The sequence below is a fragment of the Bufo bufo genome, chromosome 8 (genome assembly GCF_905171765.1).
Source record: "Bufo bufo chromosome 8, aBufBuf1.1, whole genome shotgun sequence".
In the NCBI taxonomy this organism is placed as follows: Eukaryota; Metazoa; Chordata; class Amphibia; order Anura; family Bufonidae; genus Bufo; species Bufo bufo.
Window position 1 is genome coordinate 16,927,850 of NC_053396.1, and position 71,181 is coordinate 16,999,030.

General features: G+C 46.2%; 4 protein-coding genes across 4 annotated transcripts in view; all 4 read right to left on the reverse strand.

Moving 5' to 3' along the window:
- Positions 1-5,625: 5,625 nt before the first annotated feature.
- On the reverse strand, positions 5,626-24,280 carry LOC120977066 (torsin-1B-like). The gene is made up of 5 exons (XM_040404826.1): positions 24,053-24,280; positions 21,218-21,483; positions 15,084-15,259; positions 11,480-11,607; positions 5,626-7,991 (listed from the first exon to the last, which is right to left on the reverse strand). The coding sequence occupies exons 1-5, from the start codon at positions 24,267-24,269 to the stop codon at positions 7,747-7,749; spliced, it is 1,032 nt and encodes a 343-aa protein (XP_040260760.1). The 5' UTR covers positions 24,270-24,280; the 3' UTR covers positions 5,626-7,746.
- A 4,894-nt stretch (positions 24,281-29,174) lies between these two features.
- On the reverse strand, positions 29,175-39,354 carry LOC120977067 (torsin-1A-like). The gene is made up of 5 exons (XM_040404827.1): positions 39,146-39,354; positions 36,206-36,471; positions 35,777-35,952; positions 31,174-31,301; positions 29,175-29,923 (listed from the first exon to the last, which is right to left on the reverse strand). The coding sequence occupies exons 1-5, from the start codon at positions 39,315-39,317 to the stop codon at positions 29,679-29,681; spliced, it is 987 nt and encodes a 328-aa protein (XP_040260761.1). The 5' UTR covers positions 39,318-39,354; the 3' UTR covers positions 29,175-29,678.
- A 13,560-nt stretch (positions 39,355-52,914) lies between these two features.
- On the reverse strand, positions 52,915-59,801 carry LOC120977069 (torsin-1A-like). The gene is made up of 5 exons (XM_040404829.1): positions 59,253-59,801; positions 57,880-58,097; positions 56,137-56,312; positions 55,494-55,621; positions 52,915-53,238 (listed from the first exon to the last, which is right to left on the reverse strand). The coding sequence occupies exons 1-5, from the start codon at positions 59,404-59,406 to the stop codon at positions 52,997-52,999; spliced, it is 918 nt and encodes a 305-aa protein (XP_040260763.1). The 5' UTR covers positions 59,407-59,801; the 3' UTR covers positions 52,915-52,996.
- A 1,948-nt stretch (positions 59,802-61,749) lies between these two features.
- The window catches only part of LOC120977068 (torsin-1A-like), a 10,012-nt gene continuing 580 nt past the window's right edge, over positions 61,750-71,181 (reverse strand). Inside the window, exons 2-5 of the mRNA XM_040404828.1 lie at positions 69,685-69,938; positions 66,974-67,149; positions 66,355-66,482; positions 61,750-61,988 (exon numbers count right to left, since the gene is read on the reverse strand). Coding sequence (XP_040260762.1) covers positions 61,750-61,988; positions 66,355-66,482; positions 66,974-67,149; positions 69,685-69,938 — 797 coding nt within the window. The remainder of the gene's footprint in view (positions 61,989-66,354; positions 66,483-66,973; positions 67,150-69,684; positions 69,939-71,181) is intronic.

Consider the following 71,181-nt stretch of genomic DNA (forward strand, 5'->3'; position numbering starts at 1 on the left):
TCGTGTATAGCGGCCAATCACAGCACAGCGTCCATTTTCCAGGAGCAGGGCACGAAATCAAAGCTGCGCTGTGGGACCGTTTTTAATTTTAGACAGTTTCCTTGAATGTCCATCGAAACGGAAGGAAACTGGGCTTGTCATGGTGATTACCTGCAGCCACCACTAGGGGGAGCTCATTGCATGCAAATGTATACAAGCTCCCATTGCGCTCAATACTAGCTGTAAAAAAAAAAAACATATGCAGTGAGCTCCCCCTAGTGGTGGCTGCCCATAGCCAAAAAGGTAGCATTTATGGGGGATTAAACTGTGCAATTGTATTGGATGCCCCTGCCGCTTCTCTTACCCCAGATATATATATTTTTTTTATGACCAGTAATCTCAGGACGGCCAACTTTGGCCAAAGTCGTAGTGCTTGGAACGTTCTTCATTCTCATGGCTTTGGGAGCTGGACTGTGGCTTTTCTGTTACATCTAGTAAGTTATACGCAGTGCATTGCATGACTATATATGTGGACGAAGTTGTTGTTTTTTTTTTTTTATGTAAGTTTAAGGGGAAACGGGATTTCGGAAAGTTCAATATTGATGGTCTATTCTCAGGATAGGTCATCGATATCTGATTTGTGGGGGTCTGACACCTGGGACCACCACCGATCATCTGTTTGTAGAGGCTGTGGCTCTTTTTACAGCACAGCGCCGTACATTGTATAGTGGCCATGCTTGGTATTGCAGCCCCGGCCATTCAATCAAATAGGACGGAGATGCGCCTAGGCCTGGTCCTGGTAAGTGAGGAACATGATCCCTCATGGCCTTTTCATACTGCTGATTGGGGGGGGGGGGGGGGGGGCAGGATTCGGACCCCGCCGATCTGATATTGATAAACTATCCTGATGATAAGCCATTAATATTGAACTTCTGTAGGACCCCTTTAAGGCCAGTCTTGTTAGAGGCCACGTTTTTTTATTATATTATCTTTTTCAATTCAGTCGCAGACATAAAAGAGGATTTGCTGAAATTGAAGAAGATCTCTTGGCGGGAAGACGATGTTTTAAGCCACAGTTAGAAGACCCGGAGACCGTTTTTTTTGCGATGCACGTCACCAGGCCAGGTAATAAGAAGACGCGTTTTTTTTTTTTTTTTAAAGGATTGTTTGAGATAAGGGAATTTTTGCTGGAACAGCACCACTCAAGGATTGGGTCTGGTATTGCAGCTGAGCACCATTCCAGGAATTAACAAATTAATATGGGTGACTTGCTGTCAAGTGACACATCACTGTATGGCCCCAGCCTTATGGGGTCCAGGAGCTTCAAATTACACCACAGCTTGGGGAGGGTATGGAGCATATGGAGCATGGTCATGGGCTATACTGTCCTAGGATGGTGACATCAAACAGAACCCCCTGAGGCAGCGGCTTCATCCACTGTAGACCAGGGGTGAGCAAACCATGTCACTCTAACCATTGTGAATCTACAACTCCCAGCATGCACACTTGCTCGGCTGTTCTCAAAATCCCCACAGAAGTGTACGAAACATGCTGGGAGTTGTAGTTTGACAATAGCTGGAGTGCCGGAGGTTGCTGACCCTTCCTGTAGCGGGTTCTTGATTCTTGACACCAACTTCTTACTTGTATTTTGTGTTTCAGTTACTTTCATGAGAAAAGTGATATCTAGCAAAATTAGAAGACGCAAAGTAGACGAGGTGGAGGAAAGTGAGGAGGATAAGGAAAGTGAGGAAGATGAGGAGGAGGAGGAAGAGGAGGAGGAGGATGTGCAGAATGGAAATGAGAACTTAAAAAACCTAACACAGTCCCCTGGAGGTCTAATGAAACCAACGGTCAGGAAGACGAGAAAAGAAGTAAACTACGAAGAAGAGCCAGAGAATGAGAGCCAGGTCCATGGTGGAGACCCAAGAAAGCCAAACAAAAATGAGCTCCAAGGCAAAGCCAAGGCCTCAAAAGGCCAAGAAACTCATAAGGAGATGGCGAAAACAAATGAGGAGAAGGGTGAAAAGTCAGAGAAGTCAGATCCCACCAAGAAAGACATAACAACTAGGAAAAATCTAGACCTAAAAAAGAAAGGCAGAAGTGAGCAACCAGACCACAAGAAAAAGGAAGCTGGCGAGAAACCAGACAAGAGCGCGGTGGGAAAGACCATGAAAGATCCCAGGAAAAAAACTGAAAAGAAGACCAAGAAGGAGGACAAAAGCGAGAAAAAAGACCAGAAACCAAAAGCCCAAAAGTTGACCGTGAAGAAGCAGGAAGCACCGAAAAAGGTAAAAACTGAGAAGGTCAAAGCCACCAAACCGAATAAAACCAAGACGAAGAAAGCTACAAAAGAGAAAAATAGCAAAAAGAAATTTGGAGGCTTCTTTAATAAATGACGGAGATGGGCATCCTAAGGTTCCCATGTGCTTTCACTCATGTATTAGGGAGGGACCCCCCAAACTGATTCCTTTAGAACTGTATGGTAATCGAAGTTAATTTAAATAGAACTGGAGGTTGGGGGGGTCCAGGACATTACAGGTGGTTAGTCTGTGCATGTTTATGGGGGAAGTCATTGTTATAGGTTTTTGACCACCAAGACCCAACATCAAGATGAAGGCGCAGCATGCTCCTTCAAAGAGTCCTTACCAGTGCAGCGAGCTACGACAGAATGGGTAGCCATGGTGCCGCAGCACAGGGAACAAGCTGAAGGGGCCCTTGTGATCAGTCATGGTCGCACAGGTCGGACCCCCAGTCATGGGGGCAAGCTGTACATGTTCATTACCATGAAACTTGCATCTCAGGAACCTGTAAGAACGCATGGTGCACTACATGGACATCTGTGGTACTCCCATCCATTGGGAGAATGTGGGTCACCTAATCTGTGAATTGCTAGGTTGTTTCAAACTTCCATTATAGGCTATGGACACCTTCGGGGACATTTTTTTTTAGGATTGCATTTTTCTCATTTTGGGCTAAATATCATTTTTTCAATTGGTCTTTAGGAAAAATATTCACAAGGGTTAACTGTCTAGCTGTGTGGATTGTACTTTTTACTTTGGTGCCGGTGATCTAATAAAAGTTCTCTCTAAATGACAAAAAAGGTCATAAACACTTATTTAAAAGGTCCCTATAAACACGACAATATGACAGCAGATGGAAACGTTTCCTTCCGGACTATCTGCTGCCCGCTGGTGGAGGAGACCAGTTCATTTACATGCAGCGATCTACTCCAGAGATGGGGAGAAGCGATCGCTAATGCTATCTCGTTCTTCCCCATAAAGACTGGTTTCCCAGCAGCAGATCACATAAACAATCCAAAGTAATCGGCAGTACATTTACACCGCCAGATCATTACTAACGAGTGTTACTATGAACTCTCGTTAGCGATGATCTATGCGATTATCAGCCCGTGTAAAGGGCCCTTTAGCCACATTCATATCAGTTAGGGCTCATGCACACGACCGTTGCGGACCCATTCATTTCAAAGGCTCTGCAAATCCGGAGATGCGGAATGGAAGAATGTAACGGAACACTACGGAGTGCTTTCTGGGGTTCCGTTCCGTGCTTCCGCACCGCAAAAAGATAGAACTTGCTCTATCTTTTTGGGGAACGGAAGGATCGCAGACCAATTCAAGTGAATGGGTCTGCGATCCCCATCCGCCTGCCCCACGGAAGGTGCCCGTGCATTGCGGACCGCAATTTGCGGTCCACAGCATGGGCACTGGCTTCACACATGCGTGTGAACGAGCCCTAACTTCCATTTTTTTTGCAGACCCATTGAAATGAATGGAACGGACACGGAAAAAAAATACGTTTGCGTGCAGGAGCCCTTAGGGAGAGTTCACATCTCAGTTTCATTTTCTGTTCTTCTGATCTCTCAAAAGAACAGGAAAAAAAACAAAAAACGACAGGATCCTGTAAAAAAAAATGATCCTGTGCATCAGTTATGCACATCTGGCATCCGTTTGAGCCATTTCCATCGGAGATCCGTTTTTTAGACGCAAAAAAAAAAAAAAGTACTGCAGGATGGATCAGAAGAATGGAAAATGAAATGCAGATGTGAACTTTCTCTAAGATAAGAATTGAGCTATAATAAGAAGTGTTTATGAGGTCAGAGATTAGGAGCCATCAGCTGGAACACAGTAAAAATACAAAGCTTGAAAATGGAGAATCTCAAGGCTGTACAGAGAAAGGGGCTCAAAAGTCTTAGATCAGATTTTTAGCTCAACATAAAGTACAATGTAATAATAAAAAAAATACAATAGGGGAAGATTTATCAAAACTGGTGTAAAGGAATATTGGCTTAGTTGCCAATAGCAACCAAACAGATTCCACCTTTCATTTTCTAAAGGAGCTCTGAAAAATGAAAGGTGGGATCTGATTGTTTGTTTGCTATGGGCAACTAAACCAGCTGTACTTTACACCAGTTTGATAAATGGAGTGCTCAACAGGGGTGAGGGGGACCCCCGTTCTCCCGAGAGGTAGAAATCCGATAGGTGGGACCTCCACCTGTTAGACACCTTTTATATGCCATAAAAGTATCAGATCCTTAAGATGACTGAACCTGTGGCCCTCAGACTAGCAAAGAGGGTGCACCCCCTACTATACACAGACTGGGCAATTTATGGTGACAATAGTTAAAGGGGGTTACCCCAAAAAATGATTTACCACCTATCCATAGGACAGTTGCGGGTGTTTCCGACTGCTGGGACCTCCAACAATCCTGAGAACTAGGTCCCCTCTTTAAAGGGGGTAACGCACTCCATTCAGGGACATGCACACATCCACTCCATTCAGAGGGGGACCTCTTGTTTTCTGGATTACGGGGGGTCCCTAATCACCTATCCCGTGAACAGGTGGTAAATACATTTTTGTGAGGAATCTGCTTTGGATGACAAGCTGGTCACAGACTGTACTACAGCTGCGATCCCCAGCAATCAGCTGTAATCTGATCCAGGTGCTCCGTTCCACTGCAGCGCCATCACAGGTGAAGAGAAGTATTACAATAATGAAATCAATGAGCAGTAACACATGGACGTGATGGGTCCTCCGGGGTGATAGAGGCTAACAGAGGAGGGCCCTGATGGGAATGTATAGGAAAGCCAAACTACAGTCATCCAAAATAAGAAAACTGGAACAAAAAGACTTCAAAAATAAAAAAACTTTTAATTTATTTTAGTCAAAATTTTTGGTCATCAGTACAAATGTTGGTAACCATAACAGGCGGTAAAATATCACTTCTGTATTTTTAAAGGCTCTCTTAGAAATTAGGGTTGTCTGCCCAGCCTCCCACCCCCTCTCAAAGAGTGCCACTCTTGTCCATTGCGTCCATCTGGTATTTAATGGGGTTGAGTTGCAATACCAGATGCAGCCACTGGATACGAGTGGCGCTGTTTCTAGGAAAAAAATGAGTGACAAGCAATATGATTCAGCTGCCGGTGGTCACCCAGCTTTCTTCAGGGCTGAACAGAAGGCGTTTAAAGGGGTTCATCGCGTTTCCTAAACTGATGATCTATCCCAGGCATGCTCAACCTGCGGCCCTCCAGCTGTTGCAAAACTACAACTCCCAGCATGCCTGAACAGCCTACAGCAGGGCATTGTGGGAGTTGTAGTTTTACAACAGCTGGAGGGCCGCAGGTTGATATATCGGAAAAGCGGAGAACCCCTTTATCAACTCCGAAGAAGACATCCGATTTCTTTTTTGTGTACTTCCCTTTTAAATTTTTCAAAAATCCACTACCCACCTTACCACACCATAAACTCAATTTTCCTGCTGCCATACAGAAATATATAAAAATAAAAACAGATTTTCCATTAATTTATATTACTGTAATTAAAATAAAAATTTAACCCTCCTCTTGCCAGACCTCAATGTGCAAAATCCACCTCTGCAGAATGGCTTTATGGACCTCTGAGCGGGATGGGTTCTCTTGCTTTTCAGTGGAAATTGAACGCACCCAATAATCCAGAAAGAGCTGCGTTTTCTGGATTACCGGAATTTGCGGTGCAATTTCAAGTTACTGATCACAATCAGCATAAAATCACTCACTGGAAGGAGATTAGTCAATTTCGACCATCATTTTTTGTAACATATAATCTTAAAAAGCACCTGCTAGCAGGGTCGACCCTATCATACTGGGCATACTACCTGGTAGGGTTGATCGTGCCGATTCGAGGGGCGTGGTGAACCCTAGAACGCTAAGGTGCACTGAATAGCCAGGCCCCGCCCCTTGGTGCACTAAAGCCTTAATTTGCATAAAGAATAAAAAAGTCTTTTTTTCCCCCTCTGGAACCCCGCAAACAATTTTCACAAGACAGGTATCTTAATCAGCAGAATCAACCCTACCAGGCAGTATACCCGATTTAATAGAGTTGATCCTGCTGATAAGTGCAGTTTAAAGGGGTTCGCCAGCTTTTGCCATCTCCCCCTCCCTGACAGACACGTGCTCCCCACTGCTCGCTTCCGGCTTCTTCACTCCACCATGCTCTGGTCCCCTCTTGTAAATTTCCAGTATGGACTGGGAAAGGGGGCGTGTTTCATGTGTGCTGCTGCTGGACGCACAAGCAGCAGCCATTTATATTGGCCTCTGCCGGAAATTAACTTGCGGGGGACTGTGAACGCAACATTGGACCGAAGGAGCTGGAACTAAGCAGCGGGTAGCAGGTACGTAAACTTCCCACCACAGGTCCAGGAAGGAGAGGGGAAGGGAGGCAAAGTGTTAAAAAGCTGGAGGACCCCTTTAAGACAGTGACATGTGACACCCAAAGACACGTGACAATCACACCCATAGGAATATATATACGCATTTGCACAATCATTCAGTGACAGGATCTGGTCATGCGACAAGGAGTGCAACTTAAAGGGGCTATCCTCTTGAAATATGGAGTTATTAAGGGGGAGGTCCCCATTCTGAAAGCTGGCATGGCATATTGCTTTTAGTGGGTGCCATGTAATCCTTCCACGTTGCTACCCCTTAGTAATGAGGGGTACCTGTCAAATACAAAGATGTCCAAAGGGTATGGGGGTCAGGTGGGAGTAGATCAGCACCCAATTTCATAAAAGCCAAACTGCACTGCCCGCTGGTGCCTGGCATCACACGGCTGGACTACCCAGACCGGCCATCCTAAGGCAATAGTGACAAAGCATTAAAATGTAGTGGTGAAGGTTAATAAGTGGTAAATCGTGCCACCCCAGATCCCTCCTGTCCACATTCAGATATGCACAGAGTCATGCCCACCCACCAGAAGTCTAATTGACCTCCTCGTCAGCCTGAACTGCCCCCATGCTAAGCTCAGGTAGGGCGTTCCATGTATGAAGATGGGTATGAACCCACGATCCCCTTGCGTCTTCGTAACGTAGCCAAGTGCATCCACCTGGGTACCAGAATTCTTCTGCTGCCAGTCCAAAGGAGCAACTGCGGAGACGTCTTTAATTCGTGGATCGCTGCTCCAAGACGAGCGTCACCTAATCATTGTCCACGCAAAAGGTGAAACCTTGATGTAGAAGGCAAGTTTTCCTGAGATCAGTAGGTATTAATGTAACAGTCAATGTGGATAGAAACTTCTCAATTCCTGCCATTTAAGGGGTCGGCCCATCTCACACATTGGTGGCTTATCGCTCCCCAGAGGTGGAACCTGCACCTATTTGACATTGGTGGCCTATCCTAGCGATACGCCACCAAGGTGTGAGATGGGCCAACTCCTTTGAGAAACAGAACAGTCACTATCTGCGCGGTCCCTGGCACCACTGTTGGCACAGCCTTGGCGCTACCGATGGAGGCTCAGCTTGGCAGACACGGTTTTACAGCCTTTGTCAGAAAACAACTTGGTTTCTCTCGGGGAGTACGTCATGTCCTTCGCCACCTTAGATGCCAACTCTTCATCCTCTACCAAGCCCTGATGTCTTTGCTCCGCCAGGACACATTTCTTCACGTGAGTGAACTCCAGCGGCAGGAAGGGGACAAAGTAATCTATCAGGTTCTTCTCGATGAGGCTGCTGTGCCAGAAGCCACCTGGGCAAGAAAGGAGAAAAAGGCATCGTGAGTACTGACAGCTAAGTGTGCCCATGTGTAGTATGGGCATCCCTGCAATAAAAGGAACCCTCTATATGCCAGCTACTTGGTATGCTGTGGTATACATTCTGCATTAAAGGGGGGGGGGGGGGGGGGGGGGTCTCACTTCAGCAAATAGAATGTATCATGTAGAGAAAGGTAATACAAGGCACTTACTAATGTAATGCGATTGTCCATATTGCCTCCTTTGCTGGTTTCCATGGTTATGACCACCCTGCAATCCATCAGTGGTGGTCGTGCTTGCACACTATAAGAAGAAGCACCAGCCTATGTGCGCTACCATGGTCCGGGCTACCAGAGAGGCCAGCACTTTTTTCCTATAGTGTGCAAGCACGACCACCACTGATGGATTGCAGGGGGGTTGTAAGTTTGTAACTATAGAAATGAGCAGTGTACAATGTGATGGAGATATGAATCCAGCCAGCAACGGAGGCAATATGGACAATCACATGGCTTGAATTAACTTTCTCTACATGATAAATACCACTTGCTGAAGAGAGACAACCCCTTTAAGCTACCAATACTTATCCCCTATCCACAGTGACCGATAGCACGAGGGGCCGCCAGCAATCTCCGAGGGGCCGCCAGCAATCTCCGCACCACAGAAGTGCATAGAGCAGTGATCACAGACGCTCCATTCTCATGAGGCACTCTGATACCTCCATTCTTGTGATCGCTGAAGGTTCTAGCAGAAGTACCCCCAGCAATCAGACATTTATGCCCGATCCTGTGTACAGGGGATAATTGTCGTTAGTGGGCACTTTTAAGGTGCCATAAAAACTTCATGCGCTTTATGGTGCTCCAACAAAAAAAAGCCTCAGAAAAGTAAGCGCCCATGTATACTTCTCGGGGGGCCATATACATTGTATCATGTGCAATCATTGTGCGTCTGGTATGATATAAAGTAGGATTATTTTCCAACTTTCAAAATAACGTCTCAGTTTATTCAATATTTTCAAGATCTCTGCTTGCTGTCTATGAAGAGGCTGAAATCCCACACTGATCGTATACAAAAAAAAAAAAAAAAAAAAAAAAAAAGAAGAACAAAAGGGCCATTCAAGTGAGGATATATCTGACTTCTGAGACCCTGAGAATGATGGGTCACCATTCAAGCGCATGGCTTCAGCTGCATAGCCGGGTGGCCACCGTGCAGGGAGAAAATTTAGAAGGGGGTTGACATCAGAGCCTTGGCGTTTTCATTCTCAGACCTCCACTGATCAGAAATGGACTTTCATAGCCTACCGATATACCATTATAAGATAGGAATAACCCATATAAACCAAATAAGGGGTTGGCCACTTTCTACAGTGGAGATAACCGTGTAGGCACTAGCCTAGGAAACCCAAGCCCCCTCAAGTCTTACCTGAGCAACTCAGGTAAGTGCCGGCCTATGCCCATGGATCTTGCCTATAAACAGCAGCTGCTGCGCCCATGGCAGCGTGACATCATCTGCTGCGCTTGTGCTGAAAGCATTCAGAACATGCACAGTTAATTGCAGCAGAATCTGGTCTACCTGTGCATGCGCTGAATGATGTCACGGCAGAGGTCACACGGGTTAATGAAGTGACTACCATGGATGCAGCTGCTGCCAGCACCCGCCATTTACAGAATGGATCCATGGGTAGCAGGGGACAATGGACTGGGGTGCTCAGGTCTTGGGGTGTCCTGGGCTAGTAGTGCACACAAGGTCAGGGCGTTAAAAGGGGATGACCAAGATTTTTACATCGATTTTATACCCTCAGGACAGGACGGAGCTGGTTACTGCAGCGCTGCTCCCATTCACTAACAGTGCTGCAGTAACCTGCTCCGTCCTCTACACAATGGATGGCGCTGTGCAGTGCCAGTGCTGGAGCTACTCCACAACATCAGATTGGCAGGGGTGTTGGAACCCCGCTAATCACCTATTGCGGCCTATTCTGTGGATAAGCCATTAAATCCTGGACAACCCCTTTAAGTGCACTGGTGTATTTATTTCACTTTTTTGGCGCCGTCTCCCCGATAGATATATTTTTTCACAGTGATAGGGGTGTCTAGGGCCTGGTAGCAGGGAATGGTTTCGGACGGGGCTGCTCTTATCAGGGCGATGACTCTGTATTAGGAGGTCATCAGGGTTTGTTAGCCTGTGTAGGGCATACTAGGGTCAGTACAGGATCAGACCCCTTGCCTGTACTTACCAGGTGTACCATCCGTTGAAAACATCATCAACAAGACCGAATTTTAACTGATGCGACCTGTCCTGGAGCTTTATCCATATCCTGCCAACGCCATGATTGATATGATGTGAGACGAAGGAGAAGGGCACGACATGAATGGGACAGAATCATCGCAAACCTATCCTGCTTTGAAGCTACATCCATATGCTGTTGAACCAACATTTTGGTAAGGCCTCATGCACACGACAGTATTTTTTAACGGTCCGCAAAACGGGGTTCCGTTGTTCCGTTTTTGATTTTTGGAGGATCACCAGACATGAAAAGTGAAGTTCAAGTCAAGTCAAGTTTGCCTTGCAAATGATATGAAAAAAAACGGACACAGATCACGGACGCGGACGACAATCTTGTGTGCCTCCGTGTTTTTTCACGGACCCATTGATTTGAATGGGTCCGCAAACCGTTGTCCGTGAAAAAAAAAAATAGGACAGGTCATATTTTTTTCACGGACTGGAAACACTGATCACGGACGCGGATGACAAACGGTGCATTTTCCGAGTTTTCAACTGACCCATTGAAAATCAATGGGTCCGCAGAAAATACCCGGAAAACGGAACAACGGACACGGAACACAACAACGGTCTTGTGCATGAGGCCTAAGAAACATCTATTCCTCACCCGTTGTATGCTTATTCGCTACGCAGGTCCTTTGGTTGAGTTTTTTTCAGATTTATGTGCGGTTTGTCTCCTTTTGGTCCACCTGATCCCGACTTTTTAGGAGTCATATTAAAAGTTACGTTTTAGCTATTACTACTGCTCCCTTTCAGTAAGTTCCCCTTTTAGGGGCACTTTTTTGCAGATTTCTCACTACACACTACGCTCTAGTATTTGTATATTCTACACACTACTGTCAGGCTGCTCAGCCATGACAGCATATCGTAGGCAAGATCACACCATTACCATCTATTGTAGGGTGTAGTGAGTGAAACCAGTCCTACTCACATTTCAGGACAGGTTGATGGCAGCCATTTTGAAACATTCCCGTAGAACCCCTTTAAATGAATGAGACTGACACACAATACAGAGTACAGCTACTATAAAAAGTGTATGGCGCTTTGCTTAGTATACTATGAAAAGGCCCAGCTCATCGGCAGGGGTGCTGGAAGTCGGACCCCCACCGATCAGATATTGATGACCTACCCTGTGGGTAAATCATCCAAATTGAATTCCCAATTTAAGCTCCAGACTCCTTTGCCCAGACACACCACCGCCACTCACTGTTATTGTTGTTGAACAGTCCGACAGACAGCGCGTTCTCCATATCCTTCAGCTCCAGATCCTCTCTCTTCCTCCCCGCTTTCCAAAATTCCAACATCTGCCTATTGATCAGATCACCACCGGCATTGCTGAAGAAGAACAGCACAGATTATACACTGGAAAATACTCCACTGGGGGTTAAATTCCAAATTGATCGCACTCTTACTATAATCAGAGAGGGCGATGACAAGCTCCCAGTAAGTACAAGTGTCTAACGCATCCTTATCTGTCTAGTCCAATGGTGTCCAACCTGCAGTCCTCCATCTGGTGTGAAATTCACACTCCCAGCATGACATGTTGAGAGTTGTAGTCTCACACGAGCTGGAGGACTGCAGAACTGGTCCATGCGTTAAAAATACGATCCAGCAGTTTACACACATTCTATCCATCCCTAGATGTATGGTTACCATTTCACATTACTTGCCAGTCCAAAATGGGGGCTCACCCACACAGCCGATCCACAAGCCCATACCGTTCCTCAGATTTGACCTATAAGCACATGGAGGTTTAATGTAGCTGTATTACCTCTAAGGCCTCACGCACACAACCACATTATTGGTCCATGTGCAAGCCGCACTTTTTGCGCATCACACACGGATCCATTCATTTCTACGAGTCTGCAACAAAAAAACGGACAGCCACTCAATGTCATCCATGTGCTGTCTGTATCCAGGCTGCAAATTTTAGAACCAGTCCTATTCTTGTCTGTTTTGCAGTGCCTTTTTTTTTTTTTTCACAGTGAGACCGCATCCATATTTTGCAGATCCATGATTTGCAGACTGCAAAACGGATGCGGTCATGTGCAGGATGCCTAAGATTAGTTGCACATGTTGTGGATTACGCACGGAAAACCACAGTGTAATACAGCACCAGAAAGTGTATGAGATTAGACAAGTCTCATGTAAACGATGCATTTTTTTTATCCTTGCGGAAATTGACCTGCCGCGGCATGTCAATCGTTTGTGCAATTTTTTTTGTTAATGTTTCACCCTACGCAATACAAAAGGGAAGATCCGCAGCAAATCCGCAACAAGAAACACAAATAACGCATGCGATTTTTGGTGCAGAAAAAATATGCACAAAAATCCGCACGAAAATCTGTTCGGAATTTCTGTTTGTAAATAGCCTTATGTATTTTGAAAATGCGCTGAAAAATCGGCGCAGAGTTCACATGTGTTGTTTTTTCCCCAGCACTTTGTGTGTTTTTTTGTATATGTTTTTGATGCAGTTTTTTACACTGCATTTTCAGCTCAAGGTTTTTGGTGCGTATCTGCTCCAAAAAAACCACGTGGAAAACACACGGACTTATATGGAGCAGTTTTTTATGCTTCTTATTCATTTCAGATAGGGCATGCTGCCCCCAAGATAGGGCATGCTGCCCCCAAGATAGGGCATGCTGCCCCCAAGATAGGGCATGCTGCCCCCAAGATAGGGCATGCTGCCCCTTTTTTCCACATGGAAAAAAAAAAAAAAACAAGCGCTGCTTCCCACTGAAATAAATGGGTGGCCATTTTGAGGTGATTTTAGGAGCTGATTTTGAGGCGGAAATTCTCCCAAATCAGCGCCAAAAAATACCAAGTGAACTAGCTCTAAGAGAGAATATAGCTACTCAGGGACATAATACGTTAACACACGGATTGCCTATGGGTCTGTATTATAGTAGAGGTAGGTCATCCTGGGGAACCTAAGGCCTTGTGCACATGATGGGCATGTACAGGGGCATAATATGGAGCCCGACTACCCTCTGTAAGAAAAATAATTGTTTCTACTAGGGAAGAACAGCACGGACTCCACGTGCCGCCATACAGGTTCCAGGCCCAGTGATGAGCATTACGCCCCTTTCACACGAGCGTGAAGGATTGGCTCCGGAGGCGTTCAGTGAAACTCGCACCATTTTGCAAGCAAGTTCAGTCAGTTTTGTTTGCGATTGCGTTCAGTTTTTTCCGCGCAGGTGATAAAAAACTGAAGGTTTAAAAACAACATCTCTTAGCAACCATCAGTGAAAAAACACATCGCACCCGGTCTGCAATGCGTTTTTCACTGAAGCCCCATTCACGTCTATGGGACTGCACACGGATAAATACGCCTGTTTTTCACATGACCAAGGGTCCATATGGAGAAACTCTGGGCGTGCGGTATTCTGGTCCGTCTCTTACCGAACATGGACCTGGAGACCACAGGAATCAACTGTCTCTGGCAAAACACCAGGTCGTTGCCCTACACGATCTCACCATGTGTTAAGAATCGCCCGCCTATGGTGTCTGAATCCGGTCTTAGATTTGCATTCAGTGGGGGAGACATCCGCTATGTAGACAGCCAAACCCTTTATCATGTCAAAACGGATATTACTACAGGGGTCGGCAACCTCCAGCTTAGGAAACTTCACTTCCCAGCATGCACACTGGCTTGGCTGTTCTCAGAACTCCCACAGAACTGAAAGCATGATAGGAGTTGTAGTTTAACAACATGAGTAATGGAGGCTGCTGACCCCTGGATTACAGCTCAATGGCGTTCTTAACAAAGGGTATTTGTACATGCAGTGGGCCTCACTTATTGAATCGCTTTAGCCTTGTTTCCTATAGCAACCAATCACAGCGCAGCTTTCATCTTTCCAGAGCAGTTTAGGAAATAAAAGTTCTGACTGGGTTGCTATGAACATTCTATCTTTATTACCAATATTGGGGCTCATTTATCAAACTGGTGTAAAGTAGAACTGGCTTAGTTGCCCATAGCAACCAGATTCCACCTTTCATTTTTCACAGCTCCGTTGGAAAATGAAAGGTGGAATCTAATTGGTTGTACTTCACACCAGTTTTATAAATCTCCACCATTGTCTTTAAGAATAACTAGGCCTTGCTTCCTTAGCAACCAGAGTTCATTTTTGAACTCCAAATCCACACTGGAAAAATTAAAGCCGACCTCTGATTGGTTGCCATGGACATTCTCTCTCCTTTACCAATAAGGTCTTAAAGAAAACTAGGCCATGCTGCCCCTACCAACCAATCACAGCTCAGCTTTCATTTCCTAAACTGCTCTGGAAAAATTAAAGCAGAGCTGCGATAGAATGTCTGTGGCAACCAATCGCAGCTCTGCTTTAATTTTTCCAGAGCAGTTTAGGAAATGAATGCTGAGCTGTGATTGGTTGCTAGGGGCAGCATGGCCTAGTTTTCTTTAAGACCTTATTGGTAAAGGAGAGAGAATGTCCATGGCAACCAATCTTTATTACCAATACTATCTTGAAGAATAACAAGGTCTTGATGCCCCTAGCAACCAATCAGAGCTCAGTTTTCATTTCCTAGGCTGCTCTGGAAAAATTAAAGCTGAGCTGTGATTGGTTGCCATGGACAGTCTCTCTCCTTTACCAATACTATCTTAAAAAAAAATCTAGGCCTTCCTGCCCCCTAGAAACCAATCAGAGCTCAGTTTTCATCTCCTAATCTGCTCTGGAAAAATGAAAACTGAGCAATGATTGGTTGCTATAGGCAATAATACCATACAGTCTTGATCAATTAGGTTTTTCTGAAACAGTCAGTTTTTATAATAAATCCTAGCTGTGGTCAAGTACCTGAGGAAAATGAAGATGGCTTTGCGGTAGGACACGCCATCAATGTGCTCATAGTAGTCCAGGAAGGGCTTGATGGCATCAATAAGACCAGGGTGGAGCTTGTCCATTTCATCGAATATAAATATGGAGCGAGCGCAACGACTAGTGTTTCCTCGGATCCACGACTGCAGCTGGTCCTGAGGGAGGAAAAAATACTCCGCTGCATCACGTCCATATACAACAGACAGCTCCGTCTATGTGTGGTCTATTTGTCTAAAGGGGGTGTTTCCTTTAAATTTATACTAAAATTTTATTAATCCAGGGATCTCAAGTCTCCCAGATGTTCAGGGAGTCTCCCGCTATTAGATAGCGGCTCCCTGACACCCGCATGTGAAAGAATTCGGAAAGGTTTACTGATCGCAGAGCAGAGAGATAAGAGAAGTGACAGGACACAGAGTTTAGATTACAGGTTGAATTAACCTCTTTAGGGTCAAATTGGCTTCTCAACAGGGTGGATAAAAACCAATGATTTTTTTTTTTTTTTTTTTAAATCAGATTTTTTTGATTTAAATCGGATTTTTTTTTTTTATATAAAATGCTTTTTGGAGGAAAATATATTACCATCCAAAGGTTATGCCATCATGAAATAAAGATTAGTTTTTTAATTATGTAGAATAAGGCTGTACGTAGACTCCCATATTGTTGAATGGATTAGGCAGTGGCTGAGGGACAGACAACAGAGGGTTGTAGTCAATGGAGTATATTCAGACCAAGGTCTTGTTACCAGTGGGGTACCTCAGGGATCTGTTCTGGGACCCATATTGTTTAATATATATTGCAGAAGGCCTCGATGGTAAGGTCTTTTTTCTGATGACACAAAGATTTGTAACAGGGTTGATGTTCCTGGAGGGATACACCAAATGGAAAAGGATTTAGAAAAACTAGAGGAATGGTCAAAAATCTGGCAACTAAAATGTAATGTTGATAAGTGCAAGATAATGCACCTGGGGCGTAAAAACCCAAGAGCAGAATATAAAATCAGTGATACAGTCCTAACCTCAGTATCTGAGGAAAGGGATTTAGGGATCATTATTTCAGAAGACTTAAAGGTAGGCAGACCATGTCATAGAGCAGCAGGAGATGCTAGCAGAATGCTTGGGTGTATAGGGAGAGGCATTACCAGTAGACAGAGGGAGGCGCTCATGCCTCTCTACAGAGCACTAGTGAGACCTCATTTGGAGTATTGTGCTCAGTACTGGAGACCATATCTCCAGATGGACATCGATACTTTGGAGAGAGTTCAGAGAAGAGCTACTAAACTGGTACATGGATTGCAGGATAAAACTTACCAGGAAAGATTAAAGGACCTTAACATGTATAGCTTGGAAGAAAGAAGAGACAGAGGGGAGATGAGAGAAACTGCTAAATACATAAAGGGAATCAAGCTTTAAAACAGGTATAGAGTTCGGACCGCGCATATCATCAAGGCCAGTATGCAAACAGTTTTTCCTTCTTCCTTCTCCCTTTTGAAAGAGAACCGGGGGCTGCAAATATCCTGTCTATGGATATCCTGCAACTAATAAAAGTTAAGATAGTGTAAGTCCGTACGGTTATTTGACCTGCACTGCACAGATTATACTTACACAGCGCTATGTCAACCAAGGCGTGTATATGATACCCTCCGTAGCTGGTTGGTTTTATTGTGACGGAGATCCACGTTCCCATGCAATCACGCAGGATCTAACCACGGACTTGATTCAGATATACCCCAGGTAAATAGACTATTCTTTTCGATTTCTTTTCTTGGAGGTTTCTGTGAATACAAGTGGCTTCTGCAATAGTGAGCCCCTGACGAAGCTCAAGGAGTGAAACCCGGGTCGGGCAAAATATTAAGACGCTGGGATTTTAAATGCGAATTTTAAAGAGCATGTTTGTGAGTATGTGCAAATAAAAAAATTTAATCAAACATCATCGGAGCTTCACTATTGCAGAAGCCACTTGTATTCACAGAAACCTCCAAGAAAAGAAATCGAAAAGAAAAGTAGATTTACCTGGGGTATATCTGAATCAAGTCCGTGGTTAGATCCTGCGTGATTGCATGGGAACGTGGATCTCCGTCACAATAAAACCAACCAGCTACGGAGGGTATCATATACACGCCTTGGTTGACATAGCGCTGTGTAAGTATAATCTGTGCAGTGCAGGTCAAATAACCGTACGGACTTACACTATCTTAACTTTTATTAGTTGCAGGATATCCATAGACAGGATATTTGCAGCCCCCGGTTCTCTTTCAAAAGGGAGAAGGAAGAAGGAAAAACTGTTTGCATACTGGCCTTGATATGCGCGGTCCGAACTCTATATTTATACCTGTTTAAAGCGTGACTGACCCCACAACACTTTTCGGACCTGCAGCACAGCATTGTTGCGGACTGGTGAGAAATTTATTTTGTATTATAAAGGGAATCAACAAGGTAAAAGAGGAGAGAATATTTAAAAGAAGAAAAACTGCTACAAGAGGACATAGTTTTAAATTAGAGGGGCAAAGGTTTAAAAGTAATATCAGGAAGTATTACTTTACTGAGAGAGTAGTGGATGCATGGAATAGCCTTCCTGCAGAAGTGGTAGCTGCAAATATAGTGAAGGAGTTTAAGCATGCATGGGATAGGCATAAGGCTATCCTTCATATAAGATAGGGCCATAGTATTCAGTATATTGGGCAGACTAGATGGGCTGAATGGTTCTTATCTGCCGACACATTCTATGTTTCTATATGTGTAATTTTTTTGGTAAATAAATTCCATTAATCCATTCACAATTTAATGCTCTTCCAGAGGTTTTTGTAAGATTATTGGGCAGTTTCTCTGCCTACAAGATATTATCACAGATGCTTGGTTTACTTTTGCAGTTCTCAAAACTGAATTTGACTCAGCAGAGATCACATGCCTCTTCTTCACAGCAAAAATGTTATAACGTGAACAGAGTTGAGAAAAATACCTTAGTCCTAACTTCTACAAAACCTATGAATGCGGAATCAACCTAATATGAAAAGTTGTTTAAATCTTCATCTACTTGCATATTATAAGTTATACCAGCAAGAATTAGTCTTTATGTAGAAAACTATGATTTAAATCAAGCCTTACTGACTAGTGATTTAAATCGTGATTTAAATCATTTTGATTTAAATCAAATCCACCCTGCTTCTCAAGGAGATCTATATGTTAAAGGCATCCCTTCTTCTGTCTCATTCAGTAGCTATAGAACTATTGAGAGAGATGTATTTTTTTAAAATACATTTACACATTTAACCCTCCATTTTAATTATATTATTTACCCCAGTGTTAAATTCACCCCCCTGGATGCTTGTTTTTTCCCTACAGTGGGGTAGATAATTACACACAGGGTTTTAAAGAATAAACTTCCTGACTCAGACCAAGAGCCGACTCAGCGAGTCAGCAAGTGAATCGAAGCATCCGCGCATGCGCATTGCGTAACCTAAGCTTCGGTTCACTTGCTTCTTGTCAGCTCAGCGAATAAACCGATTCATGTGAAAGATCCGAACTTCCCATCTCTAGTTTACTCGCAGTAAACCTTTCCGGCAACCTGTAGCAGTGTCACCTTCTCGGCGCGTGCGCACAGTGCAAGAAGAAGCCGATGCCAGCAGTCCGCAACGGCGCATCAGGCTGAGCCTGTGCGCACGCGGGATCTCAAAGCGGGAGGAGGGGGAGGGAGGGAGAGGCGGCACTGAGGAGTAGAAGGCGGCGCTGGGCACGAACGGCGATGCGTGCGGCCGGGCACCATGCATCCACAGACCTCCCCTGCTCGGGCACCTTAATTCAATGACTGACAGGTTAGTAAAACCTGTTATTCCGCAGAATAAAGCCACAAATAGCTTTTATAAGGCCACCTTAGAAATCAGAATGCTGCCCTGGACATGAGCAGATGTTTAGCTCACAGGGCTTATAGGTGGTGACAGAATCCCTTTAACCATATACATAAATAGGATAATTTGGGGCAGGGTAATGAGCCCCATCCTCCACACCATAGAGCAAAGTGTGCAGATACTGCATATGTCTGGAAAATGTAATAAAAAGTTAGTGAAAGAAAAAAAAAGAAAACCTCCCTGAAATGAGTTTTTGCAGGTTGGGATGTCTGTTAATCCGACACCCAATAACCATACAGGCCTCCTGGGGGGAAGGAGCACATACATGCCAATGCGGACATTTCCATGTGCCATAGGACCTGGACACCCCGCCGATCAGCTGTTTGAGAAGGCACCAGCACTCGCAGTAGCACCGCGGCCTTCTCGCAGCTTTTCCCTGGTCATATGACACCACATTCATCGGTCACGTGGCCTAGGTGCAGCTAAGCCCGATTGAAGTATATGAGGCTGACCTGTGATACCGAGTACAGCCACTATACAATGGACGGCGCTGTGCTTGGTGAGCTGGGGCTACTGTGAGCGCCGCTGCCTTCTCAAACAGGTGATCAGCGGGGGGCCTGGGTATAAGACCCCAATGATCAGATACTGATGACCTAAAATTCTAAAATCTTGGAAGACCCGTTTAAACGGGTTCTGTACTTAGATAATAATCACCTATTCTCACTATGGGTCATAAAAGGGCTTCTCCGGTACTTAGGCATTGATGGCCTATCCATAGATCATTAAAGGCTATGGACACCTTTGGGGGTATTTTTTTGTTTTTATTATTATTGTATTGCACTCATTTTGAGCTAAAAATATTTTTTTTCAATTGGCCTTCATTAAGAATTTTGAGCCCCTTTCTCTGTACAGCCTTCAGTTTCTCCAGTAGCAGGATCTGAAATTTCACTCTGTTCCGTCAGCGGCTCAGCTGACGGCTCCCCATCTCTGATCTCTGACCTTATAAACACTCATTAAAGCTCAGTTCTTATCTTACTGATAAGACTGTGGCTTAAATAAGTGTTTGTGACCTTTAAGTAATTTAGAGATAAGATTTATTAGCAGAAAGTTAAAGTGGGATTCACACACCTAGATAAACTGTTAACCCTTTGTTACAGAACAGCTGAATATTTTTAATGAAGACCAACTGAAAAAAATAAAAATGATGATATTTAGCCCAAAATGAGTAAAATGCAAAAAAAACAATTAAAAATGCCCCAGATGGTGTATATAGCCTTTAAATGCGTTCCCGGGGCTTTGCCCAAATTCTCTCCTTCAGTTAACCTGCGGAGGAAAGACAGACAGTTTCAGCGGTACTTACCCTTCCGTGGTGTCTTCCTTTCATGGGTTGGCTGAAAGAGAGAATTTAGGCAAATCGCCAGAACACCCCCTTAATGACCTATCCTGCAGATAGACCATCAATATTTAAGTAGCGGAGAACCCCTTTAATTTTTAGTAGAATAAATACATTTATTGAAGGACTATTCCCATCTTGTAATTTGATGGTATATAGCTCCAACCAAATCTAAGAAATCTGAGACTGAAGGGGGCGCAGTTTAGCGCTGCAGCTGCCCCCATTCTTCCTTGCACAGTTGGGTGGCGCCCCTCCGCAAGGAAATCTTAGTAGGAGGCACAGCGCTGAGAATCAAGGTGACGCAACACTGCGGCTTCTTCATTCTCAGGTTCAGGGGGTACTAGACAGCTTGGATCGTAAATCAATGGGAAGTCACTTTACAAGAAAGGAATACCCCTTTACTATGACGGGCTGGACCACATAACCACCCAATAATCTGGCACTTTTGGGTTTTTTGTATGCCGGATTATTGGACAGTTGCTGTATTAGACAATTGCTACGTAAGCAATTCCGTAGTATATAAGGAAGGTAATGTTAAAGGGGTATTCCAGTTAGATTAAGTTACCCGCTCTCCACAGGAGAGGGGATAACTATTTGATCACAAGAATGGGTGCCCCTTAGCCCCTTTTGAAATGAACGGAGTGGCCGGTTGGGCATGCATGCACCCGCTTTATTAATTTCTATGGGAAGTTCCAACGATTGGCGAGTGTCTCAGCAGTAGGAACCCCACGATCTAATAGTTATCCCCTATCCTGTGGATAACTCTCTAACCGGAGTACTCCTTTAATGTATTAGGCAGGCATCACCAGGCTTCCCTAACAGAGGAGCACGCTCCAGTGCCCTAAATATGCCCTACTGTGAACGGAGGCAGGGGCGTACCTTGTAGAGGGGGATCAGGTTGTTGTGCGGGAAGTGAACGGTAGACACAAAGAGATGGACGAATTTGCTCTTCATTCCCATTTCATAAATATTGTCCACAATAATTTTGCTGACAAAGTTCTTGCCCGTGCCGGTCCAGCCGTGCAGGGATAACGCCAGGGGCTTCTTGGGGTTCTCATTGCTCATAAATCCAGTCAATGTCCTGTAGATGACTTCGTGTGCCAGGTGCTGCCCAAAAAGTTTCTCCTGCAAGTCGGCCTGTAAGGCTGGAGAGGAAAAAAATAATATGTTGAGGTGATCCTGTGTTATACTCCAGAGCAGCATTCACAATTCTGCAGACTTTAGAGCTGAACTCAGTCTCCGCACAGAAGTTGCTCTACTTCTTTACCTTTTGGGCGGTGCAGTGGGAACATACATAGGAAATACTGACCGTCTGCATGTGTCAACAAAGATTCTTGATGGAAAGAAGAATTATGAGCGTGCAGTAGAATATTAACACAATAACATTACATTAGGGAATTTCCCGTTAGGCGATTGTCTCATATCTTTAAAATACTAGTAGTGGAAAAGTAAACCAAAATGTGTTCAGTTAGGAGAGGCAAGGAGGAAAAAGCAAAGTGCTGCAAGATCCTTTCGGCTGGGTTCACACGGGCGAAATTTCCGCGCGGGTGCAATGCGCGAGGTTGAACGCATTGCACCCGCACTGAATCCGGACCCATTCATTTCTATGGGGCTGTGCACATGAGCGGTGATTTTCACGCATCACTTGTGCATTGCGTGAAAATCGCAGCATGCTCTATACTGTGCGTTTTTCACGCAACGCAGGCCCCATAGAAGTGAATGGGGCTGCGTGAAAATCTCAAAATTCCGCAAGCAAGTGCGGGTGCGGTGCGATTTTCACACATGGTTGCTAGGATGAAAGTCTATTCACTGTATTATTTTTCCTTATTACATGGTTATAAGGGAAAATAATAGCATTCTTTAATACAGAATGCTTAGTAGAAGGTCAATTGAGGGTTACAAAATAATGAAAAAAAATGTTTTACTCACCTCCTCCAATTGATCGCATAGCTACCGGTCTCCTGTTCTTTCTTCAGGACCTGTCAAAGGACCTGTGGTGACATCACTGTGCTCAGCACACGGTCCATCACATGATCCATCACCATGGTGATGGACCGTGTGATGAGCTCAGTGACGTCACCACAGGTCCTGAAGAAAGAACAGGAGATCGCCAGCTACGCGATCAATTGGAGGAGGCGAGTTAATATATATATTTTTTTTTTTAACCCATTAATTGACCTTCTACTAAGCATTCTGTATTAAGGAATGCTATTATTTTCCCTTATCACCATGTTATAAGGAAAAATAATAAAATTTACAGAATATTGAACCCAAACCGGAACTTCTGTGAAGAAGTCCAGGTTCGGGTCTGGGTACCAAACATGCCGATTTTTCTCCCGCGCAAACGCTTTGCACTCGCGGGGAAAAAAATCACGCATGTTCCCGCAACGCCCGTGTGAACCCAGCCTTACTTTCCCTGGAGATAAGCAGCGCCTCTAGGGGTCTGGCAGCTGATTATCTCCAAGGAATAATGTAATATTTCCATTGACTAAGGATACTTTCACACTAGCGTTAATATTTTCCGGTACTGAGATCCGTCATAGGGTCTCAATACCAGAAAAAAACGCTTCCATTTTGTTCCCATTCATTGTCAATGGGGACGAAACGTAACTCAACAGAACGGGGCGCTCCAAGATGCATTCCGTTCCGTTCTCGTACCGGAGAGCAGCATGCTGCGGTTTTCTTTCCGTCCTGGGATGTGGATCAAAACGGATCCATCATGACCCACAATGCAAGTCAACGGGGACGGATCGGACGGTTTTCTCTGACAATAGAAAACGGATCCGTCCCCCCATCCGGTCTTGGCTACCGTATGTTAAAAATAATGCAACCTGATCCGTTCATAACGGATGCAGACAGTTGTATTATCAGTAACGGAAGCGTTTTTGCTGAACCCTGCCGGATCCAGCAAAAACGCTGGTGTGAAAGTAGCCGAAATTCCCAGGAGAATACTCTTAAAGGGATTTTCCCACAAAGAACCACAGGGGAGGGGGGGGGGGGTAAATGTTTGGGGGTCTGGACTGCTAGGATACCCCATGTGTATGGAGCGGTAGTGGGCATGCTCCATTCACTTCTCGGTCAGTGCCAAAGAAGTGAATGGAGCGATGGTCAGGCATGCGCACTACTCCCCCGTACACATGGGGTATCCGGGACCCCCATTCTCCTGATCGCTGGGGTTCCGAGGATAGGCTACTTAAATAACTAAAGCAGGGGTCAGCAACCTCTGACACTCCAGCTGTAGTCCGCAAATTGCAGATGTGCAAAAAACAGATACCAGCCGCGTGCCGTCTGCATTTTGCGGAACGGAACAGCCGGCCCTTCATAGAAACAGTCCTATCCCTGTCCGTAATACGGATAATAATAGGACATGTGGTATTTTTTGCCTCGCAAACCTCAGCAGGGAATTGCATTCACTGACAGCAAGCAGAGATCTTGGAAATGGTGAGGAATGGAAACAAAAAGCCGATTAGAAAGTTGCAGAACGTTTCATTACTAAGAAGAGGGGGATGTATAATCTCCTGAGGAATTAAAGGGACGGATCGGATGAGCTCAGGACCCCCCAATTCCTAAAACAGGACCCTTCACAACCCCCTGGAATTGCAGCGTGCATAACTAAGCACATCAGACCCATTGCACTTGCACTGTAGGCTAGCATGCTAGATGCTGAGGTACTACAACTCCCAACATTTCATGCACTGCCCCCCGCCGTCTCACCTGTGCCGTTGACGGGCTTGTCCACCTGGCAGCACTCCACAAGCCGCCCGCAGTAGAACTCAGGGAAGGACACATAGCCTGTAATGGCCGAAGCGGCGGCTATGGCGATGCCCACGCTGATCGGCTCCAGGGACACGGCGACATGGAGGAGCGGAGCCGCCAGCAGCAGCAGGAAGAGGAGCCGAGTCCCGGGACTGGACCTCCAAACCGCAGCCATGGACGCTGGGAGCAATGCGCATGCGCGGCAGAGGTGTCGCTGCTGAGAGGTCCGCACTGCCCAATCAGCCCCTTCTGTTATTTTTATTTTTTTTCTTTCGAGGACCACGCCCACTATGTTATGCGTCTGGTTGTTTTTGGCCACTCCCCCACATAGGATGTGATGACGCAGTAGGTTTCGCTTTTTAAGAAGAGGAGGAATCCTGGGGAAAACCCAGGGGTGCAGCCACAGGGGAAGATGCTGCTTTGGGGCCCAGACCCACAAGGGGCCTCCTCAGGAGAAAGACTAAAATATTTCATTGTCAGGGCCCCATCAGCAGTATTATACAATGACATTAACTACAGTGGCACTGCCGGCCTGGTCTGAGAGCTCACTCTTGACTAGTTATGGGAGTAGGGGGTGCAAAGAAGTTGCTGGGGAAGGGCGTTTAAAAATTTGGTGTGGGGCCCGTCCGTTGTAGTTACGCCACTGGGAAAACCGCACACCTCCCAGAAGAGTCAGCAGGCCTCATTCACACAGCAGAGATTTTGAGCCAAAACCAGATGCAGATCCTTCCCTTATGTCTGTGGAGACTCCACTCCTGGTTTTGGCTCCCATTCACTGATGGAAATCACTGACCAAACACTGACTAAGGCCTCTTTCAGACGGGCGTTGCGGGAAAATGTGCGGGTGCGTTACGGGAACACCTGCAATTTTTCCACGCGAGTGCAAAACATTGTAATGCGTTTTGCACTCGTGTGAGAAAAATCACGCATGTTTGGTACCCAAACCCGAACTTCTTCACAGAAGTTCGGGCTTGGGATCGGTGTTCTGTAGATTGTATTATTTCTAGAGATGAGCGAACTTCTGTTTTAAGTTCGGCGTCTAAAGTTCGGCTTCCGGTTAGCGGAGGATCCCGTTATGGATTCCGAATTCCGCTGTGGTCCGTGGTAGCGGAATCAATAATGGTCATTATTGATTCCGCTACCACGGACCACAACGGAATTCGGAATCCATATCGGGATTCTCCGCTAACCGGAAGCCGAACTTTAGACGCCGAACTTAAAACAGAAGTTCGCTCATCTCTGATTATTTCCCCTTGTAACATGGTTATAAGGGAAAATAATAGCATTCTGAATACAGAATGCATAGTACAATAGCGCTGGAGGGGTTAAAAAATAAAATTTAACTCCCCTTAGTCCACTTGATTGCGCAGCTCGGCATCTCCTTCTTTCTTGAGGACCTGTGGTGAGCATTCATTACAGGTAAAGGACCTGTGGTGACATCACTCCGGTCATCACATGATTCATCACCATGGTAAAAGATCATGTGATGACCAGAGTGACGTCACCACAGGTCCTTTATCCAGGTCCTGAAGACAGAAGAGAAGTCGGCTCCGCGATCAAGTGGACTAAGGTGAGTTAAATTATTATTATTTTAACCCCTCCAGCGCTGTTTTACTATGCATTCTGTATTCAGAATGCTATTATTTTCCCTTATAACCATGTTATAAGGGGAAATAATAATGATCGGGTCTCCATCCCGATCGTCTCCTAGCAACCGTGCGTGAAAATCGCACCGCATCCGCACTTGCTTGCGATTTTCACGCAACCCCATTCACTTCTATGGGGCCTTCGTTGCGTGAAAAACGCAGAATATAGAGCATGCTGCGATTTTCACGCAACGCACAAGTGATGCGTGAAAATCACCGCTCGTGTGAACAGCCCCATAGAAATTAATGGGTCGGTATTCAGTGCGGGTGCAATGCGTTCAACTCGCGTATCGCATCCGCGCAGAATACTCGCCCGTGTGAAAGAGGCCTAAGGCCGAATGCACACGGCCGCGGAACGTGGTATGCCGGGCTGGATTCCTGTTCAGAGCAGAGGCGGACCGCGTCATTGGTTGCTATGACACTGTGCGCTTCATGCCGCCGCTGCACTAAGTAATACACTATACAAGTGTATTACTGTACAGCAGCGGCGGCATGAAGCGCACGGCGTCATAGCAACCAATGACGCCGTGCGCCTCTGCTCTGAACAGGAGTCCAGCCCGGCATACCACGGACCGCGGCCGCGTGCATTCGGCCTAATGTGTGAACGAGGCCGTGCGGTGAACAGAAGCGAAAGTATAATCTATATGAGGAGGGGGGAATAACCCCTTTAAACCCATAGATATTAGAAAGACGATCGATGAAATAAAATATATAATAAAAGTGGATATAGCACCAACCAGCGGCTAGAATTGGTGGGGTCCCTTGGCACTGGACCCCCAGCCATCCTGGGAGCGCGGTGGTCCAATTTCAGCCTTCAGTTAAAAAAAAAACACTTGGAAAACCCCTTTAAACTGATGATCTATCCTAAGGACAGGTCATCAGTATCTGTTCAACACCAAGGACCCCCGCTGATCAGCTGTTTGAGGGTACCGTCACCCCGGTGTGCGCCGCGGCCTTCTCTCTGCTTTTCCTAGGCCAGTAATGACATGTTTAGCGGTCCCCTGGCCTAGGAGCGGCTCAGCCCCATAGAAGTGAATGAGACTGAGCTGCAACACCAGGCACAGCCACAATATAATGGAGGGCGCTGTGCATGGTGAGCACTACTGTAAGCCAGATGCCTTCTCAAACAGCTGATCAGCATGTGTTGGACCCCCAAGTGAGGAGTATGAAAGTCTCGGGAAACCCCTTTAAAAAGGTTTTTTTTTCCATCAGGATAGGGCATCAATACCTGATTTGTGGGGGTCCGACGCCTGGCACCGATAAGCTAAGACGAGGAGGCGGCGCTCCATGCGGGAGCTGCTTTCTGGTCTTTACACTTCGCGTCGTCTCCTCGCATGGAGCGTCGCCTTCTCTCCCGGGTGTCGGACCCCCGATGATCTGATATTGATGATGTATCCTGACGATAGGTCATCAATACCAACAGCTTGACAACCCCTTTAAAGCTCCAGGGCCCCAGTGAAAAATCTGGATCAGGCCCCCTCCATGTACGATACTGGTGTCTCCTTGTGTGAGCTTTGAGCCCCTCAGGGACCGGGTCCGGCGGATATCTCGTAAGGTTCAAAGGTCTCTAGGGAGACCTTTGAACCTTACAATATATTAGATATAGCGTCGCAACCTCCTGAGGGACCTTCATGTTTGTTGGTTGAACGACGGATATCTCCGCGCCATCTATAACTACGCCCCTGTCTGAACGCCGACCCCCTTGAACTTTCTTATAACGGCCTCATCCTTCCGGATTATCCATTAACCCGAAGCCATACGCTATACAGCGGTGACACTGACCTTTCAGCCGCCGCAGACGTTTATTACACCCTCGGCTACATTCACAGTGATCATTTTCTTAGTAAGATTTTTTACAACATACAGTACAAAAAAAAAAGAAATGTAAACAGGTGGAAGCAAAAAAAACTAATAAAAAAATCCCCCGTAAAGAAAAACCGGAGGGATGTATATAAGCTTAGATTAGAAGATGCAGTCAATGTAACTTTCTAAGTGGTTCTTAATAGTTTTGATGATTTTATTCATTATTTCGTTCGATTTCCTCTTTGCTGCCAATAAAAACATAGACTGATGATTCCTGGAAACTGTCAGCAAGTAGGTTAGCTGCTGCGGCCAGGTCTTGGCGTGAGACGTGCGGATCTCTACGTGAGGCTACGTCCACGTCATCTGAGTAAGGCCTCATGCACACGACCGTTGTTGTGTTCCGTTTTCCGTGATTTTCTGCGGACCCATTGACTTTCAGTGGGTCCGTTGAAAACTCGGATAATGCACCGTTTGTCATCCGCGTCCGTGATCCATGTTTCCAGTCCGTCAAAAAAATATGACCTGTCCTATTTTTTTCACGGACAACAGTTCGCGGACCCATTCAAGTCAATGGGTCTGTGAAAAAACACGGAGGCACACAAGATTGTCGTCCGCATCCGTTTTTTTCCTATCATTTGCAAGGCAAACTTGACTTAGCGATTTTTTTTTTTCACTTTTCATGTCTGGTGATCCTCCAAAAATCAAGGAAGACACATGGAAACAAATCACGGAACAGCTTTTTGCGGACCGCAAAAAAATACTGTCGTGTGCATGAGGCCTTACATGGGGATTTGTGCATTGCAAGTCAATCTCTGCTGCCGATTTTTTTCTGCAGCGTGACTGAGATTTCCAAGAAATCCACTCTTCCTCAGGATAGGTCATCAATATCAGAATGGTAGGTGTCGGACTTCAGGCACCCCACGCCGATCGGCTGTTTGAGGAGGCCGCGACACTCCAGTGAGCACCGCAGTCTCCTCCCAGCTTACCCAGCACAGCGCCATCCATTGGCTAGTGGCTGTGCCTGGTATTACACCTCAGGCCCATTCACTTGAATAAGGGGCTGAGCTGCACCGAAGCCATGTGACCGATGAAGACAGGAAGAAACTAGGAAGAGGCCGCGGGGCTCACCGAAGCACAGCAGCCTCTTTAAACAGCTGATTGGCTGGGAGTCGGACCCCCGCTGATCTGATATTGATAGGTCATCAATATCAACATTTTGGAAAACCTCATTAAGGCAGATTTACAAAGTAAAGTTCCTCGCCATGCCCCATTGCGCCATATACCTAAACCGGTATGGTTAGCCTGATGGCATGCTGGGAGTTGTAGTTTTGCAACATCTGGAGAGAGTCACAGGTTGGAGCCGATGGGCGCCAATTCATGTAGATAATTATTAAAATGCATCTGTCAGCAGTTTTGCACCTATGACACCGGCTGACCTGTTACATGTGCGCTTGGCAGCTGAAGGCATCTGTGTTGGTCCCATGTTCATATGTGTCCGCATTGCTCAGAAAAATGATATTTAAAAAAATATATATGCAAATAAGCCTTAGGAGCAACGGGGGCGTTACCGTTACACCTAGAGGCTCTGCTCTCTCTGCAACTGCTGCGCCCTCTGCACTTTGATTGACAGGGCCAGGCGTGATGATGTTTTCACTGTCTGGCCCTGTCAAAGTGCAGAGGACGTGGCACTTGCAGAAAGAGCTGAGGCTCTAAGTGTAAAGGTAACGCCCCCGTTGCTCCTAGAGGCTCATTTGCATATATTAAAACTTCACCTTTCTCAGCAATGCGGGCACATATATGAACATGGGACCAACACAGACTCCTTCAGCTGCCAAGTGCACATGTAACAGGTCAGCCAGTGTCATAGGTGCAAAACTGCTGACAGATGCCATTTAATTACCGTACTCAGGTATCGGATCCATCATTACTTATTATTTACATCATCTCCATCACTGTAAAAACTGACAGACCATTCACCGCCAGTCTGCGCACAAAATTACTGTCCACGTGGGGTTAAAAAAAGTGAGGCCACCAGGAATGTATCTAAGTTCCTTCAAAGGCCTTAAGAAAGTGCCACGTCCTTAGCGCCCGGCCTCTCGGGCAAGGTACGGCAAGTCTGTGGGGCACAGGCCGTGTTATAGGAAGAGGTCCAGCTTTGTGGACACAGTCTTGCAGCCCTTCACGGAGTAAACTTTCTCCTCGGGGGGGTAATAGGTCATGTCCTTGGCGATGTTGGTCGTGGTTTCTTCATCCGCCACAAAACCGCGACGCTCCAGCTCCGTCTTCGCGCACATCTTGATGTGCTTGAACTCCATGGGGAAGAACGGCACGAAGACGTCAATGAGGTTTTTATCTATCAGGCTGCTGTGCCAATATCCACCTGAAATGGGGGAGAAAATTGTCACAATCCAGTTGTAATCAAATTTTTAAAAAAATTTAAATAAAATCGGGGGTTATGTGACCGGGTCAAAGAAAAGACTAGACTTTAATCCAGCATCTTGAGGGTGCGCATGAAACATAGAACTAGCGAGTGCTTGGCATCCAGCTAGACAGGACATTCAGTTGCTCTCAGCCAATACGGCGGAGGACACTCCCAGTGATTCTGATTGGCTGACACCAGGTGACCAGCAGACATCAGATCACAATGCTCCTCCCAAGGGTCCTTTTCAGCTGGAGTCCACAGCCCACCAAACTCATGTGCTGGGAGTGGATTAGCTCTCAGGACTCAAGTCTAAGGGGATCTCCAGGCTACAGATATTGATGAACTGTCCTCAGGAGAGACCATCAATATCAGATCATGAGGGTCCGATACCTGCCACCCTCTATGATAAGATGCCTGGGGCAGCTGCAGCGCCAGAAAGTGACAGTGTATAGGGCAGAAGCAAGCGCAGTGCACTTAAAGGGGTTTTCCAACACTTTTCTGCTGATCAGTGGGGGTTCGACACCTGGCATTGGGACTGCAACCTTCTTTTGCTTTGTCTAGCTGCAGCTCTGCCCCGTAGAAGTGAGTAGGGCTGAACTGCGATACCAAGCACAGCCACTATACAATGTACGGCGCTGTGCTTGGGGAGCTGAGAGAAGGCCATGGAGCTACTGCGAGAGCTGGTGCCTTCTCAAACAGCTGATCGGCGGGGGTCCCGGGTGTCAGACCCTCACCGATCAGATACTGATGACCTATCCTGAGGATATGTCAACAGTTAAAAAAAAATAGTAATAATCTCGGAAAACCCCTTTAAATGGGAGCAGAGCTGCAGTACCCGGCATGGCCACTAAGCAGTGTACAGCGCTGTCTTCCTCCAGCTCCGTACACAGTATATTGTCCAGCGCTGCAGCCTGCCGTATCAGCTGATCAGTGAGGGTGCCGGGTGTTGGACCCCCAGCGATATGATATTGATCACCCATCCTCAGGACAGGTCATCAATAGGTGCCTATGAGCACCTCTGTATCCCTAAATTCCGAGACAATCATTAGGTCTATACCTGGGAATGGAATATCCTGGGAAAGGGGGGGGGGGGTACAATGATCAAGACCCTGGACCAAATTTAAGACGACCCCCACCTAATAACACTGATGTGGCATAGGAAACTTTGGGTTCAAGGCGTTAAAAGGATCGGCATACGCCATACTCACTGTCTTTCTTGTTGAAGGCAGATAAATACACGTCCCTTTCCACGTCTGATAATTTGATTTCTTCTCGAGGCCTCCCGGCCCTCCAGAATTTCAAGGCTAGCTCAGTGATCTTCTCTCCTCCTGCGTTACTGACACAGAAAATGAGGGGGGGAAAAAAACATTATTTGATATTCCAGAACGTCTGGTGCTGAAATGCAGAACACTTCATACAAAGTAGCTGTCGTAAGGTAGGTGCCCTTTAAATGGGTTACCTGGATTGGACCCCCCATCCCAGCCAGCAACATGGGGGGCCTAACACAATCAGGTGGTGGGAGGGAGACTTGTATGCAAAGGCTAATGTTCCCTATATCTGGGAAGGTTCTCATTTATCCAGGTCATGGTACATCTGTAAAGAATAAATCAAGGCAACTGGACTTACTGTAGATTTCTTGAAAACGTTTCACTCGTTCTTCCAACGAGCTTTCTCAATTCTGAGTGACTGTACAAGAATTCTCTGGGAATAAATATGTAACTGAATAAAACATCTGGTAATTATACCCAGCAAGGGGTCAGAGGTCATTATACCCAGCATGGGGTCAAAGGTGTTGATTCCATTATCCTAATTGGATGGTGACAATGAGCTCTCAGAAAAAGGTGTCAAGACAGCATTGTATGTGGCAGACAATAGATGTGTCACGGATGGTGTTGCAGTAAGCTGGAACTTATAAATAAACATCCGACTGACCTGATCCCAAACTAAGGAGCATATGGGTGAGCCCTATAAAACCCCTAGAGCTCTCCCTGACTGCTATGCCCATGCAAAGATCTTTATGGTAGTTGATTGCATGACCACGTACCTAAAAACCCTATAATAGTGAGGGGACACGACCACCGGCTCCCTGCACTTAATACGGACGGAGTCAGGGTCACCTAGAATCAAGCCAGCAAGGAAACACAAATAAAAAGACTTATCTTGAGGAATCAGCAGCAGCAGAAGCCTCCAGCAGTGAACACAATCCAGGAAGTAGTATAAACCGCAAAGTGAGGCAGTATGGGAGTGAATATAAAGGGAGGCAATTAGTGTAAATGGGTGACAGCTGGGAGAAGGAAAGGAGATGACAAAGTGAAACCAAAACAAAGAACGTCATGCAAGAGGTAGAGAAGAACGTCTGCCAGACCTTCTCAGAGAACTGGCGGTGACGAGATGTCTACCCCCCCCCCCCCCCCCCCCCCCGCCCTATTCAAGCTTGGCTTCTCCATTTTTACGTAGATGGCCTCCTTCACACCTCGTTTGTACCAATCGGTCTCCTTATCCAAAAACACGTACTTGACTGTCAAAGGTGTGACCTGTTTCTTTTAGATGCAAGTACACGACTGAATCTTGACCAGAGGTTTTGGCTCTTCTATGCTGAGCCATACGCTGATGTAGTTGTTGTTTTGTTTTGCCGATATACAGTTCTGAGCATTCCTCATTGCACTGGATTGCGTACACAATGTTGTCCATCTGGTGTTTAGGCGTTGGGTCTTTGGGGTGAACCAGTTGTTGCCTCAGTGTGTTGCTGGGTTTAAAGCAGACAGGGATGTGATGTTTATTAAAAATCCTTTTGAGTTTCTCAGACACCCCAGCTACATATGGGATAACCATATTCTTGCGCCTGTCATGCTTCTCGCCCTCACTGGTCGTCTTGGTGCTCTTTCTTCTCCTTCCTTCTGTTTTGACAAAGGCCCAACAACTACATCAGCGTATGGCTCAGCATAGAAGAGCCAAAACCTCTGGTCAAGATTCAGCCGTGTACTTACATCTAAAAGAAACAGGTCACACCTTTGAAGACAGTCAAGTACGTGGTTTGGATAAGGAGGCCGACTGGTACAAACGAGGTGTGAAGGAGGCCATCTATGTAAAAATATAGAAGCAAAGCTTGAGTAGAGGCGGGGGGTTAGACATCTATTGTCTGCCACATACAATGCTGTCTTGACACCTTTTTCTGGGAGGTCATTGTCATCTACTGACTCCAATTAGGATAATGAATTCAACACCTTTGACCCCATGCTGGGTATAATGACCTCTGACCCCTTGCTGGGTATAATTACCAGATGTTGATTCAGTTCCATATTTATTCCCAGAGAATTCTTGTACAGTCACTCAGAATTGAGAAAGCTCGTTGGAAGAACAAGTGAAACGTTTTCAAGAAATCTACAGTAAGTCCAGTTGCCTTGATTTAATTTTTACAGATATAATGTTCCCTATAGTGAGATGAAGTGCTCCAAGCAGATCTGGCCGATGGCACCCCTAAAATCACAAAAATGGGGGGCCCCCGTGACCCCTCGTATGAATGGATCTGAGCTCCATTCAACTATATGGGAAGCTCATCCACTGCTCCAATCATACAGGGGTCACAGGATCGTTGTTACCATGTACTGTTGCCTACGATGTAGTGGGAAGCTGGAAAAAGTTCCAAATGGGGTGGAACTGGGGAAAAGAAAAAAAAAAATTATAATTTTGACACTTTTTACTGGTTTTGTCTCGACCACGATCCCTAGCCAGTAAAACGGACCCGTTACCTTCATTCTCCAGGTCAGTACGATTATGACAATACCACATTTATATAGTTTTTCTTGTGTTTTTATACTGAAAAAAAAAAGGGGGGGGGAATGTAAAAACTTCGAAATTAATTTTTATTTTGATTTTCATCGCCATATTCTGACCCCATAACTTTTTTCTTGTCATGTCTACCGAGCTGTGTGGAGGCTCATTTTTTGTGGGACGATCTGTACTTTTTATTGATACCATATTGGAGTGTGCGTGACTTTTCTTGATCACATTTTATAAAAAATTTGGGTAAGTGAAGCAATGAAAAAAGGGCGAATTGGCCATTTAGATTCTTTTTTTTCAGTTACACCATTCGCCGTATGGGATATGTTTATATTTTAATACTGCAGGCATTTCGGGACATGGCGATGGCTATGATCTTTATGTTTTTTTGTACTATTTATTTTTATTTTTAATTCTGAGAAAAGGGAGTGATTTACATTTTTAGATTTTTTAAAACTTTTTTTAAACGTCTTTTTTAGCCTCCAAGGATGCTAGAATATGGGATCTGCAGAACGCTTTTAGCTTACGCTACTCTCACACTAGCAGCAGCCTTCTCCGGTGAGTGAACAGCCTGCCGGATCCGTGCTGCCGGAGGTCCCCCCCGGCCCCATTGACTATTATGGGGGCGGGCCGGAGTTTCGGCGGCAGCCCGGCAAACATGCCGAGAGGCGGCCGGAATAAAACTACGACATGTTTGCCATGCTGCCGCCGTATAGTCAATGGGGTTGGAGCGGACCTCCGGCGGCACGCGTGCACTAGCGGCAGCACGGATCCGGCAGGCTGTTCACCCGCCGGAGAAGGCTGCCGCTAGTGGGAAAGTAGCCTTACTTTGTAGTTCAATAGAACCACTATGTACACCTGGTTTGCTGTTATCCTATGGAGCCCTGCCACCTGCAGGCTTCCATAGGAACTACAGCTCTGCATAAGGCCTCTTGCACACGAACGCCCATGTGGCCGTGCTGTGGACCGCAATGCACGAACACCAACCGTGGGGCAGCCGCAGCGGATCGCGGACCCATTCACTTTAATGGGTCCGCGATCCGGCCGTTCCGCAAAAAGATAGAAGATGTTCTATCTTTTTGAGGAACGGAAGTACGGGACGAAACCCATAAAGGTTCCGTTCCGTGCTTCCGTTCCACATCTCCGGATTTGCGGACCCATTCAAGTGAATGGGTCCGCATCCGTGATGCGGAATGCCCACGGAATGGCGCCCGTGTATTGCGGATCCGCAAATGCGGTCCGCAATACGGCCACGGAGCGCACACGTTCGTGTGAAAGAGGCCTAAGAGTGAAGGAACGGCTCCCCCGATCACCACATGAGGATGCCATTCCAGGTCCACAAGAGCATGCTTCCGGGTTTTCAGCATTTAGATTCCTTGGTCACATTTGACCACGGAATCTAAAGGGTTAAACATCTGTGATCGTCGCTATCGCTGTTCGCAGGCATTAGCCCCAGGCCTCTGCTGTTTGAAACATCAGAGACCCAGCGGATATGGTGCCTGTGAGTAGGGAAGCCATATTTAAATCCCCTCCTTTTGACATGATTATTCGGCGCTGGGTTAATAGCCCCAATAACATCATCTATAATGAGGCAGTCTATAAGGAATCCTGATCCATAATGCATGAGCAGCATAACAACTTACCACCTACCTACAGGATAAGTATCTGATCTGTGGGGGTCCTTGAGTCCTCAGACTGAATGGAGCAGTGTGTATGGGCGCTGCCGCTCTCCCTTTAACTCTATGGAGAGGGAGCGTGCATATGTGACTGTCGTTCAATTCGCTCTATGGACTCAGGGACGCCCGGTCTCAATGGTCATACTTCCACCGATCATCTACTCATCGCCTTCCCTGTGGATAAGCTGTTATGGAGGGACAACCCCTTTAATAAAATATGGATATCTGAAAGACGTGATTAAAGGCAAAGAGATGATGGAAATCTGGTAGAGTGGGCGTCGCCCTTACCGGCTCACAGAAAGGGGGGGACCCCTCAATGAGCCATGGAGGGATACAACCCCCCGAACTAACTTACCTGAGAAATATAAAGATGGCCTTCCGGTACGACACCCCGTCAATGTGGTCATAGTAATCGAGGAAAGGCTTGATGGCGTCGATGAGGCCTGGGTGCATTTTATCGATCTCGTCAAATATGAAGATTGAGCGCTCGCAGTCTTTCACCGAGCTCTTAACCATCATCTGTAGCTGGTCCTGTCGGCAGGAAGAGATAAGAGGCGTTTAAAAAAATATATAAAAAAATGTAATTCCCTAAGAAAAAAAAATATCAACTCCCATCCGGTTTCGTGTCTGCAGCTCAGACGTACACCTATGCATCTCCAGGGTTACAAACTATACACAACTCCTAGGGCGTCCTAAAAAAAAAGTGATCAGACTACAGAGGGATGGTTTGTAGTCTGTTACCATGGAGACGCCCCAGGTCCATTGATTCTGTGCCACTCATTACCTTGTATTCCTGAATTCGATTGGCGTGCGGGAAGTGAAGCGTCGCCACGATGGTCCGCACGCACTTCTTCCTCATGGGCTCCGAGTAAATGTTGTGGACCAGGATCTGGCTGATGTAGTTCTTGCCGGTTCCGGTCCAGCCGTGTAAGGAGAGCGCCAGGGGTTTCTTAGGGTTTTCATTGCTCAGGAATCTGGGCACGGCTTTCAGGATCACCTGCTTGGCCAGGTGCTGCCCGAATATGTTCTGGTCGAAGTCCACCTGCAGAGCTGGAAAATGGAGGACGACAGTCATCATCCTCGAAGGGCCTGGACGTCACATGATTAAAGGGCATCTGTCAGCAGTTTTGTACCTATGAAACTGGCTGACCTGGTACAAATCTGCTGACAGATGCCCTTTAACTGGATCTAAGCTTGATAGCCCATCCCCCACAAACCTGCAGGAAGCAGAGATCTAGGCTGCTGTATGCAGGGTCAACCAGTGCTGGTTTTATAGCAGTTGTCGGTACAAATGCTGTTGCTGTCAGTGAATAGGAATAAGATGGAGATACATTAAAGGGGTTGTCCTAATGTTTAATACAGGGTCTGATCAGTGAGGGTCTGCCAATCAGCTCACGGCGCTCTGATGACGTCACGTTCATCGGTCACATGGCCTCCAAGTAAATGGGCCTGGGCTGCAATACCAAGCACGGCCACTATACAATGGACAGCGCTGTGCTGTGGTAAGCGCTTTAAACAGCTAATCATGAGGGTCCCAGGCATCAGACCCCACCAATCAGATTTTCATGACCTATCACAGCCGTGTGAGTCCTAAGGCTGGTGTTTCATACTGTGCTGCAATACCACGCCCAAACTAAGTACAGGTGTGGCGCTGTTTTTGGCAGAAGGCAACCATGTCTTTCTAAAGGGCATCTGTCAGCAGACTTGTGCCTATGGAACTGGCTGACCTGTTAGCAGCTGAAGGCATCTGTGTTGGTCCCAGGTTCATATGTGCCCGCATTGCTGAGAAAAATGATGTTTTACTATATGCAAATGAGCCTCTAGGAGCAACGGGGGCGTTACCATTACACCTAGAGGCTCTGCTCTCTCTGCAACTGCTGCGCCCTCTGCACTTTGATTGACAGGAACAATTATTTTTTATATTATTTTTTATATTTTTAAAGGTCTGCGCAGACCAGAAAATCGGATCCGTCAATGCGGCAATTTTAATGCCAGATCCGGCACTAATACATTCCAATGGAAAAAAATGCCGGATCCGGCATTCCGCCAAGTGTTCAGGATTTTTGGCCAGAGAGAAAAATGCAGCAGGCTGCGGTTTTTTTCTCTCCGTCCAAATACCGTACAGTGACTGAACTGAAGACGTCCTGAACGGATTGCTCTCCATTCAGAATGCATTAGGATAAAACTGATCAGTTCTTTTCCGGTATTGAGCCCCTAGGACGGAACTCAATACCGGAAAAGTTTGAGGCAAGTGTGAAAGTGCCCTTAGTCATGGTTGAAGGCAGGGGGTGTGCCCGGCATTCACGGTGCCTTTCGATGCACAGTAAATGGCTCAGCCAATGGCTGGCCGCAGCAGTGACCCGCCTCAGTCAGTGATTGGCTGAGCAGCCATCTCAGGAAGGACCAGTCATCCCCTTTAAAGGGAACCTGTCACCGGGATTTTGTGCATAGAGCTGAGGACATGGGTTGCTAGATGGCCGCTAGCACATCCGCAATACCCAGTCCCCATAGCTCTGTGTGCTTTTATTGTGTAAAAAAAACTATTTGATACATATGCAAATTAACCTGAGATGAGTCCTGTCCCTGACTCATCTCACGTACAGGACTCATCTCAGGGTAATTTGCATATGTATCAAATCAGTTTTTTTACACAATAAAAGCACACAGAGCTATGGGGACTGGGTATTGCGGATGTGCTAGCGGCCATCTAGCAACCCATGTCCTCAGCTCTATACACAAAATCCTGGTGACAGGTTCCCTTTAAGGCTGTGTTCACACACTGCAGCTTTGTTTCAGCCTGTAAATCAGTTTTCTTCATTGCTGCGTGTAAATTATTGAAACTAATGTGGGGCCACTCCAGCTTTAGAGACCCCCAGGAACTTTCCCCTGCTGAAGTACAGCCTGAGCCCACCCAATGCAGCGACTCCGAGTCTCATGGGGGGAAGGAATGTCGCCCCTGTAAGATGTCTGTATGCCATACACAGGGGTCTGCCCTCCATTCATTGGACAGTCACACTGCGCCTCAGAACACTTGACCCCAATTATTAAACTACAACTCCCAGCATGACCACTCAGTGATCTGCAACCTGCTGTAGAACTACACCTCCCAACATGACGACACACAGTGATCTGCAGATGCTATGAAACTACTACTCCCAACATGACTACACACAGTGATCTGCAGATGCTATGAAACTACTACTCCCAACATGACTACACACAGTGATCTGCAGATGCTTTGAAACTACTACTCCCAACATGACTACACACAGTGATCTGCAGATGCTTTGAAACTACTACTCCCAACATGACTACACACAGTGATCTGCAGATGCTTTGAAACTACTACTCCCAACATGACTACACACAGTGATCTGCAGATGCTTTGAAACTACTACTCCTAGCATGATCACAGTGATCTGTAGCTCTGCATCTGGTGTGGAACAAATACAACTCCCAGCATGTCCATTCAGTGGTCAGCAGCCTACAGCTCTGCAGTTGCTGAGGGACTATAACTCCCAGCATGAACACTTACAAGGATCTGCAGCTGCTAGGGAACTACAACTCCCAGCAGGACCACTCTCAGTAATTTGCAGCATCTATGGAACTACAACTCCCAACATGACGACACACAGTGATCTGCCACCTTTGGCTCTGCAGCTGCTATGGAACTACAACTCTCAGCAGAGATCAGTAAGCTGGCCCCGGGCAGTGTCTCCATTACCTGTGACGTTGACAGCTCCCTCCATCCGGCTGCTGCCCCACAAGTAGTTATGGAGTCCATAGTAAGAGATGATCCCGGTGATGACGGACACTGTCCCCACCGTGATGGTGATGGGCTCACCCCGGGATATCACCGGGAGCAGTAACCACAGCGCCACCCCCAGCCACTTCATAGCACGGACATAGCAATAGCATCGGTGCGGGCGGGCGCGATACACTTGTCATGACGTCACTTCCGCTGCACCGCGGCGGCCATTGCTAGAAAAGGCAACAAGGTCGATTTTCTGGTTCACCTGCTGCTCCTGCTACGGTGCGGTCGGGACTGAATGGAGTTCGATAGTTCCTGTCACACGGGTTTGCAGGTTGTAACCATGGAAACACATGAGTCTGCTCAGGAGCTTTATAGCTTTTCTTCTTTTTACATAAAGTCTATATGCAAAGATGTTAAACTTTTTATTTCAGTTTCATCAAAGCAAGAAAAAGATGGCTGCTAACGAAGTGCTCACGTATTTCTTGTCCGTTTCCGTTCCGTTTTTTTTACAGTGCCTCATGCACACGACCGTTCAGTTTTATGAGGTCCGCAAATCATGGATCCGCAAAAAACGGAAGCCGCTCGTGTGCCTTCCGCAATTTACGGAACGGGCGGCCCATTGTAGAAATGCCTATTCTTGTCCGCAAAACGGACAAGAATAGGACATGTTCTATTTTTTTTTTGCGGGGCAACGGAACGGAGCAACGGATGCGGACAGCACACTGAGTGCTGTCCGCATCTTTTGCGGCCCCATTGAAGTGAATGGGTCCAAAAACTGCGGCTCGGATGCGGACCAAAACAACGGTCGTGTGCATGAGGCCTTAGCCGAATGCCGACGGCGGTGGAACACGGGCGTGAGCGGTCTGTGGTATCCCGGCCTGGCATGCGCTCCTGCTGTCAGCAGGATGCCAGGCCGGGATACCACGGACCGCTCACGCCTAAGGCCTCATGCACACGACCGTTCCGTTTTTTGCGATCCGCAAAAAACGGAAGTCGCTCGTGTGCCTTCCGCAATTTGCGGAACAGGCGGCCCATTGTAGACATGCCTATTCTTGTCCGCAAAAGAATAGGACATGCTATATTTTTTTTGCGGGGCCTCAGAACGGATGCGGAAAGCACATGGAGTGCTGTCCGCATCTTTTGCTGCCCCATTGAAGTGAATGGGTCCGTGTTTTTGCGGCTCGGATGCGGACCCGAAAAACGGTCGTGTGCATGAGGCCTAAATCTATTTCTGAAGTTATTATGCGAAGTCTCGTGAGACTTTGCGAAGTAACAACTTCGGCTCATCGGAGCCAATACATTCTAATACTGTACCGTGCGCCCGCCCCGTAAAGTGTTGAAACGAAGTTTTATGCGAATCGACTTCGGATGTTTCATCCGAAGTCGATACGCTCATCCCTAGTTATAATTATTCTAGATCAGGGATCAGCAAACTCCAGCCCTCCAGCTGTTCTGAAACTACAACTCCCAGAATCCTCATGTCACTTCTCTAGGAGTTCCAAATACAGCCGAGTAAGTGTGCATGCTGGGAGTTGTAGTTTCACAAGCAGCAGGAGTGCGGAAGGTTGCTGATCCCTGCTCTAGAGAATGGGAAAAACTGTGTTCTTAAGGGCTCATGCACACGACCGTATGCCCTCCGAGATATACGGTCCGTGAGCGGGCTACATGTCCCGGGGCGGCATACATCGTGCGCACAGCATCATAGGTTACTGGGATGCTGTGCGCTTTGGGCCTATTGTCCCGCACTCATAAGATCATATCAGTGCGGGACAATAGCCCCGCGGGTGGCCCGACATGCACGGCATTCATTGTAATCTATGTTTGCCGCTCGGGAACATGTGGCCCGCTCACAGAACGTATATCTCGGAGGGCATACGGTCGTGTGCATGAGCCCTAAAAGGGGTTGTCCAGTTTTATCTTCTTGATGATCTATTCTCGGGACAGGTCACCTTTATCAAATCTCCGGGGTTCCGACTCCTGGCACCCCCGCTGATCAGCTGTGTGAACAGCCACGGCACGCGCACGTTTTCTTCACTATTTACCTGCTGGCCATCGCAGCGGCGGGACAGTGTAATTACAGCTCCTCCGTCCCGTTCACTTTTTTGTTTTGTTTTATGCAGTCACAAAAATGTAATGATCAATTAGTTCCACTGGGTGGCAGCAGAGCACACTGAAAAGTGGATTATAACTTTTTTTCCCCCAAACTTTTTAAATTCCCATTAGTCTTCTGTTGAGAAAATGTGTTTTTATTGTATTATTATACCTAGAATAGGGACTTGTCTGACAACCACTTGTCTACCACCTGCCTAGGGGTTACGTGCGTGTTTTTGGTTGGCACAATCATGTTAATTGGGTAATTACGGTCAATTGCAGGCCGCAGCAATGTTCAGCCGCCAGTTATCCACTGTGTATGGCCAGCATGGCACCGCTCAGGTCATTATCACACAGTCAGGTTGTGGCTCCTACCACACGATCGGGAAAGTGGATAATAGCATTGGCACGCGTGGAGCTTCACCCAGAACCCAATGTGAATTATTGTCCGTGTCTCAGGTTCTGAGCTGTTTACGAGCCAATTGTATGGAGAAAATGGCTGCAGACGAGGGCCCATATACCCTAGGGACAGACCGTGTAGCTGCTATGGGGCTATATTATAGTGATGCACTATGGGGGCATAATTACTGTGTGGAGGCTTTAAGGGGGCATAACTACTGTATGAGGTTACAAAGGGGGCATAACTACTGTGTGGGGGCACTAAGGGGAGTGGGTAGGATTGGACGTGTATAGATTGGGTAGAGTTAGAGGGGTGGCTTAGTGAAAAAAAAAAAACTTGCCCCAGCGATTGTCCTTCCTTGGGAGGTATGTTGTATATGAGGAACAAGAGGCTATACCGTAAATACGGGGCATCAGACATGGAGCGTACATGGAGCATGTAGATGGCACTGTACTCCGGAGCTCTGTGGCCATCATTTTATTTGCGCCCTGTACCTGACACCATCTAGAAGGAGACAAAAGCACTTTAAAAAGCAGGACAGAGAATACACATTAGAGGCTGCGGCCCTTTTTTGAAGGGAGGTGACCTTGTGACCATGAATACAATTTTAAGTTCCACCAGATTTGACCCCACCCAACCTGAGACATGATGCCATTTATAATACTGATGTCATCTTCTGTGGCACGTAGGCCTTAGGGCCTTCTAAAGTAACCGGGCCAAGGTGTGACCCTGCACACCCTATAGTCACACCACCGAGGTTGACCACTTTTTCTTTATAAAGTACGGTGAAGATCCTTAAAGAAGCTCAGACACAGCATGACTTAATATCATAGAGATTGTTTATTTATTTGGCTCCTCATTTGGTTATTACAGACATTTGGTGAGATGGAGGACTGTCTTGGCTTGTGTCAGGCTGAAGGTCACCATAGACTGGACATGTCATGAAAAACACTGAGTTACTAATTGATCTTTTTGGGGAATCCTGTGATCCCGCCACTTTGCAGGCAAGATATTAGATGCTCCCTCATCATCTGGTGCTGGAAGATAGCTGTGGGGTCACCATCATCGGTCAAGAACTTAAATGCAAACGCTATGGCGAATACCCCACAGTCATAACTGTTATTCTGCTGATCCACATTAAGAAATTTCAGGTGTTTCAGAGGCTCATGGACCATTACACCGTAGATGTTTGTTATCTGCTCACAGATGGATGGAGGCAGCTTGTTCTGGTTAATGCTGTCAGCCACTAGGATCTTTAAGGCAGGTTGTCAGCCAATGTACCCTGTCCTCATCGTAATGGATTTGCACTGCCTCCTTTAGTACACAGTACCCTGGAATCAGTAGAGCAGCGGCGGGCTGTAGGCCATCAAGGTCCTCAAACTGATTTTGCAGGAGCTCTTGGGCCTTGTTGATTATGTCGTCATCCAGCATGCCGTTCTGTCCGCTGCTCTTCAAGATTGATAAATGTTTTGGAGGCAGGTTGTCCTGTGGTCTACAGGTGTAGGCCCAGCTCCGTTCTTCCTAGATCTGTTGTAGATGGAGCAGACATGTTCTCTGCCACAGGTCTTTTGGCTGGTGGTAATGTCCCGGGCTGACTGTCCTTGGGGGGTTGGTGCTTTTCTTTTTAGACTGGCTGTGGCACCTTCACCAGATGCCTTCACGAGGTCTTTTGTCCAATATTGTAAGAGTCTCAAGATTTGAGGAGACATCACCTCTCACTGCTGAGCCGTGTTTTGGACGGGTCTTTCTATTCGTTCATCTACGGATCTTTGCTCTTTCTTTAGCAGGTCGTGACTTATGGACAATGAACAGCTCCACAGCATCAGTGTCCCGGGATCTTTTTTGTGGGGGTTCCCCACTTTCTGGTTTTCCTACAGGGACAGGTCTTGTGGTATAAGGGGCCCCTCGTGTCATGAAGACATAACTACTGTATAGGGGCACATAGGGGGCATGTCTACTGCGTGGGGGCACTGAGGGAACTGGGTGAGATTGGCTGTGGTATAGTAGATATGGGTGGAATTAGAGGCATGACTTTTTAGTGGGGGAAAAAAAAACTTGCCACTGCTATAGTCCCTCCTTGGGCTTTTCACAAGTTGACAGGTATGGGAAGGGCACAAAATATGAAACGTCCATAGCCAGCCATAGATGTGACACATTATGCCCGTTGGCAAAAAGAGTCTGTGATATAGGAATATTTTCTCCAGGAAAGTCGACAATATGAAGGGGCTATCAAAAGTGGTAAAGCAGTTGCCTATGGCAACCAATCAGATTGCAGCTTACATTGCTAAAAATAGTCTTAGGAAAATGAGAGCTGACATCTGATTGGTTGCTATGGGCCACTGCATCCATTTTCCTGTGATCCTGCTGTAATGGCCGCCGTGTAGGTTACCACACAACGTTTTCAGACTTCTGACAGGAAAATATCTCTTGGCCATCCACACCACTATATAATTAGGCATACCTCATATTCGGGAGTCTGAGAAAGCTGGGTCACAAGCCTTACAGGAGTAGTAATGGTGTCTATCACTGTTGTCACCCAGCTTTCCTTCCTTAGACGGTCCAAGGCCACTATTTGCTCAGTTGTGGCACTATTTTTGGAAGAATCCTAAGCAACCCCTTTAAGAGAGGGCAGCTAAGACCCTTTATACATCTTCCTTGAAGTAAATGGGGCAGAGCTGCAATACCACACACAACCAGTGGACAGGGTGTGGCACTATATTTTGGAAGAAATCAGCCTTTTTTTTTTCTGGTGCCAATGTTTTTGGGGAGAGTTTGCAATAGGTTCGGGGGGAAGGGTGACGGGTCAGCAACCTTCGGCACTCCAGCTGCTGTGAAACTGCAACTCCCAGAATGCACACCTGCTTGGCTGATCTTGTAACTCCCATAGAAAGGAAAGGAGCACGCTGGGAGTTGTAGTTTCAGAACAGCTGGAGTGCCGGAGGTTGCTGATATCTGATCTAGAGCAAAGGTTTGCAACCTGTGGCTTTTTAGGTGTTGCGAAACCACAATTCCCAGCATGCCTTGATACCTGAAGGCTGTAAGAGCATGCTGGGAATTGTAGTTTTGCAACAGCTGGAGAGCCACAGGTTGCAGGCCACTGATCTATAGTGAAAAAAAAAACTGGGGTTCTATGGGGAAATGTATGAGGAGCAATCCTGAGTTGCAGGTATATGTTGGGGAAATCCTTCCAATTTGCAATGGAAAGCAGTAACTTGGTGTGAACAGAGCCTAAGGCCTATTCCATCAGCAAGCTTTAGGCCCCTCGCAGACGAGTGTTTGTCACGCTGCGAGTCCGCAGCGCAGCTCCCGGCCTGAACTCCCAGCACTGACCGGGTCACAGAGCATTATATTGATTTATGATGCTATGTAACCCTTACAGTTCCGGAATGTATTAGATGACACTGACATAATCCTGTCAGTGTTATACAATACATTCCAGAACTGTAAGTCCCCTTTCACACGGGCGAGTTTTCCGCACGGTGAACGCATTGCACCCGCACTGAATCCGGACCCATTCATTTCTATGGGGCTGTTCACACGAGCGGTGATTTTCACGCATCACTTGTGCGTTGCATGAAAATCGCAGCATGCTCTATTTTGTGTGTTTTTCACGCAACGCATGCCCCATAGAAGTGAATGGGGCTGCATGAAAATCGCAAGCAAGTGCGGATGCGGTGCGATTTTCACGCACGGTTGCTAGGAGACGATCGGGATGGAGACCCGATCATTATTATTTTCCCTTATAACATGGTTATAAGGGAAAATAATAGCATTCTGAATACAGAATGCATAGTACAATAGGGCTGGAGGGGTTAAAAAATAATAATTTAACTCACCTTAACCATCTCCCGCCACACTAACGCCGATCGGCGTCAGAGTGGCGGCTCTCTCAGGTCACACTAACGCCGATCGGCGTCATCTCGCGAGACCCGAGATTTCGCGTGAACGCGCGATCGGTGCTCGGAAGTTATACTACAGCCTGCCAGCGATGATCATTCGCTGGCAGGCTGTAAATGTTAAACTAATCTCATCAGAAATGTATATCAGACGCTGTTTTGTTAACAGCGTCTGATATACCTGGTCCTCTGGTGGTCCCTTTTGCTTGGATCGACCACCAGAGGACGCAGGCAGCTCTGTAAGTAGCACCAATCACCACACATTACACTACACCCCCCCCTGCCACTTATTAACCCCTGATCACCCCATATAGACTCCCTGATCACCCCCCTGTCTTTGATCACCCCCCTGTAAGGCTCCATTCAGACGTCCGTATGTGTTTTGCGGATCCACGGATCCACAAAACACGGACACCGGCAATGTGCTTTCCACATTTTGCGGATCCCCCACATTGCCAGAACTATATAGAAAATGCGGACAAGAATAGGACATGGGTGAGAGAAATATCTCTGTAAGGCTGCGTTCACACGGGCGAGATTTCCGCGTGGGTGCAATGCGGTAGGTGAACGCATTGCACCCGCACTGAATCTGGACCCATTCATTTCTATGGGGCTGTTCAGATGAGCGATGATTTTCACGCATCACTTATGCGTTGCGTGAAAATCGCAGCATGCTCTATATTCTGCGTTTTTCACGCAACGCAGGCCCCATAGAAGTGAATGGGGTTGCGTGAAAATCGCAAGCATCCGCAAGCAAGTGCGGATGCGGTGCGATTTTCACGCATGGTTGCTAGGTGACAGTCTATAAACTGTATTACTTTCCCTTATAACATGGTTATAAGGGAAAATAATAGCATTCTGAATACAGAATGCATAGTACAATAGGGCTGGAGGGGTTTAAAAAAATAAACTCATTAACTCACCTTCTCCTCTTGATCTCGAAGTTCCCGGTCTCTTCTTTACTTGAGTTGTGGGCTAAAAGACCTTTGGTGACGTCAGATCACATGCTCCAATCACATGGTACATCACCGTGGTGATGTACCATGTGATTGGAGCATGTGATCTGACGTCACCAAAGGTCTTTTAGCCCACAACTCATCAGTAAACTCAACTCAAAGGTCCTTTAGCCCACAACTCAAGTAAAGAAGAGACCGGGAACTTCGAGATCAAGAGGAGAAGGTGAGTTAATGAGTTTATTTTTTTAAACCCCTCCAGCCCTATTGTACTATGCATTCTGTATTCAGAATGCTATTATTTTCCCTTATAACCATGTTATAAGGGAAAATAATACAATCTACACTACAACTAACCCAAACCTGAACTTCTGTGAAGAAGTTCAGGTCTGGGTACCAGTGTCGGTTTTTTATCACGCGCGTGCAGAACACATTGCACCCGCGCGATAAAAACTGAACATCGGAACGCAATTGCCGTCAAAACTGACTGCAATTGCATTCCTACTCGCGCGGTTTTGCCGCAACACACCGGGACGCATCCGGACCTAATCCGGACACGCTCGTGTGAACCCAGCCTAAATGACAACTTTTTACATTTTTTTATACAAAGTTGTCAATTTACAGAGATATTTCTCTCACCCAGCATAGGTATATGTAAAAATACACCCCAAAACACATTGCCCTACTTCTTCTGAGTACGGCGATACCACATGTGTGACACTTTTTTGCAGCCTATGTGCGTAAAGGGGCCGAAAGTCCAACGAGTACCTTTAGGCTTTACAGGGTTGCTCACAATTTAGCCCCGCCCAAAATGCCAGAACAGTAAACACACCCCACAAATGACCCCATTTCGGAAAGTAGACACCCCAAGGTATCCGCTGAGGGGCATAGTGAGTCCGTGGGAGATTTTTATTTTTTTTACCAGAAGTTAGAAGAAATGGAAACTTTATTTATTTATTTTTTTCCTCAGAAAGTGTCATTTTCCGCTAACTTGTGAAAAAAAATGAAATCATACATGAACTCACCATGCCCCTCCGCGAATACTTTGAGGTGTCTTCTTTCTAAAATGGGGTCATTTGGGGGTATTTATACTATCCTAGCATTCTAGCACCTCAAGAAACATGACAGGTGCTCAGAAAGTCAGAGCTGCTTCAAAATGTGGAAATTCACATTTTTGTACCATAGTTTGTAAACGCTATAACTTTTGCGCAAACCAATAAATATACACTTATTGGATTTTTTTTAATCTATGACATGTAGCACAATAAATTCTGACACAAACTTATATAGAAATTTAATTATATTTGAACAATTTTACCAGAAAAAGTTAAAAATACACTTTTTTGAGAAAATATTTGATTAATATCAGAAAAACAAAAAAATGTCAGCAGCAATCAAATACCACCAAAAGAAAGCTGTATTTGTGAGAAGAAAAGGAGGTAAAATTAATTTGGGTGCCAAGTTGCATGATCGAGCAATAAACCGTTAAAGTTGTGAAGTGCCGATTTGTAAAAAAGGGCCTGGTCACTAGGGGGGTATAAACCTGTGGTCCTTAAGTGGTTAATCCGGCTTCTCTTCTGTCTTCATCTGTGAGGAAAAGGACCTGTGGTGACGTCACTACGCTCGTCACATGTTCCATCACATGATCCATCACCATGGAAAATAATACAATCTACACAACACCCAACCCCAACCCAAACCCAAACTTCTGTGAAGAAGTTCGGGTTTGGGTACCAAACATGCCGATTTTTCTCACGTGCATGCAAAACGCATTAAAATGCTTTGCACTCGCGCGGAAAAATCGCACATTTTCCCGCGACGCACCCGCATCTTATCCGGGCCAAAAACATGACGCCCGTGTGAAAGAGGCCTAAGGGTTACATAGCATCATAAATGAATGTAATGCTATGCAACCCTGGCATTGCTGGGAGGTCAGGCCGGGAGCTGCACTGCGGACTCGCAGCGTGACAAACGCACATCTGCAAGGGGCCTTATATTGGTGGCCCTAGCAGCAAAAGGGCAGGGGAGGTGCAGAGCTGTGCACTGTGCACACAACATACAGATATAAAAGCTGTAAAAAATAAACCTGTAAATCATTTCAAAAGTTTATTTTATCAAATATGTCACTTTTCTCTCTTTTCTACTGTAGCTCTTTATGAACAAGGCAGTATGGTAGATGAGCGGAGCGCCACCACATGGTCACTGCCGAGAACAGTACATTGCATTTACAACATGAATGTCACAGATTGATAAGATTTAAACCTATTTCCTTGGGGACACTGACCTGGATTTTTTTTACAGCAAGGCTGATGTTGCTGCCAACTGTGATGGAGTCTGTGTAATGTTCTTGGCGGGCACAGACCCACAGGGGCACAGGTGAATCCCCCCTAAGGAAGCAGTGTACCCCACATGAGTAGCGCCTGGTTGCTCTACGTACAAATACGCAGCATATACATAATTACCAGCCCTTACGCATGTCTAGGAGGCACCTGGAAAAAATGAGAGACCTCCTTTTTGCGTTGTGGACTGTCTCTTTCGGATCGCAGACCCATTAAAGTCAATGGGTCTGCATCTATCTACAAGCAGTGTGCACACGGTTGTGTATTTGCGGTCCACAGCGCGGACACGGAGCACACACGTTCATGTGCATGAGTCCTAAAGTAGTTATAGTTGAACTTTTTGTTCAGACCCAATAAGGGAGCAATGGAGCCGGAACCTAGCAGTGGGGATCAGGTATGTATGTTTCCCTCTGCGGGTCTGGCCTTGTTGGAGGGTCTACCTGAAAGGCCCCTGGATGTGAACAACCTTTAAGAGTGAGGTCATATCTAGCAGCCACAGAGCAGTTGCAATGTGTTTGAAAACTCAACCATCTTGCACTAAAGCTGCTTACTGATGTGATTTTTGGCAACGCTGTGGCCGCTATTCATGATCTCACCCTTGGTGCCATAAATGCCATCTCTGGAATGTTCACCTATCGAGTGAATGGGATCCCACTAGTTCCTGCCCACTGCTTTCTCCATATACCTCAGTGGAGAACTATGCATGTGCAAACCCTGGTATTCTCCGGGTACTGTGCTGCACGGTCCTGATTGCGTACAGCATCAGGACGTAGTGTGCGCACCATGACCTGATGCTTTGTGACATCAGGTCACAGTGGAGCATGGGCCTGAAGAATGCAGGAAGAGCGGCTAGATGTGCAAAGTGGCGATGCTGTCCAGAGAGGTAAGTCATTTAATTATTCTTGGTCTGATTTTAGGTCTGATATTGGGGTCTGATATTGGAATCTGATCTGTGGTGTCATATATTGGGTCTGATATGGGGGGGTCTGATATTGGGTCTGATCTGAGTTCTTATATTGGAATCCGATCTGAGGTCTGATACTGGGATCTGATCTGAGGTCTGATATGGGACTCCGATATTGGGGTCTGAACTGAGGTCTGATATTGGGGTCTTCTTTGTCTGATATTGGGGTCTGATCTGAAGTCTGATATTGGGGTCTGATCTGAAGTCTGATATGAGGGTCTGATTTGATGTCTGATCTGAGGTCTGATGAAGATTGGGGGTCTGATCTGAGGTCTCATATGGGGGTCTGATCTGTGGTCTGATGAAAAAATTTATTTTCTTATAAAGAGAAAAATACAATATATACAAAATATAAAAAGATATTATGAAACGAGGGTAGGAATATTTTATACATTAGCTTAAACCAGCAGAGGACATATGTAAGAGAGCACAGCATGGAATCCCAGTAACTATAAATTACCTCCAATAAATGTGATATTTAATCTCCGTGATTGTAAAGTATGGATCCACTTCAGTTCTCTCCTGCGTAACATTTTCTCCCTATCTCACCCTCTCCTCACTATCCCCACAGAATACATTACTCTGAACCTCAACTGATTAACAGAATCCCCATTCTCTATTAAATGTTTCACCACCAGTAATTCCACCATCAATCTGTGTGAAACAATAAAGAATATTTATAAAAAAATATAAATAAATCTGTGTATTGTACTTTTATGCTTATTAATTCTTATTCTAATCTCCAAAGTTGTTCCTCCAACATATAGCAAACTGCATGGACACAGTGACCTGTATATAACACAGTCACATAGTAACTGTGGGTTACATCTCCATTCCTACTGATCTGGATAGATGAACCTCCATCACCCAGACAGCGTCTATTATTTGTATGGTTATTAGATGGTGTCCATTCAGTACAGCGTCCTGCAGATAATGTCCTCACCTCCAGTCTGGTTTTCTAAGGACATTAATGACTCATTAGCTAATTGGAGAACGTCCCTGCCTCTTTTACTTGTGTTTCAGTGATGCTCCAGGTTGTAATGAGTCGTAATGGATCTTGTTGTCCATAGAGTTCGGCTTCCTAAACTGCACTGGAAAAATAAAATGATTCTGATTTAGTTGCTATGGGTTGTGATGAGGTCAGGCTGGTCCACCAGTAGATCCTCCAGTGGGACCAGGTTCTGCTGCAGTTATGAGTTTGAGGGGTCCATCAGAATACAACTCCATTTGAAGAGACCAGGGAAGTGTTACCGCCTTGGGAGGAAAGTGTACTTTTTTAAAGTATCTGTCAGCAGTTTTGTCCCTATGACACTGGTTGACCTGTTACATGTGCACTTGGCAGCTGAAGGCATCTGTGTTGGTCTCATGTTTATATGTGCCGCATTGCTGAGAAAAATGATGTTATAAGACGTCTCCTGTAAAAATTGGGTTTTGTCACTGCTTTTGACTTCCCAATTGAATGGTGGAGGAGGTGGGGGCTTTTCAAACTGCTAATTGAAGGCATTGAATGGAGGCCTAGTGGCACTGAAATAGGTTGACAGGGGGGAAAGTATGTAATGGATGCATCCTTAAAAAAAAAAAAGCCTTCCTAACAATCAAATTGAATGCTACTGGGCACCCATGCCTTCCACCCTGCAGTCAGATTCCAAGCCGCTAGTATCCATGCCCCCCCCCCCCCCCCAGTCAAATTTCCTTGAATAAAACTGAGCACCAACAAAGTCAGCTGCCTACCCTAAAATGAGTGGTTGATAATGGTCACGTTGAGTACTCTAAGGTCCACAAATGCCACTGTATGTCTATACAGTGGGAAACATCTGAGCCTTTGGTTGGGTATATATGCAAAAAACAATGGCGGAATTACTGTTTTCTTTCAGCACGGCGGCTCAGTGGTCAGCACTGGTGTCTTGCAGCGCTGGGTCTCTAGGTTTGAATACGACCAAGGACAACATCTGCATGGAGTTTGTATGTTCTCCCGGTGTTTGCGTGGGTTTCCTCCGGGTTCTCCGGTTTCCTCCCACCACCCAAAGACATCCTGATAGGGAACTTAGATTGTGAGCCCCATTGGGGACAGCGTGATGCTAATATCTATAAAGCGCTGTGGAATATAGTAGCGCTATATAAGTGCAGAAAATAAAAAATCTAAAAAATTCCCCACCAAAAAATAAAAAAGATTTATGTACCCCAAAATACAATAGGCTGGTGCCTAATGGGGTTTTCCTATTAATAATACTTATCCCCTCTACATATGAGGGGATAAGTGTATGATCGTGGGGGGTCTATCCGCTGGAATCACCCAGTGATCATGAGAACAGGGGTCCTGGAGTCCCCTATGAGAAAGGAGCTCATGTGTGACCATGGGACTGCTGGAAATAGTGTTGAGTGCTGTCGTCAGCAGTCCCATGGAGTGGGGGTCACACATGTGCTCCTTTGCTCCAGGATCCTGTTCTCATGATCACTGGGTGATTCCAGCGGATAAACCCCCCTCCCCTCCACGATCATACACTCAGGGGGTACACCACCAATGATGTCAGGTAGGGGCAATAGGGGGGGCAGCGGAAGGGCCATGCGCAATGAGCGCTTTTATTGTGGCAAAGGGTTAGGTTACGAAATTGGCATGGTGGGGGGGCCGTTTCAGTTTTCGCCTCAGGCATCAGAAAGGCTAGGTGCACCCCTGCATACACGTATCTCCTGAGGTGGGGAGGGAATAAGTATTGTTAGTGGGAAAACCCCATTAGGCACCATGGAGCAGTGGCCACACGAGCTCCACTACTCCGTGACCCCTGTTTTCGTGATCGCCGTGTAGCCATCAGAGCTTTAAAACAAATTATTTTCTCAAGTCAGTCAGCAATCCCTCAACGTAGCACTGTGGCCTAGCACATAGAGCTTCATAGCAGACCCATCCATCGTACTGAAGATCTCTGCGCATACTCGCGCTTGCGCACAAGCATATTTGGAATCTGCACCACACGGATCTAGAATACAGAACTAAGCAACTCCAGTATCCTAGTCGCCTCCACAAGCCTTTCAGGTCACTTAGGGCATATAAACCTATGGTGCAATGTTAAATGTGGAAAGCACCAACCACTTGCACCTGAATGGTCAAATAGAAGGATATCTTTATTGAAAAGTCAAAAAATAATGCATTTTGGGGCAGAAGAGTGGAATAAATGTCTCTAGTTCATTCAATAGTCACTCGTATATGCACATTTTTGCAGCCATTGTCAGAAAAAATGTTCTCCCCCTTGGGGTAATATCGCATGCCCTTGGCAATTCTAGAAACAACCTCTTCATCTATTGTTCTTCCTCTTCGCTTCAGTTCTGCCCTCACACACATCTCCACATGCTCCAGTTCCAAAGGCAGGAAGGGCACAATGACGTCAATAACTTTTCTTTTAATAAGGTCGCATTTATAAAATTCACCTGTGGATAGAAACATGTCATCAAAATCACATTAATATACCCCATACATCACCTCTATATTTAAGAAGAGAACGCTGACCATGTTCCTCTGACCGTCGGCTAAGTGTGCACGGAAATCTCAAGAGAAATAGCTGTTGAGCAAACTATGTATGGTCAGGGAATGGTGGGTCACCATATGGGCAGGGGGACCTTTCAGCTTGAGTCATTTAAAGGGGTTTTCTGGGAGGTATGTATTGATGTTCTAGGCTCAGGTAGGTCATCAGTATGGGATCGGTGGAGGTCCGACATCAGGCAACCCTGACGATCAATTGTTTGAAGAGCGCCACAACCTTTTGCTAGGCCAGTGACATCATGTTCATCGGTCATATGGCTTATTTGCAGCTTACTTCCATTCAAGTGTATGGGCCAGTCATATGTCAAACCTGTATGCCTCACACAGTTTTTCGAAAATGACAAATCAGGACCACAGAATTTACATTTTTTTACACCTATTTTGCATCAATTCCTGAAAAAAAATGCATGGGCTCACACTACTCACTACACCATAATATGAATACCTTGAAGGGTGCAATTTTCAAAAATATCGCTCTGGAAGGCTTGTGCCTTTTCAAATCTTGCTTAGTCCAGCAAAACAAAAAATTATCAAAATTTCATTTAAAATTGTAAGCATTGGAAATAAAATAAAAATTGCTGTCAAAGTAAAGCAGACATATGTAAATATAACTTTTATATGACACTAGTACAGAATAAACATATACACTACTCACAAAACGTTAGGGATATTTGGTTTGTGGGTAAAATTTCAGGATGAACCTAAAATGCCCTCTAACCTTTACAGGTGAACTTAATGTGACCTTCTCTAAACCTTTGAATTCACATGTCCAACGTTTCAGTACTTTTTGTACAACTTGCTGTTCTCTAACAAGGAGCTTAACGGCAAAATTCACAACAGGTGTTTGATCCATGAAGCGCGCAAAAAATTTCCTGGTTCAATTAAAATTGTTATTTAAACAGTCCTCCTCATCATGCAGTTCACATTTCGACATCATGAGACCAAGACGACACCTAACAATTGATCAACTGTACCTAACCATTGCGAGGCTTCAAGCAGGATATTCTCAGAGGTACAGAGAGACTGGAAGAGTCACAGAAACGTCCTTTGTCCACTTCCCACGCTGATGACTGCATCATTGTGAACAATGCCCCGCGGAACCAGATGATGAATGCCACACAACTCCAGGCACATTTAAGGGAGGTGAGAGGCAACCAAGTGTCACGTCAGACCATTCTAAACCATTTACATCGGCATGTTCTGTGTGCTATGCGACCTGCAAGAGTACCTGACCGCACCACCAGGCACAGGTGTCATCATCTTTCATGGGCCAGGGAGCAACTACGCTGGATGAGGGACCAGTGGGACTCAGTGCTGTTTACTGATGAAAGTCGATTCACACAGAAATTATGACCGTCAGCTATATTGGAGGCGTCAAGGAGAGAGCTATGCATCATCAGCCACTGTTGTCACCAGCCGAGCGTTTGGTGGTGGTGGTGGGGGCAGGTGTGTCTTGTCAATACAGATCTGCCCTACAGTTTGTGAATGGTACAGTGACAAGCCCATATTACTTGAAGACCATCATTAATCCAGTCATTGTACCTCTGCATGAACAACACAGGCCTAATTAATCTTCATGGACGACAATGTGCCAGCTCATCGAGGTCGCATCATTAGGGAATGGCTGCTGGAGACTGGGGGACCTCAAATGGAGTGGCCTGCCCTTTCTCCAGACCTGAATCCCATTGAAAACCTATGTGATCAGCTGAGTCGCTGTGTAGAGCCTCGTAGCTCTGTACCCCAGAAACTCAATTACCTGAGGGCCGCCCTTCAAGAACAGTGGGATGCCATGCCTCAGCAGACATAAGTCTCCTTGTGAACAGCATGAGATGTCGTTGTCAAGCTGTAATTGATGCTCTAGGCAACATGACAAGTTATGCAGCAATGACAGGCTCCCCTTACATTATGAAAAATGGTCACATGAGGCAAGGAAAAATTGGTCAACGTCACAGCCAGTGATTGGCTGCGGGGATGTCAAACCGGATATTGACAGCGAGGGGACCGTGGCAGGCCTGGAGAAGAAGGAACAGGGACTCAGCATCAGGAAGCAGGTAAGTAAGCTTTCCTTTAGAGGTCCAGCCAAGTGAAGGGGTTTGCAAAAACACCCCCATTGAAAGGGTTAATGTATTTTGTCTATACTTACTTTTCATCGATTTCAGCAAATGTGAAGATAATTCATTTTCTATGTCGCAGAGTTTGATCTCCTCCCTTTTCTTTCCTTGCCTCCGATACTCCAAAGTCAAATCAGAGATAACGTCTGCTCCAGTATTACTAAGATATGAAACACAAAGGAATAAAGAATGATCAAACTATGGAATTTTACCTAATCCAGAAAATCTGGTAACATTCTAAGAGCATGGTCTAGAACATTAGCTAATCTGACTATGTAGAGGATGGTGAAAATGTCAAGCCATTCAATATGGTCCCATTCAAGTGGCATGACTTGGGCTGTAAGTCCATGTGTATGGTGGGCCGACCATCATTGGAGCTGTTGGAGACCATCACCCTCTATGGAGAACATAAATCTGGTGCAGAGCATAGTGCGAAGACTTTAGCTAGGTAAGCATAAAGCCACCATGAGAGAAGACTCCATGCTTCTTGGTCACCAGAATTTCCAGACTGATGCTTTTTCACCTGCGCCCCCAAAATAAGCTAAAACATAAAACAAGGGTATTCCACTGAGGGTGGCATTTCTTCTACGCAGCACTGCTCCTGCCCAGGTATCAGCCTCTTCCTAGTTCAGATTGACCATCTGTAGGGTTCAACTTCTTAGATGTCTAGGTTACCTCACAAAGATGAAAACGCTCCTTCTGTAAGACACACCACCAATATCGTCATGATAATCTAGATAAGGCATCAGGGAGTGTAAGAGTTCTGGGTGCATTTTGTCAGCGTCATCAAATATGAAGATGGAGCGGTCACAACGTGACACGTTCCCTTGGATCCATGCATGCAACTGGTCCTGTCAGTAAAGATAAAGCCATGGTTTCAGCAAAGTGTAGGTATCGTTTTGCATGTGGAATATGATGGACTTTTTCTGCCAAGTATGGCGCTCTTTAGAAACCATTTCGGTCCATGTGAGCAACTTTTTGTTCTTTCAGGACATTGGCTTTTTCTGGGCACAATGTGGATGCACTAAGGTACTCTGGATGTTGCCACTATGGGGCCACAATATGACTGTTTTTGTAAAGACTGCCTCAACATGGGCCTTTCTTGGCATGAGGAGGGTAGTATATGGTTTTGTGTTAGGACATATGTCACTATGTGGATGCTGGGGACTGACAAATGGTGTGTCAGCAGCAACCTCGTAATAATCACTGGACGCAAGCATTATAACAGACCAAAAATCCAGTCAGAGACGCAGAGGTGGTAGCATCCATACAGGTGGAGATAACTTGCGTTTATCTGCAGCTTCATGGATACTAGTTGGGCACCGTCTGGAAATGACTGGTTACTGTATGGACCATGCATCTAAGGGCAGGTGTGCACCTAGCCTTTTTGCTTACTGAGGCAGGAGGGTCAACTTGCCTCATGGATAGTGTGTCCCTGTCTAAAGGCCACTTAATGTGGAGTCATGCTTCTTCCAGGCTCCTATAGTGACTCCGTTTGGTTATGGTCTTGCTTGTACTCCGTCCTTTCCACAGTTGATATGTTCTTCTGCAAGATAGTTCCTAGTCCTCTAACTACACCGAGTTCTATTGTACTGACTCAGATAACTCACAAAAGGCTTGATATGTTCTTCTGCAAGATAGTTCCTAGTCCTCTAACTACACAGCTGGCTTTATGCATAAGAAACCTTGGCAAGAAACTTTTTGACCACCATGTTGGCATGTTGAGATCCATACAGCAGGACCTCATACACATTAGCGTAACAGCCTTTAAAACCCTGCCTCTAATTCATACCTAAGGCCTTATTCACACGTCTCTGTCCGTTTTGTGGACACAACTACCCAGAATGTGCCTCCTCCCTTTAGTCGATCCATTTTTTTGGCATCTGCAAAAGAATGCATTTAAAAAAAAAATTGTATGGATCTGTAAAAAATTGATCAAACAGAAATATTATCTGTCCACTGTTCTCAGTTTTCACAGTCCCATTGAACAGAATGAGGACATGCTGTCCGCACAGTAGTGCACACATCCTATGGAACAATGGTCCACGGAAAAAAACGGATGTCTGAATACATATATGAAATACAATGGACCGTGTGATGTCGTGAGGAGCACAGACAGTACACTGATGTGACTCACTGATCTGTGAAAAAGAAATAGGAAATCTACGTAAAGAAATTTACCAAGGCCGGTAGCTAGTTTTGGGGATGTCTGCGCAAGACTAAAACGCTGCGGATTTAGATGCAACAGATCTGCACCATGAGAGATTTTAGGAAATCTCATCAACACGTTGCAAATAAAAATCCACAGCAAATCTGCAGGTGACTGGCATAGATCTGTCTCAGATTGTTTTGCCGTAAGTTACGACCCGTGTGCACATACCCCATGACAGGATTTAGGTAATACAGTAGATCCATTACCTTGTATGTTTCCACTTGACTTTTATGAGGAAAAACAGCCGGTGCCACGATGTTATGCACAAAGTTGCTCTTGGCGCCCCTTGGATTAAAGTGTTTGGCCAGAATCTGACTGACGTAAGTCTTGCCGCTGCCGGTCAGCCCGTGAAAGGAGAGGACGAGGGGTTTGAGACGTTCTTCATTCTGCATTACTTTGACGGTGTCCAGGTCATACTGCAGACCTGGAAGAATAGATGATCGTGTTGATATCGATAAGACTGGTGCCAACAGGGCGCAAACACTACGCTGGCTAGCGGTGTGGCCTGGCACACGTACAGCCTTTGGCTATAATCACCAATGGCTCCATTCACTGACAGCGAGAACTTGAAAATAGTGAAGCGAAACACAAAGGACGTGGGGCTGATACATTTTGCCTTCACGCTCCTGACATCCTAGGGTGATTCTGCCAGGGGGAGCTGAGGTTACAACAGGGGATGTGTATTATTACATGGCGGTAAGGGCTCATGCAGACGAACGTGTGCCGCCCCTGCATTGTGTGGAACGTCCGTGTGGCTGGCGCAGACAGATGCCGACCCATTCAAGTGATCTGTCCGCACTGCAAAAAAATAGAACAAGTTCTTATTTTTTTTTGTGGTGTGGAGGCATGAACAGAAAACCCACGGAAGCACGCTGTAGTGCTTTTGTGGGGTTCCGGGCCTCCGTGCCTCACCGCACCTTCCGGATTGCAGACTCATTCAAGTGAAAGGATTGCTGCCCATTGTCACAATCGGCCATATTGACCACAGGGTTCACACGAGCCATATACAAGTTCTGAACAGGATCGTTTGGGCGCCAAGCATTTGGCTTTCTATAACAACCTGCTGCGTGTGAATACACCCCGGGATGAGATCTCCCCGAATCCCACCGTTACAGCAGTCTTACTTTGCCGCCTGCACTGTAAATGTACATCCTGGTGCAAGAAGGGAGCTGACCTAAAGGGGTATTCCCATCTGGGACATTGATAGTGTACATCTAGATTATGCCATCAGTGTCGGGCCCCATTGAAGTGAACGGAGAGCACAGCGTGTTCTCCATTCACTTCTATGGGAGTTCTGATAAATCCCTGAGCTCCGGCTTGGCAGTCCTATAGCGGTGAATGAAGAGGTGTCCGTGCTTCCACTGCAGGACTTCCAAAAACAGCTGAGCGTTTGACTATTTTTGAAATTCCCATAGCGGTAAATGTAGGACGGCTGCGCATGCGTGCTGTTCTCTGTCCTATCTCCATTGCTACTGACATGCCATCAGTGTCCCAGATGGGCAAGACCCTTTAAGGGGACTAACCCCCACCCCAATGCACTGACTGTAGGGGTCCTCTTTTCCCCTGCAGGGACTGTTACCTGTGACGTTGATGACGCCCTCTGTAGGACAGCACTCACAGCTCGCGGGCACTCCACTCGTATAACAAGCCAGGCGATCACATGACGGCCAGAAACTGGCATCTATTAAAGAGACGACAGCAAAGATTTGGTATAAATCTTGTAGCCACTTCATAGCTCTGGTGAACTTTACTTGCAAGATCCAAGTGACAACCCGGGAGATGATCTGGATCTATTCTTGTTTTCACTTTCATTTACTTTTGCTGTAATGTCACTAAACCGGTCCGATCAGGTGTGTCCCTAGCAGTCGCCCCACCTGATTCCTAAAGCCAGATCACTGCCTGTAAAATAAAGACAGCACGATATCATGAGTCACGAGGACGCCTTCACGCGCAGCGGATTTGGTCGCAGACATTTGCGAGACTGAATATCGGATCCATTCATTTGAAAGGGATTTGCAGAAATCCACGCACTTGCTGCCAAAACAGCCCCATATATGAATGAATGGAAGAGCTTTTCAGTGGCTAAAATTTCTGCAACTAACTTGTGCCACAAGAGGTAATAGGGTTAACTCCGTCCTGCCCCCTTCAGCATTACCTGTACCGTCACTATTAGCAGACAACATACACGGGAAACCAAAATGGAAAGGAAAATAAAAGGTGAAGATTCCACATCGCCATCTAGTGCTGCTCACTGGTACTGCATGTTTTTAAAAATCACTTTTTATTGTTTTTATCCCCTCTGTTTTGCAGTTATGAATGAACTTCTAGCAGTTTGCATTGAAGGCCCAGATGGGTGTTCCTGATTGGGGGGGGGGGGGTGTCCTTGCATAGTCAGACTGTGCAGACAGTGCCAGACTGTGCAGGACCCCCCCCCCCCTCCAACTGGTAACATCCACCTGGACCTTTACTGCAAACTGCTGGCAATTCATTAAGAAACTTCTAGCAGGAATAATAAAGGAATGGCACATCACAGAATTATAAGATGCAACACCTGTTTACCCGATAGGTGCTGGAGGTAAAACCTGGACCGAGCAGGCACTGATGACACCACATCATGTACAGTTTTTAGGCCCTTTCACACATATATTGGTACAAAAATGTGTCACGGCAGTAATAGCTACCATTATGTCTGAACACCCCTTCATTGCTGGACAAAACTCAGTTTCTAAATGTGAAACCCGTTTCCCAATAGCTTTTTTCTAAGCTTAGGCTACTTTCACACTGGCGTTTTTACTGGATCCGGCAAGGCTCAGCAAAAACGCTTCCGTTACTAATAATACAACCGTCTGCTTCCGTTATGAACGGATCCGGTTGTATTATCTTTAACATTGCAAAAACGAATCCGTCCCAATTGACTTGCATTGGGGGTAATGCCGGATCCATCTTGCTCCCCATCCCAGGAGGGAAAGCAAACTATTAACATGAAAACTATTTCAAACTATTAACATGAACTTAGATTGTGAGCCCCATTGGGGACAGCTTGATGCTAATATCTATAAAGCGCTGCGGAATATAGTAGCGCTATATAAGTGCAGAAAAAGTGTATGATCGTGGGGGGTCTATCCGCTGGAATCACCCAGTGATCATGAGAACGGGGGTCCTGGAGTCCCCTATGAGAAAGGAGCTCATATGTGACCATGGGACTGGAAATAGTGTTGAGTGCTGTCGTCAGCAGTCCCATGGAGTGGTGGTCACACATGTGCTCCTTTCTCATAGGGGACTCCGGGATCTTGTTCTTATGATTACTGGGTGATTCCAGCGGATAGACCCCCCTCCTCTCCACGATCATACACTCAGGGGGTACACCACCAATGATGTGAGGTGAGGCGATCAGGTAGGGGCAATAGGGGGGGCAGCGGAAGGGCCATGGGCAATGAGCGCTTTTATTGTGGCAAAGGGTTAGGTTACGAAATTGGCATGGGGGGGGGGGGCCGTTTCAGTTTTCGCCTCAGGCATCAGAAAGGCTAGGTGCACCCCTGCATACACGTATCCCCTGATGTGGGGAGGGAATAAGTATTGTTAGTGGGAAAACCCCATTAGGCACCATGGAGCAGTGGCCACACGAGCTCCACTACTCCGTGACCCCTGTTTTCGTGATCGCCGTGTAGCCATCAGAGCTTTAAAATGGATAATTTTCTCAAGTCATGTGGGTTTGACAGTACAAATGCTCCGTGCAGCAATCCCTCAACGTAGGACTGCTGTGGCCTAGCACATAGAGCTTCATAGCAGACCCATCCATCGCACTGAAGATCTCTGCGCATGCTCGCGCTTGCGCACAAGCATATTTGGAATCTGCACCACACGGATCTAGAATACAGAACTAAGCAACTCCAGTATCCTAGTCGCCTCCACAAGCCTTTCAGGGTTACAGGGCATATAAACCTATGGTGCAATGTTAAATGTGGAAAGCACCAACCACTTGCACCTGAATGGTCAAATAGAAGGATATCTTTATTGAAAAGTCAAAAAATAATGCATTTTGGGGCAGAAGAGTGGAATAAATGTCTCTAGTTTATTCAAAATTTCACTCGTACATGCACATTTTTGCAGCCATTGTCAGAAAAAATGTTCTCCCCCTTGGGGTAATATCGCATGTCCTTGGCAATTCTAGAAACAACCTCTTCATCTATTGTTCTTCCTCTTCGCTTCAGTTCTGCCCTCACACACATCTCCACATGCTCCAGTTCCAAAGGCAGGAAGGGCACAATGATGTCAATAACTTTTCTTTTAATAAGGTCGCAGTCATAAAATTCACCTGTGGATAGAAACATGTCATCAAAATCACATTAATATACCCCATACATCACCTCCATATTTAAGAAGAGAACGCTGACCATGTTCCTCTGACCGTCGGCTAAGTGTGCACGGAAATCTCAAGAGAAATAGCTGTTGAGCAAACTATGTATGGTCAGGGAATGGTGGGTCACCATATGGGCAGGGGGACCTTTCAGCCTGAGTCATTTAAAGGGGTTTTCTGGGAGGTATGTATTGATGTTCTAGGCTCAGGATAGGTCATCAGTATGGGATCGGTGGAGGTCCGACATCAGGCAACCCCGACGATCAATTGTTTGAAGAGCGCCACAACCTTTTGCTAGGCCAGTGACATCACGTTCATCGGTCATATGGCTTATTACTTCCATTCAAGTGTATGGGCCAGTCATATGTCAAACCTGTATGCCTCACACAGAGTTTTTCAAAAACGACAAATCAGGACCACAGAATTTACATTTTTTACACCTATTTTGCATCAATTCCTGAAAAAAAATGCATGGGCTCACACTACTCACTACACCATAATATGAATACCTTGAAGGGTGCAATTTTCAGAAATTACCCTCTGGAAGGCTTGTGCCTTTTCAAACCTTGCTTGGTCCAGCAAAACAAAAAAGATCAACCTTTTTTAAAAATTTTATTTAAAATTGTAAGTCTTTGAAATAAATAAAAAAAAATGCTGTCCAAAGTAAAGCAGACATATGTAAATATAACTTTTATATGACACTAGTACAGAATGACCATATACTACTCACAAAAAGTTTGGGATATTTGGCTTGTGGGTAAAATTTTTGGATGAACCTAAAATGCCCCCTAACCTTTACAGGTGAACTTAATGTGACCTTCTCTAAACTTTTGAATGCACATGTCCAACTGTTCAGTGTTTCAGTACTTTTTGCACAACTTGCTGTTCTCTAACAATGAGCTTAAAGGGAGTCTTTCACCTAAAATCACCATTATAGAACACTAACATCAGGATCTGCATTACATTCCCCATATTAGAATGCTACCTTCCATATTGCTGTCCATCACCGATTTTCTCAGAAAAACACTTTTATTCAATATGTTATTTAGCTTCCCGGGGCGGCGTTTATGCGGCCGTTGCCCAGGCCCCTCGTCGCTTTTCATACTGAACCCTCCCCTTTCACCCCTCTGGCCCGCCCTAGGTTCTTCTGATTACATCCTCCTCTTAGTGGGAAATTCAGCACCAGCGCTGTTCAACAGATTTGCCGCGCCTGCGCACTTTATTCCCCATATGGGCAGCGGGACAAAAGCGTTTAATGCGCATGTGCCGGCCCGTACATCCCGATCTAGCCGGCATTGTGCCTCTGCCCATAATGGAGAATGAAGTGCGCAGGCGCGGCGAATCTGTTGAACGGCGCTGGTGCTGGATTTCTCACTAAGAGGAGGACGTAATCAGAAGAACCTAGGGCGGGCCAGAGGGGTGAAAGGAGAGGGGTTTCGTATGAAAAGCGACAAGGGGCCTGGGCAACGGCTGGATGAACGCCGCCCGTGGGCACCTTCAGAAGCTAATTAACATATTGAATAAAAGTGTTTTTCTGAGAAAATCGGCGATGGACAGGAATATGGAAGGTAGCATTCTAATATGGGGAATGTAATAGAGACCCTGATGTTAGTGTTCTATAATGGTGATTTTAGGTGAAAGAATCCCTTTAACGGCAAAATTCACAACAGGTGTTTAAACCATGAATCGCCCAATAAATTTCCTGGTTCAATTAAAATTGTTATTTAAACAGTCCTCCTCATCATCCTGCTGTTCACATTTCGACATCATGAGACCAAGACGACACCTAACAATTGATCAACAGTACCTCACCATTGCGAGCTTTCAAGCAGGATGTTCTCAGACGTTCTCAGAGATACAGAGAGACTGGAAGAGTCACAGAAACGTCCTTTGGCCACTTCCCACACTGATGCCCGCTTCATTGTGAACAATGCCCTGCGGAACCGGATGATGAATGCCACACAACTCCAGGCACATTTAAGGGAGGTGAGAGGCAACCAAGTGTCACGTCAGACCATTCTAAACCATTTACATCGGCATGTTCTGTGTGCTATACGACCTGCAAGGGTACCTGACCGCACCACCAGGCACAGGTGTCATCATCTTGAATGGGCCAGGGAGCATCTACGCTGCATGAGGGACCACTGGGACTCAGTGCTGTTTACTGATGAAAGTTGATTCACGCTTAGCAGAAATTATGACCGCCAGCGATGTTGGAGGCGTCAAGGAGAGCGCTATGCATCATCAGCCACTGTTGTCACCAGACGAGTGTTTGGTGGTGGTGGTGGGGGCAGGTGTGTCTAGTCAATAGAAATCTGCCCTACAGTTTGTGAATGGTACAGCGACAAGCCCATATTACTTGAAGACCATCATTAATCCAGTAATTGTACCTCTGCATGAGCAACACAGGCCTAATTTCATCTTCATGGACGACAATGCGCCAGCTCATCGAGGTCGCATCATTAGGGAATGGCTGCTGGAGACTGGGGGGCCTCAAATGGAGTTACCTGCCATTTCTCCAGACCTGAATCCCATTGAAAACCTATGGGGAACAGCTGAGTCGCTGTGTAGAGTAGGGATCGACCGATTATCGGTTTTACCGATATTATCGGCCGATATTCAGGATTTTGACCGTTATCGGTATCGGCATCTATTTTGCCGATATTCCGATAATGTATTGGGAACACAGAACGCGCTGCTCTCAGCGCTCTCTGTGTTCCCTCCGCAGCACAGGGGAGAAGGAAGCAGTGTCTCCTCCCCCTGTGCTGCCGCCAATGACAGGAGAGAAGACAAGAGGAGGGGAGGGGCTGTGGCCGCTGCGCCACCAATGAAGATGAGTCTTTCATTAATTCATATACAGGAGGCGGGAGCTGGCTGCAGAATCACATAGCCGGCTCCCGACCTCTGAGTGGTAGCTGCGGTCCGCGGTAGTTAACCCCTTAGGTGCCGCGGATCACAGCTACATGTCATAGAGGTCGGGAGCCGGCTATGTGATTCTGCAGCCAGCTCCCGCCTCCTGTATATGAATGAGAGACTTATCTTCATTGGTGGCGCAGTGCGCCCCCCCCCATTGCCCCCCAGTATTAATCATTGGTGGCGCAGTGCGCCCCCCACCCCCATCCCAATAGTAAAAACATTGGTGGCGCAGTGCGCCCCCCCACCCAGTATTAATCATTGGTGGCAGTGGCCACAGGATCCCCTCTCCCCTCCTCCGATCGGAGCCCCAGCAGTGTAATTCTGGGGCTCCGATCGGTTACCATGGCAGCCAGGACGCTATTGAAGCCCTGGCTGCTATGTTCAGCTCCATGCTGCTGTGTGCACAAAGCACAGAGCAGCAGGGACAGTGTGATGTCCTAGTCCCTAAGGGGGCTAAAAGTTAGTAAAAAAAAAACAACACAAAAATATTAAGTATAAATGAAAAATATTTGCAAAAATAAAATACACGTTAAGAATAAACATTAATTTTCAGCAGATTTGTGTAGGAAATTTTTTTTTTCTCAAAAATAAAAATACCCAGAATATCGGTATAAATTATCGGCTATCGGCCTGAAAGTTCTCAAATTATCGGTATCGGCCTTAAAAAATCCATATCGGTCGATCCCTAGTGTAGGGCCTCGTAGCTCTGTACCCCAGAACCTCAATTACCTGAGGGCCGCCCTTCAAGAACAGTGGGATGCCATGCCTCAGCACACATAAGTCTCCTTGTAGCATGAGATGTCGTTGTCAAGCTGTAATTGATGCTCAAAGCAACATGACAAGTTATTGAGACAGTGACATTTTTGTGATGGTATACCCACCACTGGTGTTGGCTTTTGATTCAATAAATTGTTTGAGATGAGGAAATCACCATTGCATGCTTCTACTTAAATGTGTGTGTGTGAAGGGGTGGGGGAAACCTCATCACTTGGCTGGACCTGTAAAGGCAAGCTTACCTTTACCTGGCTCTCCGCTCCTTCTCCCCCCTAGGCCTGCGATGCTCTGTTGGGCTCCCTTGCTGTCAACATCCTGTTTGACAACTCTGCAGCCAATCCATGGCTGCAGCAATGACAGGCTCCCCTTACATTATGAAAAATGGTCACATGAGGCATGGGAAACTGGTCACCGTCATGGCCAGTCATTGGCTGCGGGAATGTCAAACCGGATATTGACATCGAGGGGACCATGGCAGGCCTGGAGAAGAAGGAATAGGGACTTTGCATCCAGGAAGCAGGTAAGTAAGCTTTCCTTTAGAGGTCCAGCCAAGTGAAGGGGTTTGCCAAAACACCCCCCTCCCCCATTCTTGCACAACCCATTGAAAGGGTTAATGTATTTTGTCCATACTTACTTTTCATTGATGTTAGCAAATGTGAAGATAATTCAGTTTCTATGTCACAGAGTTTGATCTCCTCCCTTTTCTTTCCTCGCCTCCGATACTCCAAAGCCATATCAGAGATAAATTGTGCTCCAGTATTACTAAGATATGAAACACAAAGGAATAAAGAATGATGAAACTATGGAATTTGACCTAATCCAGAAAATTGGTAACATTCTAAGAGCATGGTCTAGACAAGTAGCTAATGAAAATGTCAAGCCATTCAATATGGTCCCATTCGAGTGGAATGACTTGGGCTGTGAGTCTATGTATATGGTGGGCTGATCATCGTTGGAGCTGTTGGAGATCACCCTCTATGGAAAACATAAATTTGGTGCAGAGCATAGTGCGAAGACTTCAGCTAGGTAAGCATAAAGCCACCATGAGAGAAGACTCCGTGCTTCTTGGCCACCAGAATTTCCAGACTGATGGTTTTTCACCTGCTCCCCCAAAATAAGCTAAAACATAAAAGAAGGGTATTCCACTGAGGGTGGCATTTCTTCTACGCAGCACTGCTCCTGTCCAGGTATCAGCCTCTTCCTAGTTCAGATTGACCATCTGTAGGGTTCAACTTTTTAGATGTCTAGGTTACCTCATAAAGATGAAAACGCTCCTTCTGTAAGACACGCCACCAATGTCGTCATGATAATCTAGATAAGGCATCAGGGAGTGTAAGAGTTCTACGGGCATTTTGTCAACCTCATCAAATATGAAGATAGAGCGGTCACAACGTAACACGTTCCCTTTGATCCATGCATGCAACTGGTCCTGTCAGTAAAGATAAAGCCATGGTTTCAGCAAAGTGTAGGTATCGTTTTGAAACAGAAGAAACGTCCAGCACGTAGTAGGTTAAAACGCTGCATCATCTTTATTCCATCGTAGATGCAATCGGTATACAAAGCAGTGGTCGTCACCTCCCGTCAGACCGACATGTTTCGAATCGTAAAGGTTCTTGATCATGATCTGTAAATAACCGGAACTCCTGCAATCATATGCGCGAAAAAAAAAAAAGAGGGGGAGAAGGAAAACCGCAGGTGATTGGAGGCATCGTTTTGCAAGTGGATAATGTTGGACTTTGTCTGCCAAGTATGGCGCTCTTTGAAAACCATTTCGGTCCATGTGAGCAACTTTTTGTTCTTTCAGGACATTGGCTTTTTCTGGGCACAATGTGGATGCACTAAGGTACTCTGGATGTTGCCATTATGGGGCCACAATATGTTTTTTTTAAGACTGCCTCAACATGGGCCTTTCTTGGCATGAGGAGGGTAGTATATGGTTCTGTGTTAGGACATATGGCACTATGTGGATGCTGGGGACTGACAAATGGTGTGTCAGCAGCAACCTCGTAATAATCACTGGACGCAAGCATTATAACAGACCAAAAATCCAGTCAGAGACGCAGAGGTGGTAGCATCCATACAGGTGGAGATAACTTGCGTTTATCTGCAGCTTCATGGATACTAGTTGGGCACCGTCTGGAAATGACTGGTTACTGTATGGACCATGCATCTAAGGGCAGGTGTGCACCTAGCCTTTTTGCTTCCTGAGGTAGGAGGGTCAACTTGCCTCATGGATAGTGTGTCCCTGTCTAAAGGCCACTTAATGTGGAGTCATGCTTCTTCCAGGCTCCTATAGTGACTCCGTTTGGTTATGGTCTTGCTTGTACTCCATCCTTTCCACAGTTGATATGTTCCTATTCCTCTAACTACACCGACTATTTATCTGGGCACTTATGACAGACAGTTCTATTGTACTGACTCAGATAACTTACAAAAGGCAGAGAATGCATACCAAACATAAAGCACAATTAGGGGGTGATGGGTTATCAGGGCAGGGTTGGTGATGCCACTCCTTATCTCAGAGTCTATGTCACGTACTTACCCATCTGACCACCCGCGGTGCGTCCAGACTCACTATGGCACCGCCTCCAGGGTCGCTTTGTTGCTATGGCAACCAACCTTGCTGACAGTGGGGCTGGCCAACCTATCAAGGACGCCGAAACAATCAGGCTCAGCGCTAGCCTCACATGCTTCCTGAGGGCTATTTAAACAGGCGGCTGCTGGCCACATTTGCCTGTGATTGGTATTCCTGCCTCACTAGCTAGTTTTGTGTTTGTTAGGCCTCCTGCACACAAACGTATGTGTTCCGTTCCGTGCATTGGTACCGCAATTTGCGGTCCCCAATGCAGGAGAACGTTCATGCGGCCTCCGGGACGGATCCAGTGATCCGCCCGTTCCGCAAAAAGATAGAACTTGCTCTATCTTTTTGTGGAACGGAAGTACGGAATGGAACCCCACAGAAGCACTCCGTAGTGCTTCCGTAGGGTTCCGTGCTTCTGTTCTGCACCATTCCGGATTTGTGAACCCATTGAAGTCAATGGGTCCGCATCCGTGATGCGGAATGCACACGGAACGGTGCCCGTGTATTGCGGATCCGCATATGCGGTCCGCAATACGGCAACGGGACACCTACGTTCGTGTGCAGGAGGCCTTACTCTGAATCGCTGACCTTTTGCCTGTTTCTTTGACTTTGCTACTGACGTGACCTCCTGGTATTAGACTCTGCTAGTTTGGGACCTTGTCTTTGCCTGCTGACTTTGTCTCTGACCTTATCACCTGGTTTTACTCTGCTGTGTATTTGACTTAGCTTTTGGATTCTGATCCATTCCTGGTTTCTTACTACTCTTAATACTCTACTCTCTACCCACTTAGGTTTAGGCCCCTGCACTTAGTCAAGACAGGGACCGTCGCCAAGTTGTGGGACGCCATTTAGGTAGTAATTAGGTGCAGATGAAGTTCAGGGCTGCACTGTTTCCTGCCTTTCATGCCAGTCTAATGTAAAGCTGGCTTTATGCATAAGAAACCTTGGCAAGAAACTTTTTGACCGCAAAACGGATCACAGTAGTGCACACATCCTATGGAACAATGGTCCACGGGAAAAACGGATGGCTGAATACATATATGAAATACAATGGACCGTGTGATGTCGTGAGGAGCACAGACAGTAAACTGATGTGAATCACTGATCTGTGAAAAAGAAATAGGAAATCTACGTAAAGAAATTTACCAAGGCCGGTAGCTAGTTTTGGGGATGTCTGCGCAGGACTAAAACGCTGCGGATTTAGATGCAACAGATCTGCACCATGAGAGATTTTAGGAAATCTCATCAACACGTTGCAAATAAAAATCCACAGCAAATCTGCAGGTGACTGGCATAGATCTGTCTCAGATTTTTTTGCCGTAAGTTACGTCCCGTGTGCACATACCCCTAGACAGGATTTAGGTAATACAGTAGATCCATTACCTTGTATGTTTCCACTTGACTTTTATGAGGATAAGCAGCCGATGCCACGATCTTATGCACAAAGTTGCTCTTGGCGCCCCTTGGATTAAAGTGTTTGGCCAGAATCTGACTGACGTAAGTCTTGCCGCTGCCGGTCAGCCCGTGAAAGGAGAGGACGAGGGGTTTGAGACGTTCTTCATTCTGCATTACTTTGATGATGACCTCCTTGGCTAGGTGCTGCCCAAATAATTTGGTGTCCAGATCATACTGCAGACCTGGAAGAATAGATGATCATGTTGATATCGATAAGACTGGTGCCAACAGGGCGCAAACACTACGCTGGCTAGCGGTGTGGCCTGGCACACGTACAGCCTTTGGCTATAATCTAGATATATGCTATCAATGTCCCAGATGGGAATACCCCCTTCTTGCACCAGGATGTACATTTACAGTGCAGGCGGCAAAGTAATATCGACTGCAACCCTCCTGCTGTCACAGTGGGATTTGGGGAAAGCTCATCCCGGGGTGTATTCACACATGTTATAGAAATCCTAGTGCTTGGCGCCCAAACGATCCTGTTCAGAACTTATATATGGCTCGTGTGAACCCTATGGTCAATATGGCTGATTGTGACAATGGGCAGCGATCCTTTCACTTCCGTCTGGGCAACCGTAAGGCATTTGGATATTACAGCGCGCAGTCCCGTCCCCCATCACCTCTGTGAACCAAATTGAAGAGCTGCTCTGTATGGGCGGCTCCGATTCTGGCAAATATGTATTACATCTGAATTAGAGCTCGTGCACACGACTGTTGTTGGCCGGTGCCCGTATTGCGGATCTGCAATATACAGGCATCAGCCGTTTGTGCCCCGCATCATGGATGCTGACCCATTCACTTGAATGAGTCTGCAATCCGGAAGGTGTGGTAAGGAATGGAACCCACGGAAGCACTACAGCGTGCTTCCGTGGATTTTCTGTTCATGCCTCCGCACCACAAAAAAAATATATAACTCATTCCATTTTTTATGCAGTGCGGACAGATCACTTGAATGAGTCGGCATCTGTCTGCGCCAGCCACGCGGACCTTTCGCCGGAATTGCGGATCTGCAATATACAGGCATCAGCCGTTTTTGCCCCGCATCATGGATGCTGAACCATTCACTTGAATGAGTCTGCAATCTGGAAGGTGCGGTGAGGCACGGACCCCACGGAAGCACTACAGCATGCTTCCGTGGGTTTTCTGTTCATGCCTCCGCACCACAAAAAAAATAGAACTCGTTCCATTTTTTTTGCAGTGCGGACAGATCACTTGAATGGGTCGGCATCTGTCTGTGCCAGCCACACGGACCTTCCCCGGGATGCACGAGCGGCACACGTTCATCTGCATAAGCCCTTACCGCCATGTAATAATACACATCCCCTGTTGTAACCTCAGCTCCTCCTGGCACAATCACCCTGATAGTGTTTCACTTCACTATTTTCAAGTTCTTGCTGTCAGTGAATGGAGCCATTGGTGATT

What these genes read in the sequence shown, in the direction of transcription:
- LOC120977066 (XM_040404826.1), bottom strand. Translation starts at nt 24,269, where the DNA reads ATGGCTGCGGTTTGGAGGTCCAGTCCCGGGACTCGGCTCCTCTTCCTG. An exon ending in GCCATCTTCATTTTCCTCAG is followed by an intron (nt 11,608 to 15,083) that starts GTACTTGACCAC and finishes GTTCTTCTTCAG; the next exon opens with CAATGCCGGTGGTGATCTGA. An exon ending in ACTGTTCAACAACAATAACA is followed by an intron (nt 7,992 to 11,479) that starts GTGAGTGGCGGT and finishes TTTCTTGCCCAG; the next exon opens with GTGGCTTCTGGCACAGCAGC.
- LOC120977067 (XM_040404827.1), bottom strand. Translation starts at nt 39,317, where the DNA reads ATGAAGTGGCTGGGGGTGGCGCTGTGGTTACTGCTCCCGGTGATATCC. An exon ending in ATCGAATTCAGGAATACAAG is followed by an intron (nt 35,953 to 36,205) that starts GTAATGAGTGGC and finishes TCCTGCCGACAG; the next exon opens with GACCAGCTACAGATGATGGT. An exon ending in GCCATCTTTATATTTCTCAG is followed by an intron (nt 31,302 to 35,776) that starts GTAAGTTAGTTC and finishes TTTCTGTGTCAG; the next exon opens with TAACGCAGGAGGAGAGAAGA.
- LOC120977069 (XM_040404829.1), bottom strand. Translation starts at nt 59,406, where the DNA reads ATGAAGTGGCTACAAGATTTATACCAAATCTTTGCTGTCGTCTCTTTA. An exon ending in AGCGTTTTCATCTTTGTGAG is followed by an intron (nt 55,622 to 56,136) that starts GTAACCTAGACA and finishes TTCATATCTTAG; the next exon opens with TAATACTGGAGCAGACGTTA. An exon ending in TTTGCTGAAATCGATGAAAA is followed by an intron (nt 53,239 to 55,493) that starts GTAAGTATAGAC and finishes TTCTATCCACAG; the next exon opens with GTGAATTTTATAAATGCGAC.